This window comes from Ascidiella aspersa, chromosome 3, assembly GCF_963924565.1.
Source record: "Ascidiella aspersa chromosome 3, kaAscAspe10.2, whole genome shotgun sequence".
Classification (NCBI taxonomy): domain Eukaryota; kingdom Metazoa; phylum Chordata; class Ascidiacea; order Phlebobranchia; family Ascidiidae; genus Ascidiella; species Ascidiella aspersa.
Genome location: NC_139449.1, coordinates 6,681,084 through 6,753,172, shown reverse-complemented (window position 1 = coordinate 6,753,172; position 72,089 = coordinate 6,681,084). Strand labels below are relative to the sequence as shown.

Sequence of the window (72,089 nt, the reverse complement as noted above, 5' to 3'; positions counted from 1 at the left end):
GGGGACTTGGGCAAGACAAAAAACATGTAGAGAATAACGGGGATTGTAAACAGCGAAAAAGAAATTTCCATTTTTTTCCAGTGAGGCCACATATAGGCCAATCCGGCCATAATGATGCAGCCGAATCCAAATGCAGAACCATAAAGAGGCGCCAAGTAGCGACGTAATGACGCTTTGCTGATCTCCGTAACTGTGACAATAGGCAAAACATATGTTGATATTTCACAAATGGATAAATTATGTACAAATTCCTAAAACACATATTGTGAACATGACACTTCTAGATGTGAACTTTACACAGAATACATTTTCTTTGAATGTTCAACTAATTTTTTTAACAATATACGTGAAACTTTTTTACTGTTTTTTCGTTACTAATCTTTCCGCTGCTTAAAGAATAAAATCTCCATATTTGCCTCATGTGGTGTAGAATTACCGTAGGCCTATATGCGAACATATTTAAATCTATAGATAACGTTAAACTTTGCTGTTTTTTTTTTGTTCCTTTTCGCGGCATAAATAAATAATATCGCTATATTCGACTCGTATGATTTAGAATTACCGTACGCTTAAGCAAACATATTTTTGTTTACATTACGTTAAACTTTGCAGGTTTTTCATGAGTCAGTAGAGGTATTACTGTTTATTCAGCGAAAACAGTATATCGACATCACTTCTTATGCAATAATATAATAGACGTCTGCATGGCCAAAATATGCTTTAGCGATTTACCATATACGAACGTTGACACCTGCACTGGTATTACGGTGAGTGCCACCATAAAACGGAGAAAGATTGCCCAGTAAAAGTTGGGTGAAAATGCCAGGGACAGAGCGAAGGTGAACCACAACACGGATGAAACCTTGCACACCAAAATACGACCGAACCTGCAATTGTAAAAACGTATTTAAGACAATTGGATACATATTACATGGTTTTAGGCAGTGTTCTGAACAGGTCGTTTTGAAATGACACAAGTCTAATCATTTGTAAAATATCTTATGTTTAGTTGATTCTTTTCAAAAATAAAGTCAAGTCCGGGTACAAGTCATTAGTTACCCAAGCCAAGTAATTGATATAAAACTACTACATAAAACTCTTTAAATCGGTAAACTCCGATTATCAATAATATCTCATCTAAAAATAACAAAAACATACATAATTTCGCAAGCCAACTGCAGTTCACCCATGTCAACTCTTTTGAGTTGTACTTAAAATTATGTATATGACACCAGATGACTATGGTTTAACTATGCTGTTTGCGGCTTCACATATAAAACATGCGGTGAAATTATCGCAAAATAATCTTTGCTTTAACACACGTAAAGGCATAGTTTCCAACTGAACAATTAGAGAAAACTTTTATTATACCAGCTCGCCAATGGTTCACGGACCGGCGGTTAAGAACCACCAAGCTGTACAGTTTGTGTGAATTAAAAACTTTTGCCTATCACTTAGCGTTCCTCCTAACGCCGCTCCTATCACAACTAAATCAAACGTAAAAAATATGCAATTCAGCTGCTGTTGACCCATAAATGCTCTTTTGGGTTGCACTTAATGTTATGAATATGACACAGATGACTGACGGTAATGCTTAGTAAATGTTACAAAAGTGTTACAAGTTTAGTTTGTGATTATACAACAGAATCTTGCCCTCCAAAAGAACACATAATGCCGACGATAAAAGTTCTAATTTGTTTTTTCAAAGGGGAAACGCAATACTCCCTCGGAAGTCCAGTTAAACAGGCTATATATAATTTGTGTGTATCAACAACTCTTACCTGTCACTTAGCGTTCCTCCCAAAGCCGCTCCGATTGCAACTCCCAAGTAGTAAGCTGTGGAAGTCAAGGTCATCTTGTAGAGGTCATCGCAAACCAAATTCCACTAAAAACAAAATTTGAAGCTGGCTTTGCTAAACGGAAATGAGCTGCTGATGTTAGCTGTAGGAATTAACATGTGTTTTTTTCAACCTACACCAAATATATTTTTCGTGCTGATCTGCAAAATAACTTTCCTTTGCATTATAGTTTACTCGACGCTATACCCAGGCCCAGGTATGGAATTGGAGTGGGCGTTCCGTGATAAACTTATCAATAACGCCATAGTCCGTACAGAAACGATAAACTAAATTTGTGGCGTATGGTTGTTTCTCGACTCGCTCCTTTTCGAGTCTGTGTTGCTCAGTTGGTAGAGCGACGGTTCAGATATGACCGAAGGCCATTAGTTTAACCTCACAGCAAGCTATTTTTTTCTCGCCCAGGCTTCTTGCAACATTGATCGACAGAATCAGGTATAGTCTGCTATGTATTGCTGTGTTACTTATGATACATGAGACGTAATCCTTGGCCAAAAATAAGCTTCAGAAAGGCTAGATAAAAGTTGTTATCTTTCATTAAATTTGTGACTTTATGCATTTCTGCCTATCAAGTCTCAAAGCTATTTTTATCTCCGAGAGCTGAACCTGGGCTTACTACACTCTTTGCCCATGTAATTTATGAGGAAACGCTTATATATTCAAAAGCGAAAAATTAAATTCGAACTAAAAAAATCTAACAAACTAAGGGCATCTTTCGGAAACGGTCCTAGCAATATACCAATACGACTCTCATTTCCCGCCCAGTGAAAAACAAAACTTGTTGACCAGTGTAAAAAGAACGACCGAAGCATTGAGATAAATTTGTTTGTAATCAATATCCCTTTACCTCTGTGGTCATAGTTTCTTCGAGTTCCGACCGGTCGTAGTGGAATCCATTCTCACACGGGATCGTCTCGCGTTTGTCTGTCGCTTGTGTCACTCCAACGACGCAATCCAAAGACATGTTCAGCTGACACGGACTAAAGTCGAACTTGTACTGTCGACAACGATCAAGGCCCTGGATAAATATTCAAATGAAGATAAAGTTAGATGCTACGTAAAAAAGATATACAACTTAAGCCCAAGTCAAGTCTTGTGCAGAAAAAAACAAGTCAAGCCCCAATCCAAGTCATCAATTGCCCAAATCAAGCCCCAGTCAAGTTATTTTTTTTAAGAACAAGCTAACTTGAATTTAAATCTTTGACATATCAAATCTAACTTTAAGCTATTAACATCGGTAAACTTGTCCGATTATGAGCAATCATTCAACTAAAAATACTAAAAAACGTAATAAAGTAGTTTTCAAATATTATCGTGGAATTTAAAATCTTACCCCAGTTGCGTTGCTTATTGGAATAAAGCTGTTGGTTACGAGTTGATCGCTGAGTGTAAGGTTTCTCTCCATGCCAAGTTTACATCGAGATGACGGAAGTTCGACTGAAGATACAAAAATACAAGTTAAGGAACAGGAATGTACTTGACATTGTGTTCCCATATTATGTACAAACAGTTTTGCAATGCGATCAAAATTTGATTTAACGTGAAGAAGTTTAATCACTACCTGCTGTTAACTTACTAAGTTTTAATAAATTTACCCATCGAGGTAAAAATCGCGGCTTTGGGTCCTTAAACATAGTTTAAACTCCTATTTTAATTAACGATTTGGAACCGATGTCAACCCACTGTTGCACGACACCGATACTACTACTTGGCATCTGGTATCGTCTCCGATCCGTTATTATCGGACACCCCTAGTGTTTGGCAAACCTATACTGGTGCGCATCCATGTGCATCGAGGCGTGCAGATTGCCTTTTTCATATTGCGCATTAATATTCTCGTGTGCAACTGTGCGTGTTGCGCTCACGCTATATTTGACTTAAACATGTCGCAGCTAGAGTATATCTCATATTTTTTGTAAGTTACGTTACAAAATAACCTTAAGAACACCACGCTGTTTGTTTATTATTTTTTGATATTATAAAAACAAAAAAAGAAACGTAAACTTTGATGAAAAATCAAAGTTTATTTATTAAAATAATAAACGAAACTAGCGGTAACCAGAAGATTATTGTAAGCTTACGCCTACCACAGGCCGCAACAATATTTTTTACTCTTTACCATCGCGTGTGAAGTCACCGCGAAAAACTTGCATAGAAACTGATCAAGCTGCTACTGAAACCTAATTAGTTATTATAGTATTGCTAGAAATGCAGTTGTGGTGCGAATGGCATATAACCAAAGTTATACTTCCTTCGTTTTGGCCTATTGTAATATCCAGTTTCCCAATTAAAGTGGTTTCAGATAACATCCCTTTACTGTCGTTAGTAAAAAAAGGAAGACCCTAACGGCAGAAGGGGGTGTTGCAAAGAAAATACCACGACGCAAAGAATCATAAGTGGTCAAATTCAGAATTAAAGCAAACTGTAATATCGAGCTATTCGTGTTTCCAATATAAACGACATTCGGGTTTATGTTCGAAACCCTTACGGCGCCTCACCGTTTTTCTGATATAAGAGCAAGCACTTTAGGATCACATTACATACCATCACTACCCACCTCGTATTTCAAACGAATTGAACACGTTATGTATACAAGCATTTTTGCTAACAAATATAGAATGTGTCATCTTTAGGAGGAATTGAATGATAAAACGAGTGCTTTTACAACTATTTTAAAACGGGCATTATTGTGTGTTGGAAACCAGTGCCACATTCTATATTTGTTAGCAAAAATGCTTTCATGCATAACGTGTTCTAGTCGTTTAACATACGAGGTGAGCAGTGATGGTATGTACCAATACGTAATGTTTATGCATAAAGTTAAAAAAACAACTCCATTAAAATACACTTGAATCAATAAAACAAGCCAAAAAAGATCTCCACTGAGATTTGATAAAGCCACAATCAGGCATCCTGTGTTCTACGCATTTCAATGTTTGGCAACCGCGCTTAAAATGTTTTAAAACAACCGAACTGCGAAAACAAAAAATAAAATTTAACTTACGGAGAAACACGGCTCCAAGGTGATAAAATGGAATGACACAGTTCGTTAAAATGGAAAGAGAAATCAAAAGATTCTGGTACCGTCCAGATCCGGAAATTTTCTCCACCAATATTTCGTACAAAGAAGTTTCTTTCTCGTCGTTAGACATTTTGAAAGTCTCGTCGTCAGACATATTTGAAGCCCTAAAAGCGGACGCTTTGAATTCTAAAGACATACAACCAGTGTTGTAAACAAGTCGTATCAAAATGACATAAGTCCAAGTCAAGTCAATTAAAAAATAACTTTTCAAGTCAAGTCTTTGGAGACTTAAGTCAAGTTAAGTCATTTGAAAATAGTGATTTAAGCGCAAATAAGTCAAGTCATTACAACACTACATAAAACTGTCAAACAATTAACAACATATGAACATAATTGTAATATTGAATAAATCACCTGTGATATGAAGATTCGCAAACCATTTGATAAGTCGCTATATAAGGCTGTACATAGATTTCACACAAAGTTTTAAATACCGTTTTTTGACTTTCAAAGTTTTGTCGTAGTCATATGTCTAAAAAAGTTTAGTTTGCAAGTGGCTGTTTAACTCTATTTTTTTAATTAAAATTGAAAAAATTCGAAAAAGGGCTACGATCGTTACTTTTTCCTAAATCGTTGCAGTTGAGAAGCAGGAAAACATTAAAATTTAGAGGTGCGTTAACGGCTATTACTTTACTTTTATGAATGCTGCTAAAACGGCGGTATGCATATTATACATTTTAATTTAAATACATAGTACTGTTTTTGTTTCTTACTCGTGTTGGTGCTGCTCGATTACTTAATCAAGTTACTTCGTGCGGTTCTCAGTAAGATGTAAATTCGCCACTCCTGGTGTAACTGTTTTCATAAATCATTTTAAATAGCACAGTTTGTTAAAACGCCATTTGACCGAATCATTTGTGCATTTACGTCGGCAAGACTAAATATGCGACTTTTTGTTCTACTGCAACTTTATTCGATCACAAACTAACAGGTTGCTCAACGGGGCTGCGGAGTAGGTAAAAAACAACCCGAGTCCGACCCCGGCAAAATGTGCGATTTTGTCGAGTTCGCCTCTACATCCTGTATTTTACCCATTTACGTAACTCAGTTAAGGCGGATATTCAACAATCCACTCATAGGATTGTCGTATAATTCATTCACCCACAATACAAGCTTCAAAAAAAATTAACCATATATTTAATTCAAATTTAGATTATTTACAGATTGCGGCACTAACAATTTCAAAATTTCTCGTTTTTCGGTTAGGGACCTTTATACCTGTAGTCTGAAAAGATTGTCACCGGAGAAAAGAAACAACAATTCAACGTGGTTTGCGGTTTTCACCACTCTTTAGGGATAGCGAAACTAAATCACAAAACACTGTTAGCACCTTATATTCTGACCTAGAAAACTAGATTTATTTCAGCTTTTTAAAATAAGGTTAGATTGGAATTCGATTATTTTGGTTTTCCTAAATCAGATTAGAGTTAGAATTACCGAATTCTTAAAAAACAAAATTTAAACTAGAATTACATTTAATTGTATTAACCAAAAATCCAATTTAAATCGCAATTTATTCTTATATTGTGCTAATTTTTTTTATGTTTTAGCGTAGCCTTTGATTTTCAGGCCTTAAAATTGACCTGATCCCCAACAGTGCCCACGAATGGTGTATAGCATAGCTGTGTATTGAAATCAAAAGTTTCTCCACAATGAGCACGAATGGCAGCATAGCATCACTTGCACTTTTCAACTACGGTTTCAACTATGTTAAATACAATAAAAATATATATGTATATTTATATTTATATAAGATATTGCAATCGGTGCCAATATGATCGTCGTCAAACATTTTTCTAACTTTTTAGTAAAGGGCGGAAGATTTCACTTAACTAAACATTCTATCAAGCATTTTATTTCTACACTAGTACGTTTTACCGTTCTGGGTTTGTTCTGCAGTTACTTTGTATAACTTCAACAAGGCTTGCTTGCTCAATGTTGTTTGAGCTATATATAAACAGCCTATATAATCTATAGAGTCAATTAAAAACACGATTCCTGTGCTATACACAGCCTCTGCCTTATTCATCATTTTTTAAAGTGGATTTCTTTAAGTGGAAAACATGGTATAAACGGATTTAGGTCATTGAACCTACTGAATTTAATGTTCGACACGCGAGCTGAAACGTTTGCTCACCTCTGAATTGTACATCTTTTAATTAATATTCGTCCACACCAGTCACCTCAACTATTATACTCATGATTAATCCATTGCAGCTAAATAGATAAATGTTACATACAATTTCAGTCGGGGACAAACATACATCCGATCGACGATCACGGAATATCGCTGTCATCGGTAAAGTTAAATATATTTAAAAAGAGCGAGTCTAAAAAAATCTTACAGCTTAAAGAGTTCGTTGTCTTCCAATAAATGGGCGCTAAAACCTTACTTTTGTGGCGTTGTTCATTGAAAGCTTGTTGCATACTGCCTGCAGCAAGCCTTAATAAGACTCCAATGTGCACCACGGTTTCGTATGCCTTGAAGCATACCAAAGCATATTCGCCTATAACGATTGACATGTGTGAGAGCGTAACAGCTGCAATACTAACTGTGCAAGGCAGTTTTATAACTGATTCCAAGAAACACAACCACCTTTTCGCCTATATTTATCACACTGTAGTTCAAGCGAAAGTACAGATTTTACTGTGCTCTCACACGTTTTTATCGATTAGACCAGTGGTTCTTAACCTTTTTTTCTTTCCTGGCCCATTTACGTTGCAAAAAATTCCGTGGCACAATATAATTTTTATGAAAGAAAAAAACTTTAAAATAGGTTTAGAACAAAACACAGCAGAACATATTTCAAAACAGATTATTTATTCAACCGCGCATTGGTGAGATACTTGCGGCTGAACAATAAATTTACATTCCTTTTTGAATCCCCCAAGCCATTATTCTTGTAAAATCTAAAATAATGACACAAATGAAACTAAATCTAGCTTTTTAAATTGGTCTGTGGCCCACCTCAAATGTTCTTATGGCCCACTAGTTGAGAACAGCTGGATTAAACATACTCTGGGTTGGCAAAAGTAACATGTGCCATTTTCATATAAATTTTAATTGGTCTGGTGCAGTGTTTTCAAAACCTAATTTAAGATTACCTAAAATGTTTGGAAAAGTGCAATTGGGTACCTACCGTTACCAGATGCACTCACCAGTTTCTCAAAGAGTGGTCAACTGATTTGGGTAAGCCTTGCTGAAAAAAACGATGTTGTATTAATAAGTGCTGTGCAATTATTGTTGGCCGTTTGCTCTTCCCATGGGCCAATATAGATAGATCATTTGCATGCCATATAAGGTTGTTGCTTTTGGATAGATACAAATATAATTAATTTTCTCAATAAACTAGACTTTTAAGTTAATTTAAAGGGAACGCGGTCTAGAGAGCAATATTTTACAAATCAAAATTGTACCTTTTTTGATTATTTTAAATATTGCATAAATTTATTTACTGTTACTTAGAGGTGAGAAATAATATTTGAAGGTACAGTCAGGTGTATTTTTTTTTTGAAAAGCCCTTGAGTAACCCTTTTATGACAAGTAAATGATTAATTACAAGCGTTTACAAAGACACCAAGTTCTAAATAAAAAAAAAAATGAAAATTTTTAATAGTAAATAGCCAAAATTTGCAATGAGGAACAACCGTTTCTACTTGCCCAATATTATTTCCGCTATTACCAATAACCGTCCTGTATCAAGCCTATTTCATATTATATTAGCCTAATAGCGCAATATAGTTCTCCTTTTTTAGGTTAAAGCGCCGAATCAAAGGCATTTGCCCAAACACCATACACAACCTACACTCTTAAATCACATCTGAACCGTCCCCGACAAAAAACACATAAAGTACACTTAAGTTAAGTCATTCAAGTCATTACAACATGCTGCAACGCCAGTTAACTAACAAGGTGTAATTCTTTAGGTTGCATCGTTTAATTTGTGCAATTTTCTGTCAACGCGGGCAACGTTTGTTTCTGTGCAGTATTGAACGACAGAATATATACTGATATTCACTATTATATTTTTACCCTCTTGCTAAACTGGTTTTGTTACACGTGTCTCAAAACTGTTTAACTTTCCAAAACAAGTATTTCGAAAATCGCCAACGCAGCATAAAGTAACATTATGCTCTTAAAGCAGAAGAGTTGGTCTGTATAATGTTCTGGAGTAAACTGGCCTAAGGCCATTCAACGCTCTTCCCTCAATAATAGGTTAATTGTTTGACGCTTGCCCTCGCTAGAAATTCCTGTTAAAAATAAATTGCTAACGACTGTTATTTTCATAAGCGCCTGGCACCACCGAAACCACTCTTTGGTTAATTTCCCAACATCGAGATATTTAAGACGAGACCTTGATACCTGGAAATCTACGTGTAATGATTTATGTTTCTATCCTAATTGTGATTTCTATGGTATTAAATGCCATACGCATTTCGTGCGTTTTTCCATTCATTATTGCCTCTCTCCGTATTTCGCATTATGCTTCCTGCGTCTTGTTTGCATTCTGTCCCTCTCTTTATAACTTGTGTCATTCTACTATATTTTGTCACTAGTTGCTGAGTTCTCTATTTGGCTATACCAACCTTCTATTCGTCATCTTTATTTAACGCCCTTTTTTGTTACAGTCACTATGTTGTAATTTGTTGATTAAATCTAAGTAAACGTACTTGCGTAGCAGTTAGCCTACTTTTACGTCACTAAACACGTGACCGTTGTCCACTGACGTGTGACCGCAGCGCCTAGCGAATTGCTTGTCTTTGCCTAGAGAGTACAAGAAGTTAAGGACAGGTATTCTAGCGGCCTGCTCCTTTGGAGTCGGATTAAGAACTTGTAAGAGACTAGACTCTCGTCTTCAGAGCCAGCAGCCTTCTTACCCCTAACTACACACCTCCGATTCGCTACACTTGACATCGTTTATTGTTGGTCGCTTGTAGATTTGTTGCAAATTTTAAACAGCCTTAATGTGCACCTATGAAATACTTGCTTAATGACGGCCATAAAATCTAGTCTATATTTATGAAACACGTATCATTCTCTGTTTTTCAGTTGTGCTTTTTTCAGCCGTTGTGGATGCGACCGTCCTATAGCTATGGAAGTTGCTTGTCGGTTTGTTTTATTATAATTTATTGCAGCGATCCCAACGTAGGGGTGGCAAGCCGTATTTTGGTCACACAAACGTTGAAAATAAACTATAAAAGAAGCGTTTAAAATTGTTAAAACCAACTTGAAAAACAAACTACATATGAATTGTTATATTGAAATAGTGAGCGTCGCGCTCAACATATACCATTACAACTTCATAGTTGAAAGTTAAACGGCAAAAAATTATATGGCTAAATATATTGCAGAATTATCAAGTCATACATCGAGACAGATTATTTATTATAGTTCGAGCCATAAAAAAAAAGTTGTTCTTGGTTATTCTCCTTGTTAATTTAAGTACAGTTATCTCCCGGTTAAGTCCGCAAATTGAATCTTATAGGCGTGTGTGGACTTGGGTTGGCGGGTCAAAGAGGCAAATAGCTGCTGTAAGATTTCAAATTAACCAGGCACGCTATAATGTACGTTAAATCAGGGGTCGGCAACCTGCGGCCCGCCGCCTCTTTGATAAATTAGACAGAATAAATTCTATTTCACATACTTTTTGACAATTTTAACTACGTAACTGAAAAAAATGTTCCCGCTTCGCGCGAATGTTTATTCTACTTCCGGTTTGTTTACGTTCTGATGCTGCCTTTTCGACTATAGATCAGCCATTCGTTACTGTTGCGCCGCGGAAGGCTGCCAAGTACGTAGCGCAAAAACGGAAAACGTATTAAAAACACATTGGGCATATTGTATTCAACTTTTATTTTTATTTTGGGCAATGTAATATGAACTTACAAGAAATTTCAAAGAAATACCGGAATACCAAAAAAATCGCGCTCGCTTCGCTCATCAGATGCGCCATGACTTAAAATGGTTAACAAACACTGAGCTAGATTAACTTTGAATGTTATCGCGTTCCCTCAAAGTAGTTTTATTACACTTTTCATTAGCACTATGGAAGACGACGCGTGAACTCGATTTCATTAAGTTGTTGAATAAGCATAACGTTATTTGGCACATGCAAATGGTACGAATTTGCCCCGAGCATGTTTTATTTCGGACATTTAATTGCCTTTCAGCTAGGTCGTTTTACATGTATATCAAATTTATAAAGGTATCATAATCTCACTATTTTTCGACACAGTTTTAGCCTTTTTAGTGATGTAAAATGTATATACCTATGCTTTTAACCGAAAAGTCGTAGAAAATTTCATAAAAAATGTCCGATCCATTCCTTATCTCCCCAACCTTCAATGTTTCCCGTAAGAAATTTATTTGACTGAGCAATTTAATTGCTTATTTCAGTGGGTATATGATTTTAACGACGTAAGGAGAGCCTAAATAACTTTTTCCTTTTTTCATAGCCTTGTATTTTCGTACACGTAGGAAATTTCGGCAATATTTATGGTAATTCTAAGTATTTATCAGGACATTAACACACTAAATCGCAGATACTAGAATGTTATCTTAGTTATATACAATTAACTTTGGGACGTAGCAAGGCGTTGGTGGAAGTTTGTGTAAGAATGTGGAAGCGCTTTTATGCAGAACTCACAAAGCACGTCGGGTACCAAGTAATGTAACACAGACTGAAATACGCTGACATGATGGCTTTTCCGGTACGTCAGAGAGGTGTATATTAATTACAGAGAACAACATGTTGGCGGAGCGATTTTTAATTGTCAATAACACCTTGATAATTTTGTTGCACTGCGTTTGTGTGCACAGTGCAGGTTAACTCTTTATTGCATTTTCAATACAGTATGTGCGTGAATCACTAGAATTTTTAGAAATAAAGTTGTAGTTACTTATATTTATCAATCATAGTGTTAGTTTCGTTCTTATTAAACCGTTAACGCTTCAAAAACCGAAAAGCATATATTTATGAACATTTTTGGAATAGTTTAACTGAAATTTGGTGTAAGCGAAAGGGTCTTCCAAAATGATGTAGTGTTCTTTTTTCATAATAATATAACAAATTTTTATTTCCAAATTTTATCATTGCATGTTTTACGTCAAATCTAACATATAATTCAGGTACAACCATTAGGTATGCCTGCACAACGTACAGAAATCTTTTAAAGAAGTGCAAGACAGTATAGATCAGTGCTTTTCAACTTTTACAATTTTCATCCGCACGAAACAAGCTCAGTAAGTTTGCAACCTTCAGTTTTATTTGTGAAATAACAATGAAAGGGTTTGTGTAATAAAACCTAAACCAATATAAAATAGATGGCTTAAGCTGCAATGAACCACTGAGAGACAATATTACTGTACCTGTAACACATAAGTGGGCGCACCAGCCTAATTAATTACTGTATTACTCATAATAAAAAAGTAATAACATGCACCACTTTCATCCGCACATTCATCCGCACGACGTTAGTCATCCGCATTACAATTTTTTTCATCCGCACAAGTGCGTATACCATCCCACGGGTTGAAATGCACTGGTATAGATATTTCGGTTTATTACTTATTTACTGTCGATTTTTATAAGTGCGATGTTCGAAGAAAGTGTGTATTAGAAATATTTTGCAATACGTTTCTGGCAGTAAGCTCTCTCGAAGGCGGCCTTTTAGATTTTATTGTTTTCTAACTCGGCGATATCAGTAATTCAACTATATTATCGTATTTAAAAAAGGGTGACAACGGTTTGCTTTAAGTTAGGCAGGTCACAGCATAAAGAAGTTCGATTTACAACTTACCCGAACAATTCACAAGTTTAGAATGACTGGGCGTTTATCGAAAAAAGGAACTATACTGCTTTGTTTGGTGTCGTCAGCTGTGAAGGGCGAGCTACTTCTACGCCATGACGATTCCAGATGTTAAAAGAGGCATGGCTTTGTTCGACAGCATAAGCGACAAAACAGTTCCTCTTTTTTAAATGATTTCCTTAGTGTCTCTTTCTACGTTGAAGCAGTTGCTGTGCAATAACAGATTGCCGCTTGTCAGGCTTCGTGCTTTTGTTAATATTAATTATATGGGCCGAAAATTTATTTTCGGGACATATCTTGTTTTTGCCGCTATTCTTTTTTGGTTTTTATGTTTTTTATGGTTTGCTTGGTATGTTTCAGACCGATTTTTATCCAGAGCTTTATAGAAAAAGTTAACATCGTAGAACTTTCAAATTTTCAGACATGGCGTAGTGGTATGAAGGTGCTATGTAGAGGTTTATGAGGCTGCACCCCCAGGCACCTCCAATTGGGCGACAAAAAACAAAAGTGTTACGTCATCGTTTTAGTTCATAACAGCTATCTACTCCTATCTAGCGGCTGAAAAACTTCAATACAGAATGCTTTCATATCACTTGCTTTATTCAGCTCGGGTCGCGACGAGGCGGCTGCTGGCATCCCTGCTGAGCCTTATTGTCCCGCGCGTGCAACGCTTTTGTTCGAAGTGGCTTCCTAGTAAAACTAGGCGCATGCGACTTGCCTTTTATAAAGAGGCCTCTATAAGTAAAAAACCTATTGCTCTTACAACACAAAATATTTTACCACCGCAAATTTAAATGTGAATCCTGGAGGCAGTGTACACATCTATGTTAGCACCTGTTGTAATTGTTGAACCATTCAAACATATCAACACCAGGCCTAAACAAATATAATTATACAAGAGCCGCAACAACAAAAACCTTAAGTTTAACGCCTTCTTAGCGACAACGTTACAAAGCTACGTCACAACATGGCATCAAAAATAAATAAATATCCGTTTATTGGATTTAAATTGGCAAAACTTTCAATATAAAAGGTGGCTTATTAGGCACATAAACGTGTTTGCATATTTCTCAAAACTACAGATTTAAACTCTGTTTCAACAGTAATTGCTCAGACCAAGGCATGGTAAAAATTTACACAGTAAAAGTTGGAAAAAATATAGCAAACCATAGACGTAAAATGATTTAGAGAGAATGAAAATATTTGCTTTTTAAACATGTTAGCTGGCCAAAGTGTAATAACATGCTTGTACGCATTATCTACGCAAATTCTATTTATCTAATATATGTTTCGATTATTTCCCAAATAATACGACGCCATATTTGAACCCCTTTCGCATCAAAGCCAGAAGTTAAGTGGGGAAGTTTTCGGCCCATATCTGTTTTTGCTTGCAGAAACAAGTTAAGGAAAAAAATAAAAAATATGTAATATAAAATATACAATACAAAATATCAAAAAAAAAATAAAAAAAAAAAATAAAACTTTAAATTAAAAAAAAAAAACACCAAGCCCTGAAAATATACCCCCTGACAAAATATACAACAACCGCACCCCCGTGTAGTTTTATAAAGTTTTTTTGGAGGGTTCACGAAAACACCTGTATCTAACTAAGACAGTGTTTCTTGTTTGGAACATATAGTCGTAATAATGGAAAATACTTTTTGAGGGCAGTCAATTATTTTGTTAAATGTAAAAACAGTGGTGTGTCAGGTATAGCCTTAGATACCAGCTATATAGAGAGAATAATGAACAACATGATAGTCTTTTTTAATTTTGTAATTTTTTTACCCTTGTATTTTGTATTTTTAAAGCTAAAATATCAACTAAGCTTTTTAAATAACATAAACACGAAAAAATTGCGCATTTTTGTTTCATCGGTCGTCAGTAATACATAAAAAACAAATGACCAACGACACCAAAACAGTAATGCAGTAATTACGACGAAAGTGTGTAAATTTTGATATGTATTTCTAACAGACCAGGGAAATTTCCCCGGGGGGCGGGGTAATCACGGGCCGTAACCATAAAATCAAAAAGGGTTCCTGAATTTTTAATTTAGGGAATTCCCCATTCCCCTATTTTTCGACTGACGTAATGAATAATGACGCCATAAAACAGTGCTGCAATGAACCACTGAGAGACAATATTACTGTAGTTATATAGGCGTGTGTGGACTTGTGTTGGCGGGTCAAAGAGACAAATAGCTGCTGTAAGATTTCAAATTAACCTGGCATGCTATAATGTACGTTAAATCAGGGGTCGGCAACCTGCGGCCCGCCGCCTCTTTGATCAATTAGACAGAATAAATTCTATTTCACATACTTTTTGACAATTTTAACTACGTAACTGAGAAAAATGTTCCCGCTTCGCGCGAATGTTTATTCTACTTCCGGTTTGTTTACGTTCTGATGCTGCCTTTTCGACTGTAGATCAGCCATTCGTTACTGTTGCGCCGCGGAAGGCTGCCAAGTACGTAGCGCAAAAACGGAAAACGTATTAAAAACACATTATACATATAGTATTCAACATTTTTTTTATTTTGGGCAATGTAATATGAACTTACAAAAAATTTAAAAAAAATCCCGAATACCAAAAAAATCGCGCTCGCTTCGCTCACCAGATGCGCCATGACTTAAAACGGTTAACAAACACTGAGCTAGATTAACTTTGAATGTTATCGCGTTCCCTCAAAGTAGTTTTATTACACTTTTCATTAGTGCTATGGAAGACGACGCGTGGACTCGAATTTCAAACCAAAAAAAAAACACAAACGATATTTTTTGCGCTTTGCGTCAACACTCTCCTGCCTCTGTAAATATTGTTTAACATGTTTTTAAGTGCAAAAAAAATATGAGGCCCGCCTTATTTACAGTTGTTCCAACATTTTAATAACACAATTCTTAGTTATCACCGATTTCATTAAGTTGTTGAATGAGCATAACGTTATTTGGCACATGCAAATGGTACGAATTTACCCCGAGCATGTTCGAATATACCTTGAGCAATTTCGGACATTTAAGTCCCTTCAGCTAGGTCGTTTTACATGTATATCGAATTTATTGAGGTATCATAATCTCACTATTTTTCGACAAAGTATTAGCCTTTTTAGTGACGTAAAATGTATATACCTATGCTTTTAACCGAAAAGTCGTAGAAAATTTCATAAAAAATGTCCGATCCGCTCCTTATCTCCCCAACCTTCAATGTTTCCCGTAAGAAATTTATTTGACTGAGCAATTCAATTGCTTATTTAAGTGGGTATATGATTTTAACGATGTAAGGAGAGCCAAAATAACTTTTTCCTTTTTTCATAGCCTTGTATTTTCGTACACGTAGGAAATTTCGTCAATATTCATGGTAATTCTAAGTATTTATCAGGACACCAACAGACTAAATGGCAGATATTAGAATGTTATCTTAGTTATATACATTTAACTTTGGGACGTAGCAAGGCGTTGGTAGAAGTTGCCTTTGTGTAAGAATGTAGACGCGCTTTTATACACAACTCACAAAGCACGTCGGGTTCCAAGTAATGTGACACCAACTGAAATGCGCTGCCATGATAGCTTTTCTGGCACGTCAAAGAGGTTTAGGTAAACTGTAAACTACAGAAAACAACCTGTTGGCGGAGCGAGTTGTCGATGACCACTTGATAATTGTATTATTCTGCATTTGTGTGCACGGTACAGGTTAAACGTTAAATGTATTTTGAATACAATATTTGTGTGAATGACGTATAGCTGATTATATACATCATGGTGTTAATTTTGTTCTAATTGAACCGTTAACGTTTCACAAACTATATCAAAAGTTTTGCATTTATAAAACTAAAAAAAGCATGTTTTGTAAATAATTTTTAAATATTTTAACTGAAATTTGGCGGAAGCCATAGCAGCTTTCAAATTGATGTAGTGTTTCTTTTTTCAGATTAATATATTGCAAAAACGTCAATAACATTGAACAAATTTTAACTTGCAAGCTTCATTATTGCATATTTTTTGTTGAATCTAAGACATAATTTAGGTATAATCATTAGGTAGGCCTGCACAACGTAAAGAAACCTTTTAGGTACGTCCACGATATAACAAATATTTCGGTCTATTAGTTATTAACTTTCGATTTAAATAAGTGCGATTTTCGAAGAAATTGTGTGTTATAGTTTTTTTACAAAATGTTAGTGGCAGTACGCTCTCTCGAAGGCGGCCTTTTGGATTTTATTTTTTTCTAACTCGGCGATATCAGTAATTCAACTATATCATATTTAAAAAAAGGGTGACAGCGGTCTGCCTTAAGTTAGACAGGTCACAGCATAAAGAAGTTCGATTTACAACTTACCCGAACAATTTACAAATTCAGAATGACTTGGGGTTTATCGAAAAAAGGAACTGTACTGCTTTGTTTGGTGTCGTCAGCTGTAAAGGGCGAGCTACTTCGACACCACGACGGTTTCAGGTGTTCCACAGTCAAACGTAGAAAAGAGACATGGCTTTGTTCGAAAGCGTAAGCGACAAAACAGTTCCTCTTTTTTAAATGATTCCGTCAGTGTCTCTTTCTAACTCAAACAAGTTGCTGTGGAAAACCATATTGCCGCTTGATAGGCTTCGTTCTTATGTTATTACTAATTTCATGAAGTTTATAAGAGGGTTTACGAAACCACCTTTTTCTAGCTAATATCTAAGTCAGTGTTTCTTTATTTAGTACATAGGCGTTATAACTGAAAATACTGTACTTTTCACGAGATAGGCTGAAGAAGGAAGAAAAAATATAAAATTAAGTCATGATCATTGTAACCACTGCACAATATTTGTTTGCCAAATTTTGGATTTTAATTCATCAAATTATCATACAAAATAATAAACAGAGCTGCCCAGTCATCAGAAACTGACAGAATACTAATATCTAGGAAAATGTGAAAGATCTGAAACTAGGAGAATGGGAAGGAAATGTCTGAATAAAAAATAGGTTATAAGTCTATACACACAGTACTCCAATTTTGAATCATCTCCATATGAACAAGCCTTGTTTTTACTCAAGGTGTTTAAGTTAAGAAGTATAGGCACTTTAAAAGTACATAAAATTTCTGCTATGGATTGTGTGGCACCAGTGGCAGATGTTGTTGAAATTGTAAACGGCGAGTACAGGATCAACATTGAACTTTTAACGACGATTTTCAGCCAACCAGGCGTTAAAGAAAACCCAATTGCAATTTACTCTTTGACAGGCCTCTCTCGGAGTGGAAAATCTTATTTGCTTAATGTCTTTATGCACCTGTTCAATACGAATGGAAATTCTACAGACTTGGTAAGTTAGTTGAATAAGAGATGTATTCTAAATATTTTACACCATCAAAAACAACCTGTGATTAAAGGCGGACCAGTTTAATATTTGTCATGTTTTCAAGAGTTAAAATTGCAAACTGTTCTTTAGATACATTTCTATGGAAGTATACCTGGATTTCTTGCAAAAACGTAGAATGGGGGCGTGAACACTAGATTGAAAATTGGCTGGCTTTAAAGAAATATAGCTGATAAACATTTAAAAAACAACACAATAACGTTCGTTGGGACAATTCTTTAAAAATACAACAATCAGGCAATGTTTTGTTTTATATTCGTTTACACTTTTTGTCTTCCAAACGATCAAAAACTCTTCAAAGGTAATGCCCCCCTCACCTTTTGTGCATGATGACCCTATGTTAAGCAAAAAACACATTTGTAACGAAACCAAGTTGTTTAATTTTAAGCAAGTTGCAGAAAATCAAAAAAAGATTCCAAAACTGTTCGAAACAAGCTGTAGTTGGAACGGAACGACAATTGGAATAAAGATTAATACCCGTCCAAAGTTTGTTTCCCGCGTCGATAAAGTAAGGAATAAACGGGTTTCTAAGTGTTTCAAAGTACAGTTATATCGTCGTTTTCTTTTTGTTTTCATGTCGCTTGGACCAAGTTGGCCTCAAGTGTTTTGTAAGATAAAGCATTGATGTAAGTGATGTTAAGTTCTTACAACGCGTAAAAACCGAAGATCACTACTAGTAAATGATTAAATTAAGATTAGTTAAAATTACCAAAATGTGGCTTGGAAGTTATTACCAAAATGTAATTTTGTTTTACGTAGCTAGATGTCTAATTTCTACAATCTGTTTTCTTTTAGTTACCACTTTCTACCCAATTTATTTCCAATGTTGCCTCAGGAACGATGGGCATCATTCGAAACCACACTTTGTTTTTTTTGTTTTTTGAAACCTAATTTGTGATTGTATTAGCAGGTAGTCGCCGTCTTTCTTTTGGACACCCAAGGTTCAAGCTCGTTCGAGCATTCGATTGATGAAGATTCTGTTATTCACGCAATCAGCAGCATACTGTCATCAGTTCAAATCGTCAACTGTAAGAACAGAATTGATTCAAGTGTCGTCAATGAACTTGGGGTAGGCGAATAAACAATTTCAACTGGTAATGTGTGATTTTTTGATATGTTAGTCATAAAAGTCAATTTGTATTCATATGCCATAACCATCATAACAAAGTCGTGTTTGCTTTTTAAGTCTCTTCCTTGGTAAATCCACAAATCAATTGCAACCAAATATTTTTTAGGCATTTTCTTTGAAAAGCAAGACATACGAGGCTTCGGGGGCTCAGGTAAACATCAACTATTTGTTATACCATAGTTTAAGAAAGAACTGAGGCCGTAAAGAAAAATTTATGCGTCAAAACAAATGTTTTGTTTTCGTATAATAAAATTAGCATTAAAACATGTTATTCGATATTTGGCTCAAGTGTTTCAACTTTATGTGTTTGCAGGCTAATTGCCTGGTCATACAACTTTACAAACAACTGTCTGCAATTTTTTTAACACTTGTAACAAAATAAAATTAATGTGTTTCCTAATTGCCCAAAAAATCAATTATCTTTACTAGGATCTGCTACTTCTGGTACGAGATTGGGAAAGACCAGGTCTACATCCCTTTGGAATCAATGGTGGCCGGCAATACATCGACAAGGTATGAGTTAACCGTTTAAGTGATTAGTTAGAAAAGTACACATTCTTGGTATGTCCTATTACCCAGTTTAATGTGGCAAATAATAGCTTTCCGGTGTTTTGAAATCCAATATGAAAGTAAAGGATTATAGAATGTATTAGGTGAATATCGACGTTATGTGATTTAATGGAAGAAAATAGAGTTCGAAGTAATTCTGCCTTGTGAGTATATTTTATACTTTGTCGTTTAATAGGTAAAGTGACACTGGCTCTACAGAAATTGGGACAAGGTATTGAGCTCGAATTTCACCACAGGCTTGTCTTTTCTATAGCGAACAATGTCTTTATTTATGGGCCAAAAAATTTATTTTTAGGACGTATTTTGTTTTTGCCCAAATATATGTGCCGAGAATTATTTTGTCCAGGGTGTTACAGAGACTTCAAATTTTGAGACATGATAGAGGCTGGTGTGTAGATGCTCTTTTAAGGCCTTTAGCTAGGAGTAGAAATTGTAAACTAAATGTGACGTCATCATATAATAAATTTAGCTCTACACTCCTATCTAGCGGCAGCAATATCTCTTAAATAGGTCTTTTTTAGGTAATAGAAAAAAACGAGTCCATTCTGCTTGTAAACGTCAGCCAGTATGCTGACACATACAGCCGAAACTTAAACGTCTCTACGGCTATCGACTTTTATTACCCTATTATAAAAACTATCCAATATCTTTCCATGTGCCTTAACATTTCTGCTTCCGCTAAAAAAATCTACTTTTATGATCAATGTATTAGGCAAACCACAGTATAACTATAATGTATGACGTCACTTAGAATTGTGTGCGCGACTTAATTTTATGTTTTAATAGACAAACACGTACTGAACTACAAAATATTTTGAATAAAATTGTAAAAATCGGACAAATTACCAATTACAACAGGCGGTTTTTCGGGTGATTCACCACACTAAAGGTTCCAGGTATTCTTGAAAAAGTCCCCGGAAAAATATCCTCTTTTACATGCCATAATGACGTAATCTATATTCTTTACGGGCTACAAAATTACAAATGTTCACATGATATTGGCTTAATACAAAGGATATAATAAGGGTCAAAAACAAGTCAATTGGACTAAATCATGGGTTGTTAAACTGGGGTCCATGGACACCTTGGGGATCCATGAAGGTCTAATTGAAATATTAGTGTGTGTTTAAGAAGTTATCAATTAAATAAAAAAAAAATTAATTAAAAATAGAATGTATTTAGACTCCATTTCACCTTCACATTTTTGGACCAAAATCAGCAAATTTATGAAGTCTATTTGTACTGTGACGTCATTTTTTAATTTTTTTGCCTACAGTGGTCCACGCGAGATGAAAGAAAATTTTAGGGGTCCGCGGTAAAAAAATGTTTAAGAACCCCTGGTCTAAATCGATGAATTCAAGTTATGAAGCTATGGTGTCACGCCATGAGCGCCTTTATGGCGCGTTAAAAAATAAAAAATAATGTTTTCGTAGAAAATTTCGACAACTATAGGTTAGGCTTATTTTTTGTAATGGGGATAAAATTAGAAATTTAAATAACCATTGTTTTTAAAATTTAACAATATAAATTGCACTAAAAATATATCTCTTGTCAAACTAGCTCCTTCGCAAAGTAAGTGATATGTATGGGCGGGCAAATTTTGGTCCATATCTGTGTTTGCTTGCAAAACACATTTAGGGAAAAGAGAAAAACAAACAAACCAAATAAGCCATGTGTTTACAGAATTAATTTCGCCCTGTCAATGAACGTTTTCTGCCTTATCTGTGTAATTACAATGTCGTGCCAACATAGTTTTCAGTCAAGCGAAAATTAATTTTGTAAGCTCTCCGGCAGTAGTTCATATTTTTGCAGTGCTAGTTTAAAATAGCCTTTCATCTTTGTTGAAACATTTATAAGAATAAGCAAGAAAATAATGCTATTGTTTAACAATTCATATAAAAAAACAGAAAAGACTGCGTTAGTTCAACAAGTTTTTTGCAGCCTGGCATTTTACAAAAACACATTTTTGCAGCTTTACACCGAGCCCAATTATACACCTATGGAAATTTTGTGTTATCTATTGGTTGCACCTTGGTAACACATTTGGTACTGTGGATTTGGTGTACCCTTGGCACTGCGTCGTGTTAGTACAAAGGCATTTGGTTGTTCAGGAAAATCTCAGGACATTAATGAGAGATAAGATTACCCTCTCCATCGACGCATACAGAGCTACAATTAAGGAGGTAAGGCAATGTGAATATGATATGTGGTAACCATGGTGCTCCTTTGTTTCCATTATCTTGAATATGCGTTTGTCTTGTATATCAAACAAAGTTGTCAGAAGCTTTTCTGTACTGACAAACAAAACAAGTGTCTGAAAAGCACAGCACTCTGTTCGCCAGTGAACTTTACTCTTCCTTACTTTGTGGCCGGTTGTAAACGCTGTTATAGGCTTTATTTTTGGCTCTGGTCAGGTGTTAAACCAGTATTATGGCTTCCTTGTGAGGTTAGCCACTATGTTCCCCAACTTTCTATTTAATATGAAATGACATTCGCAAATGAGTGTCCATTGAAAAAAGAACCGTTTTAAAACGAATTGTTTGTCACATAAAAATGGCCCAGACAAGTTTAAATAAATATTTGACAACTTTAATTATGATCCAACTATGATGCAATGTCACACAAGTAAATCTTGGATGTTAAAATATACTCTTTATGCTAATGTTTAAATTAACCAAGTTTGGCAAACTGGCACGATTTTGAGGTCCATGCCAAGTTTTAAATTGATTAAAATAAGTAAAACATTTTCCAACTTTATGACATTTTTCGTTTTAAAACAATGGCTACTGGTGAATGGTTGGGTATTTTGGAAACTTATATTTCAACTTCAACCTACGCACAATATTAATCTCGCAAAGGTGACATGTTTTTTATATGGGGTTTGTGTCTCTTGAATGCATACATTAATAGCTCAATGTTTAAAACGGTGGTGTTAAGTTGGGTGTATGAAAATCCCCATTTTAAAAATTTTAAATCGTACGTTTAAGTATCAGTATTACAAAAGAATAAACAGGATTTTTTGCGACCCATGCTGTTACATGTATGCAGACAGCCGAACAACTTAAGTCTGAGGATGCCTTCAACCGCCGTCATAACATCGCCTGCCAAATGGCCTTAAAAGAGTTCACCAGTGGGACGTCCAATCGCACACAAGAGAAGTTTCAAGATGAACTTAACGATAAGATTGACACGGAATACAAGGTGGGGCATTATTTTTAGCCAAAAATTCAACGCCATTAAGTGGTGCGAAAATACTAAACGTGGGTCAACCAAAATACTAAGGGTGGATTCTTGTGATGGCTCACAACCAAATCTTGTATAGTTTGCTAGATTTTGTAGCCTATTCCTTTGAGTATTTACCTTTAATGGTTTTAATTTCAGAATTTTTTGGTAACTGAACTGAAGTAAGATTGCATGTTATAGCCTGTATCTAGTATTTTATTTAAAATATATAAGACCCTTCTGTTTATAAGTTGTGAGGCTTGTAACTTCGCTGTCAAAATAAAAAACTTTACAATGAATTTTTAAAGGGTGAATCTATGTTTTAATTCCTTACCTTGTAGGTGTATATTATGAATATAAATTATTTTGCAATAGGTGTAATATATACATCAAAACTGTAGCGACTAAATCCCTTTAGATGAATCTAAACATTTTTCACGGCGTTTAAGCAGAGTTTTCTAATATTTTTCAGAGTTATCTTGTGAAACCGCTTACCACACAATATAAGGAAGAATGGAAGAAAAACATAAAACAGGTTTGTGTGAATTATAAAAGGTTCGTGTTTTTTAAGGTAAAATGATTATCTAGCAAAGATAAAATATGTATAACAAATTTTTAAGTTGAGACAAGTTCCGTATACTTTCTCTGTAGAGATTAAGAAATGCTACACCTATCCTAAAACATTTGTTACGCCCGCCGCGACTTGTTTACTGGGGCCTGGTCCCTGAACCCATACCCTTGCCCGGCAGGACGCAACCGAGTAAGTTCTATTTGGTTGACGACGGTTTTTGGCTAGATATGCTACCTGTCACAACTACAACTAAAATACCAATCAAAGTATATTGTTACAATGTGAATTAAAACGTTATTAAAAATCATTAATAAACGTATATTTGTTTTAATGTTACTGTGACAGCCATGGCCTATTGCCACCACTGTCGGCTCAAGTCTGCGATAAAGACTGCGCCAAAGACTGCGCGAAAAACCGCAAAGACACGGCATTTATACAGCCATTACATTGAAAAATGAGAAAACGAAAGTTACGTCATATTAGGCCATGAAAGACTGGCCGGCACTTTGCAAACATAGCTAGGCACTCTTTTAAGATTACCGCTGGGTAAGGCCAAGTTGCGGCGACCGTAAGGCGGGTGGAGGCTTGGTTTGCAAACCGTGATTATCAACGCCCGCAAGACTGACATGTTTATAAATTAAGAGATTAAACGTTAAAAGTCAAATTTGAAACGAGGCGAGCGGACACACGAAAACTCAATCGACGGATTGCTTTGGAAATATTTTATTATGCAACCAATCATACATTTGATTATGCGAAAGCTAGAACGCGCTAATCTAAAACCCTATTTATCAAAATCACTTAATGGACTCTAAGATTTGACTTTTGGCAATTCATTAATTTAGGTGTTTAATGTGTTAGTGTTAGTGAACGCGTAACAACATTGAACTGCTTTTCGAAATAAATTCCAAAATATGTTGCTTGATTTTGGCCGCTAATCATCTTTCTTTTAGGAAAACAATTATATAATTTGATGTCTATAAGTCTAAAAACGTCTTCACTATCTGTATTTACTAGCTGAAAAATTCCTTCGTTGATCTGAAAAAGAAATTTGTCGAAGATGGCGCCTGCTACCTTCGCAAAACTAAAGAAAAGGTCGGCCCGAACGAGTTCATACACGCCAAATACGAACTAGCACAAATGCTGGGAGAAGCTTACAAAGAGGAAGTACAGCGACGAACATTTTACAAGACGATGGCGTTTGCTATCAGTGGTGTCATGTTGCTGCCGAAGCTTCATTCCGCCTAACATCACAGGTTTGGTAATGGATCCTTGGGTGATCACCATTGGCCCTGTTAAAGTCAGCATTGTGTTCGCGATTGGCACTGCTTTAGCAATCGCAGGGGCTACTGTTTTTAAAAGGCCAGCACCAGAAGAACCGCCACCCGACATTATCGCATATTACGAAGAAAATCAGGATCATTTTATTGCTGTCGATTAAAAAACGGTCGAAAACCAAAACACTAAAATAACTTCGATATCTCGATAAAAACAATTCCAAATTTCTTATAACTTTTTCTGTATATCGTGATAGTTCGAATTTGTGATATACCATATTATATTTAGTGATATACAACATTGTGTTTTGTGACATATCATATTATGTTTAGTGATATACCATATTCTGTTTTTTATGCCTAAGTCTGCTTTAAACTAGTTTGACACCCGGCGCGGATCCAGACTTCTTAATTGGGGTGGACCATTAAAATCAATGCACGCCATAACGTTACGTTACAAAGTCACGTCAAAATGGACTTCAAAACGTTAGATCTAAACGTGATGTCATAATGAAGTGACCTAAACAACACAACACAGTCGGTTTATTTTGGTCTAGATTTGGTTCAGGTGCTACTTTCAATACAAAAGCATTTCGAAAATGTACTCGATTAGCCATTTAATCAACGAAAACATACATTTTCGGGTGTGTGATTACACACTCGAAAATAAGGCAGTTCAAAACCACGATGTAATATTATCAACTATATTTTAATGTTACTTTTTTTAGGTCAGCATAAGTGCACATTTTATTCTGACTGTTGCGTAACATGATTTTCTAAGAACGGTTTACGACGACTAGAAATGTTTATAAGAGAAAATGTTTTGCATAAACGTAGCTTATAGATAAACTCAATTTTTTGTTGGGACTGCCCCCTGGATCCGCCCTGTATGTGCCAGGTCATTATTATTCAGTGTTGTTTGTGCCGGCTTCTAAGCACAATATGTAATATGTTTGTAATCCACATTTAGCCTACTTTTTTTGTTTTAGGACAACCCAATAAAAATGTAATTCATATACACTTTGTTTTACTCAAATATTATAGGACACAATTAGCATTACGTTTTTATGTAAGAAATATTTTAATGATGTCTGACCTTGCAAATGTCGTCAACATTGTGGAGGAACGAGAGAACGGAGATTACAGAATAAAACTCGAACTTCTGCAGAGCATTTTGACGCAACCTGGAGTTGGAGAAAATCCAGTTGCAATTTATTCCATCACTGGCCGCTCGGGGAGCGGAAAATCCTACTTGCTTAATTTCTTCTGGCACAAGTTGAAAGCTACTGGAATTCAAGCTGATGGAGTAAGCATAAATTCTTTCTGTTGAAAAAAACAATACGCATTTTTTTAAAAACAATACGCATTTTTTCAAGACCTTAGCGTTTAAAAAATGATTTCTAATTTTCGAAAATCACTTAAAAATTGATTGAAAGATTGTTGCTAATAAATAACTAATAAAGTGCGAGAACCTAATTGATATCCTATGAGCCTCGTATTTAAATAATTTAAAAAGCAATTCAAATATATATCTCGCTTTTGATAACCTATTCTCCAGAAATTAATTTACATTATTTTAATAAATTAGGAAGAAATGACAGATGTTGAACAGATTTTTAAGACGCGTTGCCAAATGCAATCTACAACAAAAGGGATCAAAATGACCACCAGGCCTCAGTTCGTCTTTCGCCAAAACAAGGTGTGGCGACAATTAATGAAAAAAAATTAAAGGCTGTCAAAATTTAGATCGTGATTATATAAAGACATTTTGTAAGGCAAAAAGGCAGTCAACATATTAAAAAAATGTATTTTTTATTTGCTTTTACCTTGACGGTTTAGTTTAAAACCTTTAATATACGCTGTACATTATACAAAGATTTCCATCTGGCATAAGGACAATGCAACAAATTAGAAGCTGACGTTAGCTGAAACTCTCGCAGTTTCATTGACACAAAGCAAAGTGCATTCACTGTTAATTTTGCAGCTTGTGTACAGTTTTATTGGCAAATTTCGTTTATGAGCTACTTTACCTTTCTTATGCTATAGTTATAGGCTTCACTTAGGCCTAACTTAACAAACAGAACAGCAATGGGTGACTGGTAACTATATTGGTGAACTGGCACGATATAGCTGGTAGGTCTGATTAAAAAAGAATTTTCCGGAAATAAAATCGCATACTAATTTTAACAGAAAATTGCAGTTTTTCTGTTGGACACGCAAGGATCTCATTCTTTTCAGTACAAACTTTCCGAAGATTCAGACATTTACGCTTTGAGCAACATTCTGTCGTCAGCTCAAATATTAAACTTTAAAAATCAAATCGATTCCGGTGAAGTTAGTCAACTCGCGGTAAGATTTGTGACATGTATATTCCTACAAACAATAACAACTTTGCTCTAAACTATTCGTAATGGCACGCTAGTGTATTTGTTGACAGCAAAACAAAGGATTTTTTTTCCTAAAATGGGTCGTTTTAATTCAGTGGTTCTTAAACTTGTTTTAAAAAAATAAGCAACGGTCCCCTAGCAATTTTTTAAATTGCTCACGGTCCCCTTAAAAATAAACACAAATAAACATAAAAAAATAATTACTTTATTTAAGTGAAACAATCACGAACAGTTTTAAAGTCGTGACTGTACAGCCCACAGTGGCAGCACAGAAAGCTGTAAAAACGTAATTCGCATTATCACACAACGAAGCACTATGACGTCACAATGCACAATTCAACTCAGACTTTCGAGCGCAAACATGTTGTGGAGTTACTTAGCGTAATGTCACGTTGCGCGTATAGGTCGAGCCTGAGTTTGGCTTTATTTATTTTGTCCCACAATTAGACCTATGTACGGCATAGCTATTATTATTATCTTGGGGGGCAAAAACCTGAAATATTGCGTTTTAGCTCTTTGTAGCTAACGACTGCCATCTAGCAGCAGAAAAACTTTCATACAGAATTCGTTCATATTCGCTTGCTTTGTCCAGTGACGAAGTGACTCACCCCCTGCTGCGCTTTATTGTCCCGCGCGTGAGACTTTCATTTTGCGAAGTGGCACGTCCAAAACTGGGTTCGTACGACTTGCATTTTAAAAAGAGGCTTCTCTTTAGTAAAATTACTTAATGGTCTTAAGAAACAACTTATTTTACCGCCGCAAATTTAAATGCGAAATCTGGTGGCAACTCCAATCCAACATATCGACACCAGGCTACACAACTTAAAATTGTGTGTTGATATGTTGGATTGGAGTAACATACTATACATGTGCAAATAGCAAATATTCTCCAAATACGATTTTTTCAAATATTCTTCAAATCGTATTTCATCGTATTGTTGCGGTAATACACAAAGAGGTAAGGCCGTGAATAAAGTTTCACCCACCGTACAATTAACGCAGGGAAGCATTTCGAGTAGGGATGTTCAAGGCGGAATATCGGCGACACATTTATAATGCTTGCTTTAAATGCGGCGTCAGCGTTTTTTGGGGCGACCAATTACTTTGCGATAAGCTTCGCCTAATAATGAAGTGTCAATAGGGTGTATTTACCGCCGCAAATTTAAATGTGAAATCTTAAGGCAGTGTACGCCTCTCTGTTAGCACCTGTTGTGCATGTTGCTCCAACCAACATACCAATATCAGGCCTAAACAACTAGCAAAACTTTCGATTTAATAGTTTGCGTATTAGGCACATAATAGTGTGTTTCATATTGTTTAAAACCACAGATTTTAAAGTCTGTTTTAACAGTGATTGCTCGGACCAAGCCATGGTAAAAATTTACCGAGTAAAAGTTTGCAAAAGTATTGCAAACCATAGGCGTTAAACCATTTTAAGTCTTTAGGAGAATGATAAATATTTTGCTTTTCAAGTTAGCTGGCCAAAATGTAACAAAATGGCCATACACCTTATCTACGTAAATTCTATTTATCAAATGTATGTTTCGATCATTCCCTTTTCGGCCCATATCTGTTTTTGCTTGCAGAAACAAGTTAAGGAAAATAAAAAACAAAATATGAAATATATAATATAAAATACACAATACAAAATACAAAATATTAAAAAATAAAAAGTATAAAATAAATAATAAAAAAATTTAAATTCCCAGTTTGAGAACCACTGTTTTAATAGCAGCTTTGGCAGCTACCTCTTTAATAAAGCAGACCAGTAATTACAACACAAAGGAGTCGTCTATCGATTTTATGTATTATAACAAATAAGATAAATATATTTTGTTTATTGTTAAGTTCGTATCCGTCGCTGTTGTATTTTGACTGTAAATAGAACATGTTTCGTCAGTTACCAGCATCTCTTCATACCTATAAATCAATACAAAACTAATAGATTGCAGCAGTATATGTAAGATTTTCAGACCGTATTTCCACATGTCAGATGTGTTTTTTTTTTTATACACTTTGAATTATTAAACAATCAAATAACTTTACAACCAATTCAAATGCACATTGCCCTATCAACTTGCAATGAGTTTGTTTTTCAGACCTTTACCGCCAGAAGAAAACAGTATGGCGTTCCAGGTGCACAGGTATTAAGAGACTAAACTGCTTTTTTGATAAATAGAAAGCTGTGAACTTTTAACCAATTTTGTACAACTTTTTCGGGATTTCAGCTTGTGGTATTCTGGCTAAATCATAAAAAATATTTTCATTGTGTTTTTAGTATGTTTTGATGTTGGTTCGTGATTGGGAGAAACCAAGTTCAGTGGGATACGGCCTTGATGAGCAGCGAAAGTATTTCAAGGTAAAATATTCTTACCAGATAAAGCCACTAACCTGTGTAACAAATTTTGCATTACTTGTATTTCCCCCAAATCATTATAATTAAGTGTTGTTCTTTCCTAAGTGAAATTCCGCAGTGGTGGTCCAATTTGTAATATTGTGTAGGAAAATTGTTTTACTTTTATTGTCCTTCCAATACATTTCGTAAAATTTGTCAAAAATTTCTGAAGTTAACTTGTTATACAATCCCAGTATATTGACGACAATCAAAACGAGGCGATGCATGAAATAACTGATGGCTTAGAGAGTTACGATTGTTTTCTGATGGCGCATCCGGGACGAAAAGTTGCAACATCAGAAACAAAAAAAATTATAGGTTTGAGCTAAATTTGAAAAAAGAGATTTTTTGAAGGTTGTATGCGATTGGTAAAAAAGATCTTTCCAAACTCACTTTTGTGTGTTATTATTTTTTATCTTGTTCGAAAGATGTATTTCTTGTCCAAACCTTGCGTCAAGATGCACTTATGTTTTAGCTCCAATTTTCTTAATCTAGTTTATGCAAAACCTATTTTATAGATATCTATTACTTTAGAAAATCATTTCTATGTACGTTCAGGTGTAGCTTTATTAAAAAAACAGGTAACCAAGATTTTATCATTGAGGTTATAATAGGATAAGTTAGGCGTTAGAAAACTTTGTTTCACTAAGGAACTCACATAACTTAAGCTCGCGGCCTGGGTTTAAATGACAGTATGGAAAATTGTATTAACTTTGCTATAAATTTTATTGAACGTAAGAAATACAAATATGCTTAATACTTTTTTAGATATCGAATCACCAGCAAAGGAAAACATTGAGGAACTTTATTGGCACTTGCTGTCGCCCGACACGGTGAAAGTTAAAATGATTCATAACAATGAAGTCAACGGCACATCTTTACTTGCGGTTATTACCGATTTAGCAGGAAAGAGCAACAACCTGAAGGTGGAAGATATATTTGAGGTAAATCGGTCTAATTTTAACACAATGAAGTAAAGTGCCGCAAACCACACTCTGGTCCAATATATTTTACCCTCTTCTTTAAAAATATTTAAAAACTATGTTGACGTTTTTATAACAGGGAGAATTGATAAATGATAAAACCATTTAGAAAAGTCACTCTGGACAAAATGGATATCTGTAGAGACAAATATGTAAACTAATACAAACTAGACGGGGGTGCGGTTGTTGTATATTTTGTCAGGGGGTATATTTTCAGGGCTTAGTGTTTATTTTCAATTTTTAATTTATTTTATTTTTTTTATTTTATTTTATTTTTTTATTTTTTTTTAATATTTTGTATTGTGTACTTTATATTATATATTTTGTTTTTTATTTTCCTCAACTTGTTTCTGCAAGCAAAAACAGATATGGGCCGAAAACTTCCCCACTTTGATGCGAAAGGGGTTCAAATATGGCGTAGAATTTGGGGAATGATCGAAACATATATTTGATAAATAGAATTTACGTAGATTATGCGTATGGTCATTTTATTAAATTTTGATCAGCTTACGTGTTTGAAAAGCAAATATTATTATTCTCTTAAAGACTAAAAATGGTTTAACGCCTATGGTTTGCTATACTTTTGCAAACTTTTACTCGGTAATTTTTTACCATGGCTTGGGCCGAGCAATCACTGTTAAAACAGGCTTTAAATCTGTAGTTTAAAACAATATGAAAAACACTATTATGTTCTCAATACGCAAACTATTAAATCGAAAGTTTTGCTAGATGTTTAGGCCTGATGTTGATAGTATGCTGTTTGGAGCAAGATGCACGACATGTGCTAACAGAGAGTCGTAGACTGCCTTAAGATTTCGCATGTAAACTTGCGGCGGTAAATACACCCTATTGACACTTAATTATTAGGCGAAGATTATCGCGAAGTAATTGGTCGCCCGAAAAAAAAACTAACGCCGCATTGAAAGCAAGCATTATAAATGAGTCTCCGATATTCTTCTTTGAACATCTCTACTCGCAATGCTTCCCTCCGTTAATTGTACGGTGGGTGAAACTTTATTCACGGCCTTACCTCTTTGTGTATTACCGCGACAATACGATGAAATACGATTTGAAGAATATTGGAAAAATCGTATTTGGAGAATATTTGCTATTTGCACCTGTATAGTATGTTACTCCAATCCAACATATCAACACACAATTTTAAGTTGTGTAGGCCTGGTGTTGATATGTTGGATTAGAGTTGCCACCAGATTTCGCATTTAAATTTGCGGCGGTAAAATAAGTTGTTTCTTAACAGCATTAAGTAATTTTACTAAAGAGAAGCCTCGTTTTAAAATGCAAGTCGCACGAGCCCAGATTAGGACGTGCCACTTCGCACAATGAAAGTCTCACGCGCGGAACAATAAAGCGCAGCAGGCGGTGAGTCGCTTCGTCACTTTGCAAGCTGGACAAAGCAAGCGAATATGAACGAATTCTGTATGAAAGTTTTTCTGCTGCTAGATGGCAGTCGTTAGCTACAAAGTGCTAAAACGCAATATTTCAGGTTTTTACCCCCCAAGCAAAGGCCCCTGGAGGTGCAGCCTCATAAACTTTTGCAAAACACCTACATACCACTCTACGCCATGTCTGAAAATTTGAAGGTTCTACGATGTCTACTTGTTCTATAAAGCTTCGGACAAAAATCGGTCTGAAACATACCATAGGAAACCATAGGAAACCATAGGAAACCATAGGAAACCAAAGGAAACCATAGGAAACCATAGGAAACCATAGGAAACCATAGGAAACCATAGGAAACCAAAAAAGAACTAGACGGGGGTGCGGTTGTTGTATATTTTGTCAGGGGGTATATTTTCAGGGCGTAGTGTTTATTTTCAATTTTTACTTTATTTTATTTTTTTTATTTCATTTTATTTATTTATGTTTTTTTAATATTTTGTTTTGTGCACTTGATATTATATATTTTGTTTTTTATTTTCCTTAACTTGTTTCTGCAAGCAAAAACAGATATGGGCCGAAAACTTCCCCACTTAACTTATGCCTTTGATGCGAAAGGGGTTCAAATATGCCGTAGAATTTAGGGAATGATCGAAACATATATTTGATAAATAGAATTCACGTAGATAATGCGTATGGTCATTTTATTAAATTTTGACCAGCTTACGTGTTTGAAAAGCAAATATTATTATTCTCTTAAAGACTAAAAATGGTTTAACGCCTATGGTTTGCTATACTTTTGCAAACTTTTACTCGGTAATTTTTTACCATGGCTTGGGCCGAGCAATCACTGTGAAAACAGGCTTTAAATCTGTAGTTTTAAACAATATGAAAAACACTATTATGTTTTCAATACGCAAACTATTAAATCGAAAGTTTTGCTAGATGTTTATGCCTGATGTTGGTAGTATGCTGGTTGGAGCAAGATGCACGACAGGTGCTAACAGAGAGGCTTATAGACTGCCTTAAGATTTCGCATTTAAACTTGCGGCGGTAAATACACCCTATTGACACTTAATTATTAGGCGAAGATTATCGCGAAGTAATTGGTCGCCCGAAAAAAACTAACGCCGCATTGAAAGCAAGCATTATAAATGAGTCGCCGATATTCTGCTTTGAACATCTCTACTCGCAATGCTTCCCTCCGTTGATTGTACGGTGGGTGAAACATTATTCACGGCCTTACCTCTTTGTGTATTACCGCGACAATACGATGAAATCCGATTTGGAGAATATTGGAAAAATCGTATTTGGAGAATATTTGCTATTTGCACCTGTATAGTATGTTACTCCAATCCAACATATCAACACATAATTTTAAGTTGTGTAGGCCTGGTGTTGATATGTTGGATTAGAGTTGCCACCAGATTTGGCATTTAAATTTGCGGCGGTAAAATAAGTTGTTTCTTAACAGCATTAAGTAATTTTACTAAAGAGAAGCCTCTTTTTAAAATGCAAGTCGCACGAGCCCAGTTTAGGATGTGCCACTTCGCACAATGAAAGTCTCACGCGCGGGACAATAAAGCGCAGCAGGCGGTGAGTCGCTTCGTCACTTCACAAGCTGGACAAAGCAAGCGAATATGAACGAATTCTGTATGAAAATTTTTCTGCTGCTAGATGGCAGTCGTTAGCTACAAAGAGTTAAAACGCAATATTTCAGGTTTTTACCCCCCAAGCAAAGCCCCCTGGGGGTGCAGCCTCATAAACTTCTACAAAGCACCTACATGCCGCTCTTCGCCATGTCTGAAAATTTGAAGGATCTACGATGTCTACTTTTTCTATAAAGCTTCGGACAAAAATCGGTCTGAAACATACCATAGGAAACCAAAAAAGAATAGCGGCAAAAACAAGATATGTCCCGAAAATAAATTTTCGGCCCCTATAATTAGGGTAAGCTGATGTGACGAAGTATTATTGGAAGTCAATGAAATTCACAATTCACGCAAATAACATCCTTGTCAAGTCTCCGCGCTCGAATCATGTTTAATCACACTCGACCTCTGGCCATAACGGGACCGTCGCTGAACTAACTGCGCTACACAGGCTCAGAGGGGGGCAGGTCGAGAAACAACCACGAGGTCTTGAGTTCGAACCTCACTGCAGGCTAGTTGTCTTCTAGCCTGACTTTGCTTGCATTACATCGACAGATTAAGTTAGTCTGTGATTGCCTTCGGTGTAGTGATTAAAGATCGGGAGTATTTGCAAATAAAACATTTAAAGTCATATGTACCAGGAACTGCATAATTATGGTTAAACGGATTATGCTCATAACAAGCAGAATTTTAAAAGGTCACTCTGACTAGGATCGGATTGAGGATTTTTGTTTCGGGGTTTTTTTTTTTGTTCGGGGTTTTTTCAGAGATGACGTCACCAATTTACGTCAAAACGTGACGTACCGTAATATGTTACGTCAAAACGTGGAGCATTTTTGTAATACAAAACAAATTAAACTCGCAAACAGCGTGTAATTTTAGAGGCTGCGTTGAAACGCACGCGGCGCATTTGTTGTAAATCGATTTCAACCAAATAAGGTAGAAACAAAACTTAAATTCTGACGATTTTTTAAATGGACAAAAATACAGAATTTTGGAGAGACATGGCCAACTGCCCCCTGGATCCGTCCGTAAATGTGTGACAATTTCACTCAATTTCTACTTAACCAGAAAACATTAGGATTGAAGTAAACTGTAAAAAATGTGAATTTATCCAATAAAAATAAACTATTATAAGTGTTTGTTTTAAGAGAATGTTGGACTATTTCAAATCAGTCCCACAAATTTAACTGTTTTTTGTGTAAAATGTACGATTTGGTCAAAAAATTCTTGAACTTGAATTCTCCGTTTTTCTTTTACAATGTCTTTTTAAGTAATTTTTACTATTTTTCTCGTCATTGTTATTTGAAAAAACAAATAAACTTAACATATCCTTAAAATTTACGTAAAAACTGTAATGACACCAAACAGTTGGCCTGTCATTATATTAACTGTTCTTTTACATGTATAATTTACGATTTTTCCTGTAAACCACAATAACTGTTTGTCTTGCAATTTTTTTACAGCGTTTTTTCAAGTAAATTTAACATTTTTTTTAACAGTGTGATAATAACTGCCATGGAAACTATTTGGCTAACTAGTTTAATTATAAACCGTAAATTGATAAAATACCTCAGGATAATTATGACTGCTGTGACAGATCTTTAAATTAGCTTTTGTGAATTATGATTAAGTGATCCTTGTCAACTAAAATAAATAGTAGGGGAAGGTTTCCCGCGATGGGATTCTTTTTTTTTAAATGATTATTTCGATTATAGTTCTCAGTTATAACAATGATTTAAAAAATATCAAGTTCTACCTAATACCTCTGCCATAAACGCCTAATATACAAAAATTTTGCCGCTAGCTTTCACCTTTTTTATTAAATCATCGTAGAAAAAACTTTGTTGCGTCCCGTCTTTAGAAACCACAGTTTTAAATGATGGGTCAGTATATCATATGAAAGATGGGACAAGCAGAGTCTGCTATTTTAAATTGATCATTGTATACCACAAAGTTAAAAAAATCGTTTACTTTGCCAACAACAAATAACTTTAAAACTAGCTAGTATAAAACAGTTTGATTGATCTTACAGCGAATTGGCTGTGGTAAGCAAAAATAAATATTTTTAAATTTAGGACAAGTGCGTGATAAATAGTGGCTGTCTCGGCACATTAGTTGTGTTGTGTTTATTTTTACACTAAATACATTATATACGATATTCTGCCTGTGTTGATAGCTCTCCACACCAGTGCTTCGCAACCTTTTTTCACTTGCGACACACCACTGTATTGACATTCTCGGGTCACACCTACAAATCAAAAGGGGCGATTAACACGTGTCATTGACTAATGTCATAAGTAGCCGATGGACGATAGCTTGTTTGTGGTTATGCGGCGAAGCAAAATTTTAAGTATTTAATTCCCTTATCATTAGGGCGATTATTTTTTGACCTAAAAATGAGAAATACACACGTTTTTGATGTTGTCCTGACTACCGGTCAACACAAATCAGTTATTTTTCGAGTTTATGCAAAACTCATGCAAATGGTTAAGATGTTTTTGTTATTTTAAAAATGCATTGCAAAATTAATAATGAACTAAGTATAAAATAGGAAATCGGATAATTGCAAGTCATAGGCAAAACAAGACAGCAAATGCTGTTCAACAAATTTGTTCAAATCAGAGATAAAAACTATAAAGACTAAGTCTGCCAGTTCGCGTAGGGCAGGTCGGCAACATCTGACACGCGTGCCACTTGTTGTTCGTGTCACCAATAAGTGTCTTAACTGTTGTATTTAATATTAGTTTTTTGTTGCGTTAATCTTGTTGTTTACGACTAACCGTTTGTATTACGTCACAATGCCCACCATTTGGCGTAACGTTTACTGCAAGGATTCTTAAATTTTTTTCACCGCGTAGCCCTAAATTTTTTTTTGCTTCGCGTGGACCACGGTAGGCAAGGAAATGTCAAAAAGGAAGACATAAATTGACGTCACAATACAAATAGACTTCAGAAATTTGCTGATTTCGATCCAAAAAAGGGGAAGGGGACATGGAAATACACTCAGTGCAAAACCGTTTTATTTTTAATTAAACTGTTTTCTTTAAAGAGTTGATTACTTCCTAAATATACACTAATTATTTAATAAGCCCTTCATGGACCCCCTAAAACTAATTCGCCATTTTAGGAACTCTTTTACTGCATTAAATCAGGGCATTATACATCAGTGGTTCGCAATCGCTGGTCCGCGTCAACTTTCCTGCCGGTCCGCTAAATATATTACGATTTTATATCTCAAATCCAAAAGGCTTGATGTTGAAGGCTTGTCCATCAAATTTAGAACTTCGCCAGTTGCGTAATTCGTAGCATTGTGACGTAACATAGAGCTATTGTTCTAATTTGGACTTTATCGTACTTCACAATGCTTCAAGTGTTCAACATTTAAAAAGTAGACTACGACTCGTTTAAGTCTTAAACTTTAAGACCAGTTGAATATGAAAAACTTCAATCGAACAGCGTATAACTAGTATGATATCAAAAAGACAGCAGAAAATTTCTAATTACATTGAAGTTTCCGTTATTTGCTTTTAAGTTGCATATTTTTGTCATAATTTCATCTTGGGTTAATTATACGTGTTGAGAGTCCAACGTTTCGCAAAATTTGTTTTACAATTTTACCGGTCCGTAAGCTAAAAAGGTTAAGAAACCACTATATTAAAAGTAAGCACGTGTGTTTCTGTGCGCATGAGAAACCAACTAAAAGCGAAACTGATAGTTAACACTTGCAGGTATCGGCTTAAAAGCATCGAAGTATATTTAAAAGAAGATACGTAAATTAGGATTTAGATCACAGCAGGGCTGCTGAGTCGGACTCGGGACTCGAGTTAGACTAGATAAAAACTACCAATCCGTTTTGCGCATGCGCAGCACCTGATTTCAAAACTGAAAGGCAGCAAACTGTAAATTATTAATGTGGGATAAGCATGCTCGTGGCATATTTTCCCTATGAGTGGATTGCAGAATATCTATCTCATTTTAGTTACGTAAATTGGTGAAGTACAGGCTGTAGGGTCTGAGTCGGACTCGGGACATATTTGGCCTGAGTCGGACTCTGGTTGTTTTAACCAACTCCGCAGCCCTGATTGGCAGTGTAAAACCAAACAAAGAAATATGTTTGGCACGCGAGTTGTTGATATTTTGACATTATTCATAAACTGGCGCACTATGTACGAAAGGTTGCCGACTCCTGGCGTAGGGCTTAGGCTACACCGCATATTGCTCTACTGAAAACATAATACATATATTCAACATGTCGTTGAATATAACTTAAAACTAACTTTTTTAATAACATTTGAAAAGACAATTTCTAACTGAAAGACAATTTCTTAGTTTTGTAAACGATTTATATAATTTGTAATCGATTTTGACTTGAACTAATTTTGACAAATTCGACCTGACGAGTAAATTAAAAAAAAATTGTCTTTTTTTGATAAGTCAAAAAATATTTTCCCTACTTATCATCTGATTTAAGACTTTTAAAGTCCTAAAACAATCCGCCTAAAGTCTTGGGACTTGCTTCGGTTACCCCTTCAGGGGCTAATCAAATAATTTTAAGGACTTCTGGCATTAAGACAAAAATCGGCATTAGGAAAGTAAAACTCACGAGAATTGCATTTCGTCGTATTTTAATGTTAGAATAGGCTTCTGGAACACCAACTAAAATAAAATTGTGCCACAACAACCAAGATAAAAACTTACAATGCGAACCGAGGTGGAAATAAAAGCAAAAACCCCTAATATTTTACATGAAAGTTGCATAGATTTCAAAGATATGTATAAAATATCTGGGGTTTCGCGTCTTTACAAAAGTAAAACCATTGTTGAATTGTTAAGACGCACTAGTGGCCTGGTCGTTGAGTTTGTTTCAAAATTATTTTAGAATTACGACTTTTTTGCGATTGAATGTCACATAGTTCAAAAAATGTTTAAATATAAGGAAAGTAAGTTTACCAGAACGATTACATACACTAAAAATGCCACCCTAAACTATATGTTTTGGGTATCATAGTTAATAAATGTTATACAGTGTCTTGGGGAAAAAGCGCAACTAAAAATATTTTACTAATATGTCTTTTTGGGGGTTGCGAACTAAGATATTTTAACTTTAAATGTAAAAACATTACTTTTCTCTGGAAGGTAGAAAACTCTTTGCTGTAAATTAACATAGGTGCGAAAGTGATTAATTTTAGTTGCGCATTTTTTTTTTGACTGTTACAATAGGAATTATTACTATAATAAATAAGCATACCAATAAAAACAACGATAATTTTCCGATAAAAGTTTTTCCCTAAATATATTTATAGCCTATAAACAAAGTATGATTCTGTTTATATATAAGAAGATACGCAATTTAAACATTATATTATACTTGAAACATAAACCAGTGATTTTGTTTTCATGCAGTTATTCCAAGGTAGAGTCATGAGAGAAAAGATCGAGAGAAGCATACAGGAGTACAAACAATCAATGGAAGCACAGGTAACATAGGGCTACTATTTTTTATATTAAAGTTTATTGTGTATTTAAAGTGTTCGTTTTCTTGGTATGTATTTCAAATATTTCGAAAATGAAATTATTGAATTTTAAACCTTTTTTGCAACCAAAATTCTTATTTGTGATAATTGTTGCTTTAAAAGATGCAACAATGTTATTTTGTCTCACAACAAAACCCGGAACAAATATCTCGAGCGTTAAACAAGACACACAGAAAAAATAAATACATTACATCATCTAATATTTCTAATTTACATTGCGAGGGTTTTGTATGAAGTGCGGCATAAAATATCTGCGAGATGACGTCACAAAGTTACATCATGACGTATCGTTATGAGAAAGGCAACCTTCAAATATGATCGTCGAACTCGTGCGTGAATGAGCAATTAAAATCTAGTCTAAATACACTTGAGCAGTGCCAAAACAAATTGTGTTTATTTAAATTAAAAACCTGTGGTGTAGAAGGGGCCGCGTTAACAATAAAGTTTCACACATAAAAAAGTGCAACAAAAATACTTTTGGAAGTAGGATAAGTTTAATCGTTTAAATTTTGTTCGAAACATTGTAACGTGAATAGGTATTTTAGAATTTGTAAGTTGCGTTGCTATTCGAAAAACACAAGCATTCATGTCTAATTGAGTTGATTTAAAAAGATTATTTTAAAGTGTATTAAAGAAGATTATAGAAATTCAATTAGGTTTTGCGCAGCCAACTTGTATTTACGTTAATCAAATAGCCACAACATATAACTTTGATAAGCCAAAACTCATGACTTTAAATATTTCCACATTGCACGTTGGGCGCTTGTCCAGTATTGACGCTTTTTGTTTATAAACAAATGGTATGTAATCGAAGTAATGTATCGCCCCAAAAAACGTTGACATCTAACTGAATGACACGACATTTAAAGTAAGCACTATAAATGTTTTAAAAAATTTTCGGTGCCGTTTCCCGATATAAACAGCAGATTTGGATTCGATTACTTCGTGTCTACTTTAAATCAATGCTGCTGAGTCGAAGGGGAACTTGGAATTGAGTTGCTGTGGTTATGACTTGGACTAGGATTTGACTTTTTATTTATGGAAATTGACTTGACATAGACTGGTTTACAACACATGGGACTTACTTACCCTGGGGTTAAGAGTTGCTATTTTATAAATTGCTATGTGACAGAAAAACAAAAAGTTTGAAGATGCTGACAAAATTGCGAAGAACACGGCTGTTAAGTATTTTGAAAGAGAAACATCGAGACAAGAAAGAGAAAAGTTTCAGACGGAGTTTGATCGCAGCTTGAACAAGGAACGCACAGTAAGAAAGCGTTGCAAATAAATCCTCGAGTTATGTTACAATATGTTAGGATAAATGTCAACTATATAAATGTCGACTAACAAATAATCATTGTGCAATAATTTAAACTGTGTTTTTGCAAAAACAATTGGCTGATTAAATGTCTTAACGGTGTCATCATCCGGCCCACCGCCTCTTTGACAAATTAGACACGAGTCTATTTCACATACTTTTTGACTATTTTAAATACGTGATTGAGAAAAATTTTCGCGCTCCGCATGACTGTTTATTACACGTCCACTTTGTTTACGTTTTGATGCTGGCCTTTCAACTAGATCAGCAATTCTTTGCCGTTGCGCAGTGGAAGGCTGCCAAAGGCGTAGCGCAAAATGGAAAAAGTATTACAAATATGGTTGCATATATTTTATAACATTTTTAATTTCTATTTTCGGCAATGTAGTACAAACTTGCAAAAATTTAAAATAAATACCGGCATACCAAAGAAATCGCGGTTGCGACTTGAAACAGTTAACAAACACTGAGCTAGATTTACTTTAAATGTTATCGCGTTCCCTTAAAGTAATTTTATAACACTGTTCTTCCGCGCTTTGTGTCAACATTTTACTGCCTCTGTAAATGTAATTAAACACGTTTTTAAGTGCAAAAAATATCTGAGGCTTGTCTGATTCACAGTTGTTCCAACATTTTAATAACACAATTCTTAGTTATCATTTTGTGGGCCCGCAGAGACCTTTTTAGGTTTGGTTTTTGCCCGCGACTAACCAGGCTCACGTCATCTTTATACATTCCTAACAGTAACTGAATTGTTTTCGCACAAATCAAATTATTTTCGACCGATTTCTTGGGAAATGCTCCAATTTCAGAGAAAAGAATCTACTATTGTCATTTTCAAAACTGATTGTTTTACTATTTTTTTTTACGTTTTAGTCCCTGAACACAATATAACAAATGGGTTTAAAATAAACATTTTATCTTTTCAAAATTTAAAACTCCCTTTAATGTTGAGAAAATCTTACAAATTATATAGACAGGGTTTATTTGTTATTTGCCAGAGGGGTGTTGTTCGTTTAGACAACTTCAAAGACTCCTTAATTTTGGGTTAATGTATTACAAAAATTAGTTTCCATTTTGATGCTCAAACATTTACATTATTCTTCAACGTGGTCTTTGTCAGAAACCTGTAAGTTCCTGAAATAATTCCGTTTCTTTTTTATTTCATAAATTTTCAATCTTGCACACAGTTACTTATGTTTGTGTATATTCACTTGGCAGGAATATCAAATTTGAGACGAATAAACTTAATTTTGATCGATTAAAAAAAAATACCTTTATATCTTATTGAAATGTTCTCAACACTCAAAATATAGCTGGTTAAACAAATTTGGCTACAATCATAAAGTATTAGACTATGTATCATGTTTAAGTTGTTATCTGGCATAACAATGTCAAGCTGACACTCATATACATTTTACGTTTAGATGTGTACTATGCTTTTTGAAAAAAAATAACTTGAACACCAATCGCCAAAGATAGATATCAGAACCCCCAAAAGAACCCTTGCTGGGAGCATTACAGATATTTAAAATTTAATCGCTAACATATGTGAAAATATTATATTTCAACTCCGTTGTTTTTCGTTGTCAAACGTAATGTACAAAACTTTACATAGAAAAATAAAAACATATTTAGGAACAAATCAATCTTGTTGCAATTTTTGTTTGAGTTTTAAAATGAATGTTTTAACAATAATAATAATTGCCAAACAAATTGAAGTGTTTTTAAAGCTAGCTAATGTACCTTTAGACACATTTAAAATAGTTTATTTTTGGCAATTATTCTTATGTTAAGCACGACTATTAGTGGTACTTTCTAGAATAAGCTTGTTTTTCTTATGTTTTTCGCAGAGATTAAAGTTTCACCGATATACCGAGGATCGCGCTATCGAGTGGGCAGAGAAGATAAACAAGGTATGTAGTCTATACCAGGACTATGGCGATAGAGGGTGCCTTGTTATTTATGTCGTGAAAAAATCGACGAGCAAAATCGGCAATTAGATGGTGATATGGCTAAATATTAATATTCATAAACATGAACATTATTATTTCATCAATATTTTTTGGGAGAATTGTGATTGATTAATTGGTAAAGCTACTTGCATGTTCGTATCGAAAAGTCTTAATCATGATAATGTTCATCTACTTGACCTTTTTGTCTTTGCAATTCAATTAAGAATATGTAAAATAAATTACCTTTTGTATCTGGACTTTGCTAAATCCAGTTGAGTATGCCTGGTCTTTACATTTAAAATTACTATGATCAATTTGGTTACCGAAATATATTATATTGTAAATTTGACGTATTGCGCGCAGTTTGCAAAAAGGTCATATGATGAGGTGGTTAAAAGTTTTACGGATTTTGGCAACGAAACCGCAAACGAACTCCGCACACTACTTTCTGAAGTAAGTACAACCCGTTTATGTTCATAGAAATTTTATAGGTGATTTACTGGCTTGCTGCATCACATTAAACGTAAACATTAAAAAGGTAAACCTACATGGAAATATTAATGGGTTGTCCGGTCTATTTAACATTTTCTTTCTATTTATTTCTGTTAAATGGTCAGGGTAACTCGACATCTAAATTAGTAGTTAGCTATAGCCCATTAGCTTTGGTGTGAACTAATAGGCCACTTACGACGTATTCCTCTACTCGCTTTTCCAAATCGTGTAGTGGTTTTAAAGAGGTAACATGCAGCTAAACTTTACTACGCCAGTCGATTAGATACCGCTTCTACACAGTTCGTATCCTTATAAGGTGATGAGTCTTATTGTGGGAAAGCATTTAGTTAATCCCTTTCAGGCACGATCAGCGTTTAACAGTAAAGGGAAATCATCACCTTTTCTGTTTTACAATGTACGCTAAATGTTTTACGGTCACAGCGAATCAAAAAAAAAACAAACACATCACATGTTGTAAAATTATCATTTACCGAACGTGTAGCGCCACGTAGTGCAAAATTTTATGATTTTTGAAAATATTATTTCACTTTATTTAGCCCTCTGACGAATTCGTAACATCACGTTTTGGTTACATGTTAATTGCCACATTCATAGTCATGGCCTATCCACGAGGCAAACTGTTTTATGAGGCTTGAGACTAGCAGATTTAAACGGACATGTCACAAAGTAATAATATGCAATTAGCAATTTTCTTTTTTAACGGGATTATTCTACCTTGGATGCAGTGAAAGATTGTTCACACAAGATTGTTTTTCAAAATCGATTCATGATTGGGGGTAGCAAACCCATATGACCTTTATAAAACCCAGCTTTTTTTGTGATGCCAGCATGGCGATAAATACATGTTCAGAGAAGCAAGAAACCGTTTCATCGAATTGTTGGAGATCGAGCGTATAGAAGAACTCAAAAGGAGGAGTTTTAACAGTAAAGTTTAAAATGGTTTTATTGGAGTAGGCGCACTTGCTGTAGTGGGAGCGTTATTCGCGGCTAAAGCAACTGCGGCAACGGCTGGTGGCAGTAGAGTAGTGGGTGCAGCTCAGTAGGGTAGTGGGTGCAGTTTAGCTGTCGGAGTTGCCTTCATAACTGACGGTCATATAGCTAAACTTCCGGCACTCGACAACTCTAAATAAGGTCTTGCATATTGGTCTTCCACGATTAATTGTAATTCATTTTTAACAAGAGCAAAGCTCTTAGAAACACTAATCGTCACTTTTATAAAACGTTGTGTTTTTCGATTGACAATCAGAAAACTTTAGTGTATTGAATGTTGCCACCTGGCATAAATCAAAATAAATGTGATAACTATTTTGTTCTTCAAAGTTTAAACGTGCTGCACTGCTTTTAAAGCTTACAATGGCAAAAGTGTTTATGTATACACTTTTAGTTACCTTTTAGTTTCTCAATTAACCAGAATGGATATTTTGATTTCCAATAATTTTCATGAAAGCAACTGCTTTATGCACTGCGCTTAATTGATGTACTTTTGAGTTTTTGATATTATATAAGATTTGGCTTGCATGATTTGTTGTGTTGTATATAAGATGTTCGTTTTGATGTTATACTTTTTGCTTTTGTTTGCCAAGCTTAAGATACGAAACAAAGATTTAGTCAGTTCCTGAAATATAACGATGGACTTTTTCGAATTCATACCCATGGAACATTGCTGACCCGAAATAATGTATGATACTAGTGTTTAAAAGCAAACGCGTTATCCTTTATAAAATTATAGCAGATATATATCAGAAAGAATATAATTGGTTACGTCATTTAACGTCCTTTGCTCGTCAAAAAATACGAATGTTACAAAGGTCTTCAAGTGATATTGAATGTTTGTTTTTCGCTGTAACTATATTTTGTAGCGGTTTTGCTTTTGAGTCAAATAAACATGTATATCTTAATCGACATGGCAAGCTCACTTTATGTAGGTGAGGTGTTGTACCGACAGTGGCATATTAAGCCTGGATAAATGATACCTGCAGTCCCGGATGTATTGACATACATACAAACAGACAGAGTCAGGGTGGCGTAGCTATAGTTTTGGGTGCGGAAAATATTTTGAGTTTTTTTTAAACGGACGAGACAGCTAATAGACGTGAAGTCTTTTTTCAATTTTGCCAGCAAATATATATTTATCACGCAGTGTTTAAGATACGTTCGCCTACTATAGTCTATTAACTAAAATCCCGCTTAGCAACCTTGGCCATCTAGGACGCCTCTGGAATTCGCTTTATTCAAAATTTTAAATCGTTTAAAAACCTTTATGACATATTTCTTTCGCAAACAAACAACGCAAAATGCAGAAAAGTATGTTTGGGGTGGAGAGATATACATAGAAAACAGGTAGTTTTATGAGTAGAACAAATAACTTATATAAACTGGCGGAGCGAAAAGAACTATATAGGAAAACGCGAAATAAATAGTATACTAATACGTCGAAATGTTAAGTGAGATTTTTTTAAGATTTAATATGCCTTACACTTTTGTTCCTTAGAATAGTTCACCAAGCATAATTTAGTCCTATAAACTGGGAGAGCTAAATTACCTAGCAGGCGAACGCGATATCGCACTGTTTTTTACATTTTGATGTTGTTATTAACTGTTGCAAATAAATCAAATATTGCTATGTACAAAGCATAAAGATATTATCTAGATTTTTGTAAATATTGTAAAAATAATCTCTGTAAACTTTATTGAAACGTCTGATATTTACAATGGTCTCATACCGTTTCTGCAAACCAATTGTGGACCTAATAAGTGTAAAAAAAAGAACCACTTGCTAGCCTACCACACTGAATGATAGATAAGCATCCAATCTAATTAATTTCTCAAAACACGAAACAAAGTATTTTGCAAAATGTCTGTGCAGAATATTTCATGTATCACCGCAGTTCGACGCCAGAAAGAGAACGTGTTGGTATTGGTATTACGTCCGAGTCCGACTCTGCAGCCCTGTGATCTGACATCTAATTTACGTATCTTTTTTGGGAATATACTTCAATGTTTTTTAGCCGATACCTAGAAATGTTAGCTATAAGTTTCGCTTTCAGTTGTTTCTCAGTCGCACAAAAACACACCTGCTTACTCTTAATGTAGAACAGTGGTTCTCAACGTTTTTAGCATACGGACCGGTAGAATTTCAAACAAATTTTGCGGACCGGTGGACCTTCAAAATTTAATTGAACCCAAAATGTAATAAAGACAAAAGTATGCAACTTCAAAGCAAATAACGAAAACTTTAATGTAATGAGCAATTAGCTGCTGTATTTTTCGTTCAGTTTATAATTTTATTAAATTTAGCTTTGAATTAAATCCAACAACATATTAACAGCAATATATTATATTATCTTACACAAAAAATAAATAGAATTAATCGCGCAGGTCTGGTGGTAAATTGCAAATCGTTTCTATTTCGATAACTATACTAGGTGTTTAATTTTTTGAATTTGTTTACAATGTATTTCAACCAAAGCTGTTTGCTTAAAAAAGTTCTAACATTCCTTATGTCTGCTTCTCTTTGGAACTTTTATAGTTGTTTATCTATTTGACATTCCCAAAATATCAACTAATCATTTTTAAAAGTTATTTTATTATCCTGAAAAAAAAACTAAATTGTAAACCGCCGGTCGCCAGTAAAACATCAATAAGAAATGACGAATGACGCCGAAACACGAATGCAGTACAATAAAATAAAGCACTGTTTAAATCAATCGATTCCCATTAGGTTAAAATTTTATCAAAATAAGTTACTTTCAGGTCAAAATTTGTCAAAATTTTGAGATTTTAGGTAAAAAATAATGTCTAAATTATAATGTATTCCAGCGTTTCCCAACGTATGGGTGACAAGCCGAAGTTTTGTCGTTCAAACGATGAAGATAAATATCAATACAGCATTTATTTAAAAATTACGTTTAAAAAAAATAAATTGTTGATTGCCGTGATGTTATAACCGCCGTCTGTTTCTTTTACCGCCGTTTTTTGTGATAAAAACAGAAGCTACTGGCGCGTACCATCTGAACAAACTTCCACAGGTCGGGAACCCCTGTACTAAGGGAATAGGATCTAAGCAGTTTTGATTCCATAGTTCTGTTTGAGGGCATGGTGAAAATACACTTTGGGACGATGAAACCTTCGATGTTAGTAAAAAAACGGATGAAACGACTCGCTAGCCGTGATTTGGCCTTTCTTTACTATTTTGTGTTTTAAAATTGGAAACGAAGAAAAAATAAACCAAAATAGGTTGAATTATTTTAGGCTGTTTTAGGCCCTGGTAAGAAGTTAACACAGTCCGTCACATTAAAATACACTACCTTACAAGGCCAGAAAACGATCTAACAAATCGATGACAGTTAGGTAAATGTGTACAATGTATTTGTGTTAATATTAGGGTTTTTCAAATTTCCATGATTTTCCGTCCTATATATATTTAAATATGTGTATATATTGTTGACCTTATAATTGACGCTAAAAGATAAGACGGTCGACAAATTAATTTTTTATAAACTTAACAAACGTTTTTTAACAAATCTTTGCATTTGTAGGAGCAACGACACATTACCAAAAATGCTACTTTTGGCAACCCTGGTTACAATATATTGTCAAAGAAACTAACTATAAATGATTTAACAGCATTACTTCACAGATGACCCGTATGAAACAACAAACCTCGCTACAAGTCAACCTGAAAAACTGGAGTCGATGATAGAAGCGTTCAACGAAGAAAAGGCTAAGGTGGTGGCAGGAAGACCCCACATCAATACTCAAACCTATGATCCCTCACAATCTGATCCACCCGCCTGGACCCCAGGATTTTGTTAATGAACTTATGTCTTATTAGGCGACATGTGGCGTATTGCTCTTGTGTTTTTTGTTGTTTTGTTGTTGCTTATAATCGGACGAGATTGCCAGTTTTAATAGTTTAACAGTTTAATTTTATGTCAATGACATGGCTTAAAATTGACCTTCTCTTATAACGACTTTGCTGGAACTTGACATGGGAAACCGTTGACTTGGACTGGAACCTGTTATTTTTGTAAATAACTTGACTTGGATTTAAGGCATTTCAATATGACTTGTTTACAATACTGGAAACCGTTAGCGTGTACTTCGCTCTAAATTATATTTATATTGGTCCGCCTATGTTTTTATCGTTGTAAGTATTTATACAGCATTCTACTTAGAATACAACTTGTTATACAGAACTGGTTTATCTTTACACAAGTTTGTTGTTTGAGCACTAAACTTTAAAAACAGTCTATTACCGAATATTACTCGCTTAAAACATCTTAGCGATTTTGTCAGTCTGATAGCTTTGGTCGCTTTTAAAAGCGATTATTTGAAAAAAACAAATCGGGCAAAGTATTTTGTGAAGCTAGAACGTGGAATTCACATAAATTTATGTGTCCTGAGCTGCAGTAGTGAGTCCAAATTGAAACAGGATATCATTGGAATTTGTAGCCTAACAAATGCACAGTAGAAACAAATCAATTAGTTCCACGGAATAATCGTTGTTAACAATGTAAGGTTTTAGTTAAAAATCTAAGTTCAAAAACTATATGTGAGTCATTTTGCTTCGAGACAAAATTCTGAACTGTTATTTAGAACCTCTTTTTCAGTGACTGTAGATTCGCATTAAGGTCAAATAACCACATTGCCAAATCTGGTTTGCTCGAAAAGGGAATTGAAATTGTTAGCTTCTAAATATAAGACTGTGATCATAGCCGAATAATTTTCAGCCTTTGCCTTACGTTTTAAAAAAGGAAATCCACTGTAAATGACCTGGTAATTTGCACGTCCCACATAGATAATAGCTCCATCTGATGTTTCGGCTAAAATGGTACTTAAAATTAGTTTCAGAAACTTGAAAGTTGGCATTACAGCTTCAATGCTCTTGGGTGTATAACTTTAACTGGATCGTGGCATCTATAGTTCTACTGCAGCATCAGAGAACACACAAATAGCTTGATACCGATATGCACTATATTCGTTGTCTGTCTCTTAATCAAAGCTCAAGGCTTTTGATGAAAGGATCTTCTTTAATGATAAATAAACCCAAACTCTTAAACTCGAGCACAATGCCTTGCATACGTTATAAATACGTTATATATTTTTTTAACTTAGCGCCGTACTAAAGTAGCTTGTGTGTTTTCGGTTCAATGTTGGCATTCAAACTATTATGCTGATAATATATTTGTTGTCAAACAAGTACACTTTACACGTTTGAATTTTTTTACCTTATTACCTTATTATACGTGTCGTAGATGCAGGAGTTGTGACAGTAACTTATTATAATCCTGCAACCATGACACTGCTCGCTGCAGATAAACCTTACTATAGGTCGGCTTTCTGTTGGTTCTTACTTGTCTGTGATTGAAAATCATAAAATAATCGAAATATGGTATTGAACAAAAAATAAAGTAAATTATGAATTTTTAAAATTTTGTATTTGTATGTAAAATGGCGTGGACTGGCGAATACCGTGCATTTATTGTGGAAGATTGTGTTAGAAATGGTAAATCTGAGACTCGAGGGCGCCATCTACAGGATTTTATCTTTAAAACATAAATAAATCAAATGGCAACCTTTTGACTTTGAGATGAGACAATAAATGGTTTTATTAATTACAAATTTTGTCTCTTTTTCCTAGTTTGAAATGTGTTAGGTTTTTCTACCGCGCCCTTGACCAGTCCATGCCTTTTTTCATACAGATAATACTGTATTTACCTGAAACACAAAAAGTAGGTTCTTTGCTGCAAAGTTTCAATTAAACCTCCTGTCAGACTGATACAGCTTTGGTACAAGAACAATTTGAAATGTGGTAGGTTTTTCGGTCGCACCCTGTATAACACAGCGAGTTGTGTCATTGTTGGCATGAATTTGAATATAACGATGGTATTTTGTGCTCAACACAAAAGACTCTCCTAAAAGTTTCCCAACATACTCTGAAACAGGTCAACCGATCCGTTAGAAATTCGTGCAGTTTTAAGCAAAGAGGTCTGCGACAACTAGGACATCAAAGGATGTGTTATGTCACCGACGTGGCGTACCAGGGCGAATCAACCTCGCTGCAGGCCAGAAATAAAGTCCTCGGCCAAAGCCTTTAACGCAAACACCCCTTTCAACGAACACCGTTTGAATACGGCGCGCCAGTATTCTACATCTGACAAATCCGTCGCAACATTACGCTTTGAAAAATGCCCGCAAACTTTTCTGACGCGCATCAATATCGACGTACGGCGACATACGTCGGTCGTTTGATTTCCGAAAAAAAGTCCGATGACGTCATCCTGATTGTCGCGCTACGCCACAAAAGAAAAAGGCCTTCTTGCGTGACTGACATTGGCGGCAAGCAAGCAATTGGGCTGAAATAGTACACGCTGAGAAGGAGAACAGCAGGTAACACGCTGGACACGTTTGCGGCGGGTTACTGAAGTGCGTTACTGAAGTGCTAGCAATTTGATGTGGTCTTAATTTGAGGCTAACGGTTTTAAAAATATTAAACGGGTGTAACAGCTGTTTCGAAGATATTAAAAGCAATTCAGAAAAGGTTTAAAGAAATTGACAGCAATTTGAAGTACCTGAAGTTCCATGTGTTCATTAAAAAAGAACAATTTAGTGCGAAAATCTGCGAGACAAAAACAAAATAGTCTCGTTAAGTGGCTCTAGGTTTGGTAACAAGTTAAGTGGCTTTATGTATGGTGTTAGTAGTGCAAGGCACAAAGACTATGACTTTGGTAAACATATAGGCAATTGTGACAACATATACACTTTAGCGTGATAATAAATTTCAAAGCCAAAAAGGTCGAGTAAATCAACAGCATCTTGATTAAGACGTTTTCGTCGAATTACTGGACCTTTTTGGCTTTGCAATTTATTATCAAGCTACATTACAGATCCGTGCATAGTGTACCCACATACAATTTAATAATGTTAGATGGGGATTTCGAACCCCGTTTAGGCCAGCCTATACGCTAAATGTAATCACGTTTTAATAAGTAAAACTAAAATTTAGGACGTTTATTTAAGGAATAAACGTTTTCGCCTACGGTGGCTAATTATGTCGTTCTGCGCAAGACTGTATTACCAAACAAGTCTTATTAACCTAGATCCTACCAATATAACAGGATAAATACGAGCGCGATTAGAAGTTATATTTATCGTTATGCGAACAGCTTATGTATTTGTTAAACGACGGAAGAGTGGGTATTAAACTATTTAGAACAGGGGTTCTTTTAGAACAGGGGTACGTGGACCCCTGTGTCTAACATTCAGTGGTAAAACGTTATATTTTTAAAACGTTTAACTCTTTTTTTATAATTTGATTACTTTTTAAACGTACACTAATATTTCAATTTGGTCTTCATGGACCCCCTGAAATTAGTTTCACGGACCCCCAAGGGGTCCATGGACCCCAGTTTAAGAACCCCTGATTTAGAATATTAACAATTGAATTGTGTCTAACTTTGGCTTTAAAACGGGTACTAGAGATTCCACTCTAGTTACCATAGACGCCATCGTAAGCAAAGTTGATAAATTTATAGATATGAAAACACGACTGTCGACTATTGTTGTTAGAATGGAGGTGCCTGTCTGGCGGTCCATGGGCTACTCAGGTTTACTGTGATTTGTCAGACTATAGGAGCTTTTATATATTTTGTTGCCGAGCAGTAATACATGATACTAAATTAAGAACAATAAGATCAGTAATTTTCCGTTTTTTTTTCTATGCTGTTCAATGAATCACCTAACAGTAAGACGCAGTTATACGCTTCTCATTTTATATGTGCTCTGCGAATGCTAATTTTGGTCTCTGTTAATAGTCAATACAATTTCTTCAATATCTCTTTTAGAGCTTAATTGAGGGCGTGCTTCATTTAAACAAGTGTTAAAGCATTGTTATTCGATTTGAAAAGTGACTGTCGCGTGGCCAATTTAAACCAGCTGTTGCGCCCAGTTCAGAAACAGGCCCTAAGGCACATATTCGACCGACTTGCGCTGCTAAATTAATGGGTGTCGATTTTCAAACCAGGCCGCAACCTACCCAAACATTGGCGTCACGTTTTCGACCAATGTGAACCTAGACGCCTTTTCGGATACTATATTATATTAAATTGGAAAAAAATAATATAGAGATATAGATTGGTGCAATCTCCTTCACAACACTGTTGAGTGTGTATAGTAAGTATGCTGCTATATCCAGGTCACTCGAACTGAAAACAAGAAATAAAAAGTGTAATGTATTATTCATCGACGGGTACAGATTGAGTGATTGAAAAAAAAACAATGTGTATTAGTCACAACTAAAAAGTATAGTTAAAAATAGATAATCGCCTTAGAAAACTATACATTAAAAAATCAAAGTATTTTTTCCGTCCATTTGCGCTCCCCTTGCAAACTCTCCTTAGGGAGGCGCGCCACGAGTTTAGGAATCCCTGCGTTAGAGAGTTTCAAAAAGCGATGCATATTTTCCGGCGCCGTGTAGCAATATGGAAGTGTGTCAGCGGTTCTAGAAACCGGAATTGCCTTTGGCGGCGTGAAATTACGTGTACATGGGTGAGCTAGCGACTTACTTACTGGTGTGCTGTTACAGCAGTTTATAACATAGGATTTTGCACTGCGGAATTTGATTTTATCGTTGTCATTGTATGCAGAACGAAAAGCCGCCTGTTATTTTCCTTTAAAGATAAAATTTGATGCGTTAACGTTTTTGCAATACGCGAATGCTGCTTGCTTGTATAGCTGTCCTAAAATCATAATTTTAAGAGTTTAGCGCCAAAGTTTAAGAACCTAAAGTTATATAGCGTTAATCATACATAATAGCTGTGATATTCAAAAAAAGGTTATCTTGATTTACTTTCATTAGCTTTGATTTTAAGATAATAGTCTTCCGTAAAATATAACAAAATTGCGTCGATTTCATTTGACGCTGAGTATTCCAAAAATTGCAACAGTTTTAAAATATTGAAACAAATTGTGGCCCTCATTGAGAAGGTGATTTTTTTGTTGTATAGTATTTGGAGACCAACTAAAATAAGTTGTCTGTCAACTGATCGATGCTATAATGAACTACAGCAACGCTTCGTCCGGAAATTTAAGTTTTTGCGGATTTCCACCATTTTGCTCACTAAACGCCATCAAATATTGCGACCAAACTTCACTCAGAGAATGTCCGCATTGCAAGTAAGTGAATACTCTTAGGCTGAAAAACGGTTCAACAAGAATAGTTTGGTTGAATTTGTTATACAGCATGATCAATGAAATTCAATATTATCAAATACTGTATTTCAATATGTAAGATAGTTAGAGGTGTTGAAACCTTTCCTAGTAGAAAAATATATTTTTCCCAAACAGTTTGCCAAAGTTTAATCTCGTCTAATACCTGACCTTTTTGCGCCAGTTAGGCCTAAATGTCATAGGAGGTAATTTCAGTTTAAAGAATCCTCGCAGGAAACACGTGGCACTGCGAGGAAAATGCTACAGTTAAATTGTATTTGATTCTCGGCAAGCTTTCGCACAACCGTGTTTCATCAGGTCAAAGTAATAAAAAAATGAAAGAAATGAAAATGCCAAGGTATAGAATCTGACAAATACGGCCGTTCACAAATATTGAATACAACACTGTTTTTCTGTTTTAAAATATGGACACTCTGTTACATTTCATTGCGTGATTAATTGTTAAAGTATACATTTAATTTTTTGTCGCCAAAAGCACCCTGACTTCCTTTTAAAAATCATTGTCGGTGTGGAAATCTAAATAGGAATTATTCTTTCAAGGACATTGCCCTGGTATTACACAACAAATGTCAGCTTTAGGCGATATATCTCAAATAAGTGTAAATATATGTATATATCATGAGCATCAATATTTGGAGAAACAAAAATGAACGCCTTTACGTCATTGTTTTTGCTCGTTAGTCTAAAAAACGTACCACGCCGAAAATTAGTTAAGCGACGATCCGACGACATAAAAACTAGTTTTGAAGCTTCGGAAAATATGTTAAGTTGCTTCGGAAAATAAAAGCAAAATTAAATATTGTTTACTCACAGCGTGCATCTTGCATCCGCCATTCTTGCATTTATCATCGTCTTCGGCACACTGACAGTGATAGGAAACATCCTGGTCATGACCGTCATTTTAGCACAGCAGAGAAAAGACCAGACGAAAAACGACCTCGCCAAATTTTCCCTGGCTGTGGCGGACACAGTGAAGGGTAAGCAGCATTATTGGGAAAAAGTTATTTTTAATAAATAACAAGGATAATCCGCGTCAAGCGTTAAATGATTTAAGTCCCACTTAACTCATTTGCAAATTAACTTCAGTCGAAGCCAAGTCAGTTTTAACAAACAGCAAACCATGTCGGAGTCAAGACATTTGTTAAAGTCCTAGTTGACTCATTTGCAAGTTAACTTAAGTCCATGTCAAGTCATTTTTAACAAATACAAAGTCATGTCCGAGTCAAGTCATTTGCTAAATCAGGGTGGTCCAAGGTTGACAGCATCGCGGGCCACAATATTTCTTGCATATTTTTGCGGGCCACATAAAGTATAGGCTACATGCGCGGATCAACGATTTTCGTTTGGTCGGTGCATGAAATGTTTTAAAAAACGACACAAGGCATCGTCAAAGACATATATAAGCTTCAGAAACTTGCCGCTATCGTCCAACCTGTGCGCATAACTTAGTGCGCGCGAAGCGCGAAAAATTTGCGTGTTGGACAAAACCAATTTGGAAAACCCGCATTTTATAAGCGTAGAATGTTCGCGGAAACCGTGCGCGTATCTTACTTAAATTTTAAGAGAGAAGTTGTTACATAGGCCTACTATACACAATCGCTAAATTGCAAAGACGTTATAGTTTCCCGCAAAAATGTTTTATTAACCAGATCAATTTGGCAGAAATTGCATCTTGAAAAGGGCCAGGGCGTTTAGGCTAAAGTCACAGTGAAAACCTGTAAAACAATCCTTTCAAGAATCGCGATATATTTTATCGTACATTTACTGCAAAACGCAAATATAACTTATAAGTTCGCAAACCAGCATTTTAGAAAGTTCCTAGGACGCACTGCGGCTTCTCTCAAACCGGTCTAACACATTTTGCTACCTCCTGGATCCGAATTCGGTGAGCGATTCATGGTATAACCGGAAAAATGTAATCTTAACCAAGCAATTGCAGTGCGCTTACTGCTCGTGTCAATAAAATTTATTTGATTAAACGCTCAACTTAACGACTTGAAATAATTCAACAGTGCATCGTGGGCCACGAACAATGATGTGGCGGGCCACATGTTGTCCGCGGGCCTGGGTTTGGACCACCCTGTGCTAAATGATGCAAGTCCCAGTTAACACATTTGCAAATTAACTCAATTCCATGTAAAGTCATTTTTAACAAATAACAAGTCAAGCTATTTGTTAAATGATTTTAAGTCCATAATAACTTATTTGCAAACTATAGCCAAGTCCAAATCATGTAATTATTAAAAATAACAAGCCAATTACCCTTCCAAGTCGGTACCAAAGCAATAAAATGCAAATTAAAGCATTGGCATCAACATTATACGTTAAAGTTACAAATTATTGAGCCCATTATATTCAAAGCGATGCTATACACCAAACACGTAACAAATAGCTGTTAATTTTTATTACATTTTATATAATATCTGGCATAACTATTTTTTTGGTAAGTGTGTTAAATAACAATATAGCCTTGTGATCGATGAACGCTGAATGTTAGTGGATTTTAAATTATGTTTAACTTTTTAACAGGGAAATTAAATCTGTGATGGATTCTTTTAAAAACAATTATCTAATCGACGTAGGTCGTTGTAGCCTACACTGGTGACTATATACGTGACTTTACATGGCTTAGAAATCAAATAATTTTTTAGCAAACCTAAATTAAAAAAAAACAACTAGAGTTTCGTCAAGCGGTTAAGTACTCCAAAGTTTCGCACACCAATACTCTTATACAACCTTATAACCACAACTGCATAAAGGTCTCGGAATGTTCACTGTGAGCGTACCACATCTCATCAGAACTTTAGACCTTACTTCTACGGAACTGTACATCTGGGTGGTCACCTCTCGTGGTAGCGTCCTTGCCTCTGTCGGAGGATCCTTCTTCTTCTTCATTTTCGTCTCTTCAGTCTTCCACCTACTCTACATGAGCACACAGAGGTTTCTGGCAATCCGCTACCCATTCAAGTACAGGGGAATGTCGAAGAGACATACGGCCGTTCACCTGGCCGCCATTTGGCTGCTAATTCTCGTCACTTCGTCCATTGCCAGTAGGTTATTGGGCTTGTGTTTTGTGCCAAATTATAAGCTATACCGGCTAACAGGGATGTCCAAAACCAATCTTCGGTATATAAAGCTACATCCTTTAGTTAAGTCCGATAACTAATGACGTTTTCACCAGGTTGTAAATAAGCCCAATTAACAGTATTGTAATAACTTAAGTCAATGACCTAATGTCTTAACTTAAGTGCACATAAGTCACTGTTATCAACAAACTTGATTTGACTTAAGTCTTATAAAATTTATTTGTCTTGGGTGGAAATGCTGTGTTTTTGTTTAACTTTTTTTTAAATTGAGGTATTTATATTAATTTTAGCGCATAAAACAATTTGCTTGCTATATGTTGCCTTTTTCTTATGTTTTAGTTCAGTTTTTGATCCTAATCGTACGAGGCAACCGATTTTAATAGTATAACGTTTTTTATGACAAGGACTTGGTTTGCATTAATTATGGCTTGACTGAAACGTGACTTGGACTGGCTCTTTGTTTTTTATTTAAAACTACTTTACTTGGCGTACACTCAAGTCATTTCAAATTGAGTTGTTTACAATAGTACTAAATAATGAAGTTATAGATAAAAATGCTTTTTTTTAGATAACTGAGAAAAAAATAGTTTAGCTTCAGGAAATTCGTTAATTTTCTTTTAATCGTTAATACTTTTTGCGAGACCTTTATTTCAAGCTGAAAAACATTTCGTTGGCTTACAAAACAATGTTTTCGTTATCCGATAGGCACCGATACCACGGGTATCGGACAAAGACCGATACAACTACTTTGTATCAGGTATTAGTTCCGAACCAATAATATTGGAAATCTTTTTTGAAATGCCGTGCTCTTAATCTGTCGCGCCTTACTCGGTGATAGGATGCCTAGTTATCAGACAAACACTTTTTTCCTTGGAAAAGCTTTACCGGGATTAATCGTGTTTAGGACATTTGGGTTCCAGCTTGCTTTAAATGCCACCAGGGGACATTTTGGCAACAATTTCGTTTCACTAACCTTTAAATAAGCTTCACGCGCACTACCGTAACCCTGCAAGATTCGATGTTGTTAACAAGTCTTTTAAAAATGACTTAACTCCCAGTCAAGTTATTTGTATATTAATTGAAGTCTTTCAAAAAAATAACAAGCCAAGTTCCATTCCAAGTCATTATTAAAGCAAGTCATCTCTAAGTCAAATCACTGATATCAAAATAAAACGACAAACCTTTAGAAAACTAAAAAAAAATGAATAACTCTATTTTATGACAATATGTTAAATAAAACACTTCATTTTAATCCAAGTCATTTGACTAAATGACTTAAGTCCCAGTCAAGTCCTTTGTCCGAAAGACTAAGTCAAGTCAAGGTATTTTACCAAAACGTCAAGTTATTTCAAAATAGTGATTTAAGTGCCCTTAAGTAAATCCATTGACTTAAGCCATTACAACACTGCTTTTCGAAATCTCTGCCAATATACATCAGGCTTACTTTACTGAGGACGTTACATTTTCCTACAACCCAGAAATATTCCAGTTTCTTATGGTGTTTGCTCCTGGCTCCATCACAACGCACAACCTCATCGGCGTTGTGGTCTTCAACGTGGTGCCCTACATTATAATCGTGAGTGATAAGTTGTGTTTCTGTTTTACCATGTGTGCAGTTTATATAATTTTTTACGTTACCCAAGGCGAAAAATCGGACACGGCCGGCTAATCTTTCAAATAATACAACTTAATAACCTCTTTGTATTCCTAGATTAAATGTCCACTTAATATCTATTCAAAACCTATAGTATACTATAAAAATCCTGACCTGTTTTAGTTTTAAAATCCTACAGCAAAGGTGCCCTAAACCTTTTAGAAAGGCATTTGTTTATCTATGAACTATTTGCTTTCTATAACGTCGAAATGCTTGTTTTATAGCGAAACATAGATTGCTGAAAAATGTAGTTTAGTTATAATATCGCAATTATTACAGCATCAAGGTTGCAGAAAACACATTTCGGAATACGACTAATACCTAACTAAGACTTACATCCGTTAAGACTACCACGGCGCCCAAAAGTCAAATACCAAAAATGGCTGATACCATGTCTGTTAGAATGGAAGTAAAATATCAAAATAAATAAATAATTTTGGCCGGGGTAAGAACTCCCCTGTATTTGACCTCATGTTTGTCCACAACATTTGTTTTGTTTAGCTTCTTCGCCATAGCTACATAACGCCGTGATGTTGTTTTTAGGCAACCCTCAACACGCTGACGTCAATCAAGGCACGCAAGGCGCGCCATAAGTCACGTAAGCTGCGAGGAAGCAACCAGAGCCAATCGGAATTAATTGCGGCGGATTTAGTGGCTTGCCGCCTGAGTTTTATGATGTTTCTCAACTTCACAGCCACTATTGGTAATTTGACGCTGGTTGACTATGCGTCCTGGATCTTTAATAATATAACTCGGTTTTGTAAATAGATGCAATAGTGTATTTGAAAACAAAAAAATTACAGTTGGTATGTTTTTAATATCCTATACTTGATAAGTTTAATTCATCCAAAAAAAAATGGTCCAAAGTTATTTAGTTCTGGTGTATGGGCGCGGGTAAACTATTCGTTCGTATTCCAGCGATATATCTAAAGGCTTTTAATATGCTCCAGCGTGGTTGCATAATTAAGATAAAGTATATTTAAGTCATTAAAACACAAATTAAGTTAAAAACAAACAAGCAGAATGCAAAATTGGGGGAGGATTTGAAAAGATTTAATATTATATCTTTGCTGTTATGTATTGTAATACAAATATCCGCACATATGGCATAATATTGCAATTCTCTGTAAAGATTAGGCCTACATCTTAAACTTCCACAACTCGCCCTTAACATGTTGCAAGATTTTTTTCGGAAATGTATAAATACTATCAAGTCATATAAAATAAAGAATAAGTTCCTCCAAGTGACCCTGGAAATGGCGTGTGTTGATATTAGCCTTGCTGTTTATTTTTTGCCTTAAAAATATAACTAACGAATATTTGACAATGAGGATAACCATAGGCCACGTGATTTTAAACAGTTAAGGACAACTCTGTACTTGTACCAGTTTACCACCATTTACATCATTAATTGCGAAAAAGCCAATAAATTTATGTTATTTATTAGTTATAGGTGTTTTAATTTTTCAGCCCCCGAAGTTATATTTCTTTTCTTGTTCGCCACCGGTTATTTGACGTGTGCAACAATGTCGGTGCCAGCTTTCTTGTGCTTCTACCTGGCCCTTTCAGGCGGGTAAGTACAGACGTTTCACAATCTTGCGCGTCAGATACACCTGACTGCTTTTAAATGGCCATAAGACCTACGTATCAACACCGTGTTTTTAGCCACACTGCTCTTTAAGCTTTAAATATACGTGCGACCAAAGAAAGCCTATTGATTCCAAAGCTTGTTTTTCTAATCAGAATAGCATTGCCTTTACATTTCGAAACGCTATGTCAACGCTATTTCAATACGTGCTGCTTGGTACTATCAACAAATGGCATTTTATTTATTGCTTTAACAAAATAAGTTGTTTGGTTTGATGTGTTCAAATAATAGATATAGCTTCTGTATCATCTACATTGTTGGAAAAAGTCAAATCATTTCTATTCGATTCCCTCGTCGGACTTTTAAATTATTCATGACCATGTGGAAATTTTCGGTGTAATTTACCAATAACTTGCTTCGTCAGTATGACTAGTGCTGACAGAATAACGCGTTGCCGATGACGAATCGATGACGTCACAACCTGGTCAGGTTGCAGTGCTATTCAGTTACGCAATGGCCATTCTCATTTGACTGAAATTATAGTTTTGGTTTCCTTTCGCTTAAGTCACTTGAATGAGAAATGACTTTCTCTTCAATAACTTGTTTACTTCAATGCTCCAGATGCGCAATGATCAAAGGCAAAACCGCTAAGCACCATTAGGCTACTGTTACACGTTTTTTGGCTCGAACTTCTGGATTTCTTTACTTCCAGGGGCTAGTTTTGGTTTACAACGAAACGGGAATAACAAAACAAAAATTGATGACGCGCCTAATTATAGAGTAATAGATCTTCTATAAATCACTGTGATCACCTGCTAAGCAAATGTATTCCGTAAAACTTTAGCTATTCAAATATAAAATATGCACAACTCAACGAAAAATTGGATTAAGGACCGCGGTGACTTTATAGGCCATTTTATCATAAATAATGGAAAGGTGGTCGGTCAGGTTAAACTAAAACAATTTGGTAGTCTGCTGAATCAATTTCCATTATAATATACTGCTTTAAACTGGTGAAATTTGAGACCGGTTTGCAGCTTAAAGGTTTCTCAGCATAAGACATTTCGTCAAACACTGTATTTTTTTTTTAGATTCGGTAACGTGATGGTGTACAGCATTTACGATCGTACCTTTCGACAATCGTTGCGCAATTATGTTCTGAAGATCTTCAAAAGAAGCGAAATTCGTGGTACGCCGTCGAATCACGGTTCGAGTAAGTTGCTTTAAAAAAATAAGTCTTCCATTTTTGGTTAGGTGCTATTAAAATAGGACAGAGCGACTTTGTTCTCAACATATATGTCTTTATGGCATTTTTACTGACAATATACGGGACTTGATTTTGTAGGTTTACTAAATACAAAGAGCTGATCAGATAATTTGAAACTTTGGCTAAAACTTACAATAGAATGTTGTAACTCATTTTGCGCACCAAAATAAAGAATGTTTAAGTTCGTTTTCTATGTTTATGTATAATGTAGCCTGTTTACGCAATACATTTGTCCGTTAGGTTCCTTTAGCATTATGAGTTCAGATGTTAACCTCGGCAAAAAAGGGTTATTGTCATTTTTTCAAGAATTAAGTTCGTATATAGAGATTTACAGAAAAAATCGCTTTACCCAGATAAATGGAATTTGGTTTGATAAAAATACCTGTCTAATTGAATTACACGGGACCAACACTATTTGAAACCATCAACTTTTGGTATATCAAACTATAAGTGCAGAATTTTTTTTACCAACGATTAGCAACCTTTTTTGTTGCGTGTTTTTTGGCTTTACTATTTGGGGGTAGAAATAAATTTCTTAGTTAGGTTTCAAATTGTCTGGACTTTGCACAATTAGATTACGTAATTAACGATTATTTTATTAATCCTATTTCCTCTTATGCTTATTCCTAGATGTTCACGGAAGTTCAAATGGAAGCAATATTCGCCCTGTCTCTACACAACTCAGTTAACCATGTTTTGTTGATGTGCCCAAATGTATTGCCAACTTTATTTCGATCGCTTTTTATCTTGCCTCAAACAAACATCTTCAAATAAAGCAGTCACCAAACTTCACAATTATTTGTTGATCATGACATCAAACCAAAAATTAAAGACAGCTAGCGTGTTGTTAGACAATTAAACAGATGCGGTTAAACGAACAGTTTTGTATCACCAGACTTAAAAAATGTGCTTTTAAAAAATGATTACCATTATGAAAAAAATACATTGGTATTGCACTTTCAATTAGAAAACTGTAGCCGTTGTTGCTTGGTTTAAGGTAACTCAACACAAATCGCTGTATTTAAGCAAGTCCAAAACCCACAATTCTAAAAAAGTTTCCTTCAGGTTATAAAAAAGAAAACAAAAAAACAAATCAAGAATGTAATTTGTTTACTTGACTCATCATACACTGTTCGTTACAGGTGCGAATCATATGGAGTAGCCGTGTTTTTTTAATATAAAGCTTAAAACCAAACCACAAGGCAGGTAACAGCATTCATAAGTATAGAATGGATGCGTTAACTGGAATACCTATTTAAACTGTAGCTTCACAATGAATCGCAAAGCCAAGAAAATCGAGTAGTTAGTGTTAACTTATGATGATACAAGCTCGTATCGAAATACCTTAATCAAGATGATGTCGATTTACTCGAACTTTTTGGCTTTGCAATTCACTATTAGGCAACATTACAGGTCCGTGCATAGCGTACCTCAGTTTATTTAAACTGTATAAGGGAATACTCATTTATCAAAACTAAAAGCAATAATAGTTTTTGCGGATATCACAACAGGCTAGAAAACATTCAACTTACGGTCGGTTGCTGGCACCGTTCAAAATTGTCCTACTTTAATAACCGCTAAAATTCAACATACAAAAATGTTTAAATAATACCATTATTATTGGTACAAACAATAGAAAAACGCTTTTTATAAACCCGAGATAACAGTCAAGCAAACAAAAAGCTCTGGTTTCGAACTGCACCCTATTTAAAACCTAGATTGACACAGTAGTCCAAAAAAAAGTTGGAAATACCCTCTTTATCGACTTGTATTTTGATTGACGCATGTAAATTCCAATTGTGGTGTCTCATAGGAGACAGGCCGTAAGGCACGTAAGCGACACTGAGGGCGCTGCTAAATTAAAAGCTGTCGATTGGACTGCATCCCACAAAGCATACCGATTCCCCTAAGAGTCCAATGTGGCCGTGATCCAACACAGCTGAACGTTAGGGAGGGCCAGAGCGACGTAAACATGTTTTTACAAGGGTGCAGCAATGGGTGTGCGTCAGTGGGTAATGAAATCGAAATTTATTTTGGCTGCGTGAAGTTACGGCTGCAGTAGAGATTTCCGCACCGAAATACATGTTGTTATAACAGTCGCCAAGCTATAGGTGTTTTCAGTACAGAAGCTTGACACCAAAATGTAACGAATATTGTTGCGCCTCAAAGACAGTTTTCGTCTGTGTGATCCAAAATTTCAACGTTGCAATGACTTAAAACCTTAAGTCAATGGCTTGACCTAAGTCACTGTTTTCAAATAACTAGACTTGACCTCATCATTTGGAAAAAAGGACTTACCTTGACTTAAGTCTTTTGGGCAAATAACGTGCCTTGACTGAAGTCTTTCGGAAAAACGACCTGGGTTATAAGGTGTTTTCAACCAATTTTTTTATAAAATTCGGTTATATATCATAATTTTTCTACATATACCAATTTGCTTGTATATGTTGCGTCTTTTGTTAAATTTTAGTTGTTTTATTACTCGTAATTGAGTTAGTTTACAAATTTTAGTAGTTTAACGTTCCCTTTTTATCACAAGGACTTGACCTGAGAATGACTTGCTATAATTATGACTTAACTTGATTGGGACTTAAGTTGATTTACAAAAGAATTGTTTACAACCATACAAAATTCAAAAGCCTTTGTACAGTTGAAATCAGGTTATTAACTAGCAGCCAAGGTATGATACTAACTCAACAGGCATTGATTTGAAAGATATACTGTTTGAAAAGACTACAAAAATTTAAAATTACACTGTAATACGTAAAGGCCGCAACATATAAAAGGGTGAACAAGGGTTTTAAACATTAAGTTTCAATAAGAGACATGTGGAAGTAATAATGAATATTACGGCGCTGCAAAGCAAGTTATCGTTGTTATATAGGTGTAAAAATATTCATTTTTCAATTTTTTTTACATATTCGAAAGCAGTGGTCGTTAATTTTATAACCTGGCGGATCATTTTTGTCTTCTCAATATCCACAAACATCGTAAAACAATTTATAACAATTAAAAGTTGAAAACCTTACTGTACAATTACTAATCGAAAGTTCAAATCCACAATGTGGACGTTCATTAGTTGATAAACATTATTAGCCAATGCAGTGATTTTAATTGGTGTTCCGATGAACACTATAGTATTCCATGAATCGTCAGGTGTCATCACATGAAATTAAAAATGTAAAGACCACTGATTAACACAAATGGAAGCAGTTTTCGGTAAAATAAATTTACTTGTCTACTACAGGGGCGCATTCAGAAGGCATGTAACCATGAAACCAATTTTTTTAAGTTGTTTTGCTTTCTATGTTGTGCAAAATTTGTTACGCAATTATCCTTATTGTTTTAGAATTCTCAGCTACAATTTTTACCTAAAAAAATCTATTTTGACACATTTTATCTTCATTCGAAGTCGATACAGCTCCAATACGTCATTAAAGAATAACAGCCTCCTAAAAATTGCCTTAGTCCTGCCTAATATCTGATTGGATGTTAAAGTATCACTTTGGTTTCAATTTCTATAAAAGGAATCTTAAATTGGCTATGTCTTTAATTGCTTTTGTTAATTGCAAAATTTTTAGGGGTGCGGGTTCAAAATATTGAAATACAATTAAACTGTGCTTTTAAAGTTTGCATTTATGCTACAACTTTATTGTTTTACTGAAATCAACAAAATGTAGTAAACGAAACGAAAAACTAGTGTAATGAATTCTAGAGAAACCAACCTTGTTGACTTACATAATCCCTCTTATTTTACATCTTAGGACATAAAAAAAAAATTTTTTTTTCATCAAGTCTTTATTCCATAATGTTTTCTCATAAAGGTACAGTAGGATTTTCTCATATCTAGGTGATGTGATGTCTGTAGATATAATGTGCTGAATAACGTCGTCCAAAATTGAGCTTTCACTCTAAGTAAGGATACATGAAGCTGTGTGCTGATTAAACAATAAAACTTTGGACGACCCAAATCGATTATTACTTTCACGACTTCCAGGAACCGGGAGCTTTTTAAGGCTTCATGGTTTCTAACCAAAAAGGTTATTTAAACATTTTAAAAATCTTTTAAGATTAACCGATGTTTTAAAACCTTACCAACTGAATTGTCATCCCCGTCTCCTCATTTTATTTGTTGGATATCGATACGGCTTAAGTTTTAACGACAAGTAGGCTAACATTTTTGAGTTGTCAGTTGCCAAGGCAATTTAGAACAAACAAAACCTCTTGCATTGGGGCTTATTTTTTAAGCTGTTTTATCCGCGTCGTGAAAATTTCCGGTTACGCTACACTTTAATTTAATATGAGTTTAGGTACAGTACAGGCCTAACAAAAATTAAAACTAAAACAACGATTTGGGGAGTTGCCAAAACTGCCCCATTATACTTGTTGGTACATATTATAGGCTGCCTTTATTGATATTTAAGAAGGTGCAACAATAAATCCTACTTATAGCATACGGCTACTGTTCTAGCTAAACAATTATCAGACAAATTGTACGCCAAATTAACGTTACATTTGCAGTTATATTTAAGAAATAGAACGCACATCAGGAAAATCTCTTCACCAAGTTTGACTTAAGGCCGTTCGCAACAAGCTATGACCGCGTCATGGCGTGTCATGTATAAGAGGAATGTTAGCTGACGAAAAAACAGGGGATTTTGCTTGACTTATTGGGACGCTGGAAGAAAGACCTCAAAATTAGGACTGACTAAGCTAAATAGTGGCGCTTAGCAAGTCCATATTGTAACCACTCAAGCAATCTCAGTTATTGGCTTTAGCTCACGGTTCGTGTTTAGCAGGCGTGGATCTCGGATTTTAGTTTAGGGGGAGGCATGAATTTTTGTTTGAGATGACGTCATCAACTTACGTCAAAACGTGACGTCATAAAGTTACATTTAACATGGCGTCTTAAAACGTTAATGTTAATAACACATAGAAAGTTCGTATTTTTAAGTCTTAGGTTGGAGAGGTGTTACTTTCAATGCTAAAGCTACATATTACAGATTATCACAGATATTATCAAAAAAAGAATAAAGTGCTTTTATTTCGTTTAAGTTGCCAGCAGTATTGTTTTAATGATGCGATGAGACGCTAGACGCCTTTGGGTTAAAACGTTTTTTTTAAGTGGGGTTAGTCATACTGCAACGCTAATCCTTAAAAATGATTTTGCTTTAACGCCGTTAAAATAGGTAAAAATTACAGTTTGGTGGGAAGGTGCATGGCGAGTGTCCTAATAAGGTCCTCGTAATTTGTACCTATAACTTTTTATTGCGAGTTTTTATTCTAAAGATACATAAAGCTGTTTGCTGATTAAACAATAAAACTCTAAAAAAGCCAAATCGACTATTATTTTCACCACTTAATAACCGGGGGCTTTTTAAATTGCTCGAACTGTTTCCAAACACAAAGGTTATTTAAACATTTCTAAAACCTTTTAACCTTACCAGCCGATTTGTGTTACAGGGATTGTGGTTCACCTCTTGTCATTTTATTTGTTTGATTTCGATAAATCATCAGTTTTAATGACATGTAACCTTGATTTGTCAGTTGCCAGGGCAAATTGGAACAAACAATACCTAGTTGTTGGATTGGTAAAAATGGGCGCTTATTTATTTTAAAATAATTAAATTTAAATTTTCAAATTATGCCACGGTTTATTATTAGTCGACCGTTTTAAAATGTCGAAAGTAAAGTTTGACTAAAAACTTTTGCCAGCTTCTAGACTACAAAATATTTCGCCAAAGAAACAAATCTAACAAACACAAACCCCAAAACGGCACCGAATCACATAATGTGTACTCCACTATTGTAATAAAAAATTGAGATACATCATAATTAGTATAGTAATTGGTAATTATACGTTTAAAATGCAGCGGTTAATATGAAAACGCAAAAGCAAAGTGGTACGATAATATCGATGCCTTCTTTCTTTTTCCCCTCACTCGTAGTTTCTGTAAAAATATACAAAATGATAAAGTTAGCGAGATGCGAACACGAAAGAAACACATTTTGCCTATTTTCAAAATAGATGTGTTTTCTTACTTTTATTTACCAATCATACAACTGCTCGAAATGTTTTTAGTTTTTGATTTAACCCATTTCTAAAAAATCTTACTGATTTTTGGATCCAAGTGTGCTTAAAGTATGACCGAAAAACCAGTCGGATTAATTCAAGCAAACAATTTTACTTCAATGGTAAATGTTGTTCTGGGCCAACAGCGATTTTTTTTAATAATGAAAGTGTATTGGTTACGTCTTTTACAAAATTTAGGGCAAACTATGAATGGAAAATGTAATTTTAATAATACATACGCCAAAAAAATGTGAATATGATAAATTCTCGACCCTAATTTGTGCAGTTTACATTATATCACTTGTTTAGTGCGGCAAAATTAATTCTGCACTTAAATTCAGGGCGTCGAACCGAACCGAACCCTAACCGAACCGGTTTTGGGACATTTTTTTCCAAAACGTTACCGAACGAACTATTTTGAAAAAACTGATGTCTGTTTAAAAGTTTTTCAGTTAACAACGTAACGCTGGGTTGTTAAATTTTTCTAGCGCGGACTTAACCGAACACAAACCTGCCAAAAAATATTCACTCCAGCTGACGTCACAAATTGTTTATTGCAATTCAAGTTATTCCATGTTAAAAATTTACTAAAACGAATATTTATCGAATAAAATGTTGCTTTTTAATTTTAATGATAAGCTGTTCGCTTTTTATTTGGGTACGCCACGAAACTTGGGTTCCATGCGAGATACATTTTAATAATAATTCTCTACATTTATTGACCCACATTTTTTAGATTTAACGCAACTTATAGTGTATCTCAACCGGAACTTTATGAACCGGTTTCGAAATAACAATGGTCTAACCGGAGCTAAACCGGAAAATTTGAATTGCCTCTATCGGAAACCGGAATTTAACTGTACTTAGAAAAACTATACTTGAACTAGAACCCAACCTGCCGGGAAAAGTCAAACGACTCGACTCCCTGCTTTAAATTCAATATACCCTCTCAACCTACTTGATCCACTCGTAATCGAGCTGGTAGACTTCATTAGCCCATGGGCCACCTTCTCCGTCAGAACGGCAAGACCTGGACGATCCGTATCTCTTGTAGGTCAGCTCAGCGTTTCTAGCCCCGCCGCACCATCCACCGTTCTGCACAGCGATCATGGTATAGCCTCGGTCGAAGGCTGCGGCCACGCACTTACTAATGGCGTCCTTTCTCTTGCTGTACTCCCCGTCCAAGTTGACGTCCAATTTCTCAAGGGCTGGAATCGCCCTTCTCGAAGTATCCTTCCAGCAGCCCATCTTTCTAGTGTGAACTGGAACGAATTTGCCAAATTTTGAAGTGATGGAAACCACCATAAAGAAAGGCTTTGTTTTTTTATTGTTGGAATTGGATAATTCCTTCAGCCAAAAATATAAAAAATATATTTTTCCAAATTCTATTAATTTTTGTCCTCAATCATTATAATGACGGGTGCGTTCTTCAGATGGACACCGAACTGATATAGGACGCCTTTCAGCAAAACTTATGTACAATCTAATGGTTGGTGACAAGGTGTAGAGGCAATGCGTGCACTTGGTGTGCATACATGATTGCTGTACAATGAATGCTGTTCTACTGTTAAAAAAACGTGCTTTTCAAAAAAGGAAGGCGATAATCCTTAGTAGAACTGTTCAGTTGTTTTCCGAATCAGTCTGCAATACTAAGAAACTGCTGTTTACCTTTTCCAATCGACTTAAGTTCGTAGACTTCGTTTGCCCAGTAAGCTCCTTCTCCATCAGGCTTACAAGCATTGGAGGGTCCGTATCTTGCGTAGGTGGAACGGCTACCAGAAGAACCGAAGCATTGGCCGCCATTCTAAAAAAATAGTCAAACGCATTGAACTGAGGTTGACCAAAAATCCAAGTTTACCCAGCGTGGAGTAGTGCACAACAGTGCTGAAAGCAAAAGGATCTTAAACTAAACAATTTGAGCACACTTATAGCAAAATGTTAAACACAAGCCAAAAATATTATGATTAAATTATAACTGTTTTATGAAATTTAAATTAACAAAAACCTTGATTAGTGACTTCTGATGTTCTAAAATTTCTTAAATAGACACCCCGACATAGTAATAATTCTGATCGTAAACATATTGCACGCAATCCTGTTGGATTGCATCATATTTCACCTGAACACTGAAAATATCGCTGTGGTGCTTAAAGGCAGCTACAGCACATTTTTGAATGGCCGACGTCCTTGTATGGTAGTTTCCTACGATACCGTGCTTTCCCTCCAAGGGGTAAATCGCCCTTGCACTTTTGTCTTTCCAACAGCCCAGTTTGCGATAAGTTGCTGTAGAAAAAGTTTGTTTAGGGTGGCGAAAGATATGTTCGTCATTAATTCTACTACATGATTTATTAAAGTGCGTTGAGATTAAACGATTTTTAATCTAACAATTATTACCTGGATAAAAGGTTGCCGCCAGTGCAACTTCCAGTAATGCCAAGGAAATCAAAACAGAAACAATCGCCTTCATTTTGATTCTTGAAGTTCTCTTCGAGCCGTAAGACAAAAAACACGGATTTCAAAGTAGTGAGCATTCGGTTGGAGAGTCTCCCTGATATAAAGGCTAGAGTTTTTATTGTATTTGACTATGCTTGATTTTATGGTCGTTTCACTATTTCCCCAGACCCGCAGTAAAACATCCAAGCGTTAAGTATTTTTGTTAAAATCGGAACAAAAACGCGGTGACTGTTTGGAAAGGGCGCAACCCATATTTTTACAGGAAAGCAGGTTTGGGCTAGAAAAGTAACTGTCCTACTTGTAAGTGTTTGCTTCAATTTTAGCAACGACCAACGCATTTTTTTTACTGTTGCTATAAACTGTGAGTTTCTCGTTTTATGCGTCTCGCAGCAATACTTTTATTTGGGTACGCTATGCGCGGATCTGCAACGTAGCTTTACCACGGCGACACTAGGTAAATCCTAACCTTCCACGGCGACCTAATAGCTTCCGCATTGGATTCGGCTTTTTCGGAGCTTTGATGCTAAATAGAATGTTGCTGATTAGACAAAAAACCTCCAGTTTCATCGAGTTTAATATTGAGGTAATTCACGAGTTCCAGTAAGCGTTTTTTTTTATTGCCCACACGGTTTCTACGCACAAAAGTTATTCAAACATCTATAAAACCTTTTAACCTTACCAGCCGAAGTGTGTTACAGGAATTGTAAATCTCATTTTATTTGTTTGATTTCGATACGGCAAGTTTTAACGACATGTACGTTAACATTTTTGATTTGTAAGTTGCCAAAGCAATCTAGAACAAACAAAACGTTTTCGCGATGGAAAGCCCTTGGCGCTTATTTTTGTACTAGCTTTATCCGCGTCGTGGATGATAAGTTTTTGGTTGCGCTATACATTGAAATTTAAATCAAGGAATCATTAGAAAAAAATGTTTATCAAGCTTGACAAAAGGCCTTTTACAACAAGCTAATGACCGTGTCATGTATAAGTTTTTTCTGTTGTATTCACAAACGTACGACACAAACTCTAAAAGACACTTTTAAAAAGGTTTTAGAAGATAATATTTACAGACGTGGGATGTACAGGTATAGTATTATGTTCCTGTGTTACATGCAAAGATCTTTGAGTATTTTAATTTGTTTTCCACATTTTTCTAGCAATGTGGAATATAGAAGTGGATTTAAAGCTTTGTTAATGGGAAGCAAAATACCGCTACTCACAAGGTAAACGTCTTTGGATAGTTCAATACCCGCCAGCGATAAATAGCTTAGTATGCAAATCGGAACCCAGCAGAAAAAGTCAGTTAAAAGCAATCGATAAATAAGTTTTTGCAACTTCGTCCCACTTTGCTTATTTTTTGCTTTCGACATTTTGCTACTTTTCTTGTATATAACAATGTATACATAAACCATGAACACAAATAGCAAGCAATTCAAACTAATCAGAAATACCGAATATTGCCAGGAAGAGTCCTTTGACTGGCCGGCCAGGACAGAAGCGAGCTGAAAATGGAAAAAGTGGTCAGTTGTGTTACCTCATATAGTATTTTAATAAAGTAAAAAAAGCGTAGTTAGTAGTTTTCGGCGTAGTTTGCAAACCAAAAATCCCAAGTTAAGTGCTCTTTCATAAATTTCAGCCCGGATTACATCGTTTAAAATTATTAACGCCTACTTTTTTTTTGAGCACCTGCTTTCTGCATTTGCGTCGAATCGTATAACTTCAGGATTTTCTTCATTAATAATGTGTGCCGAAGATCAATAAAACGCTGTAATACCATATCTTGATGCGTAGATTTTCTATTTGTTTTTTTTCAACGTATTTAAAAAAAGATTAATAATGATGCAAGTGCATGTCGAAACGTATTTTTGAAGTTGATGTTGATTTACGCAATCAATTTAGCTTTGACATTCATTTTTAAGCTAATTTTTTTTAATTCTATGCTTAAGTAGAAAAAGTATTGAAAAAAAAAGATTTGAATTTTTTGGTAGGGAGAAGACTACGATATGCTTACGCCTGAAATAGGCGGACCTTGGATGAAACGGTGGCAGATTGTTCACCACAACCGACACACCGAGTCGTTTTTCCGAAACACTGACAAACTTGCCTGGCATAAATCATGGAGATGGTACAACATGAAACATTCATATTCGACGACCGCTTTAAACGAATGGTCGCCCTTTAGTAATCAAATATTTATAGGCAAGCTTCACTTCTGCAGCAATTATCCGTTGATAAAAAATCGACTCGATTCCAAAATATATGGGTATAGTAAGATCACAAACCATTAATATCTATGGTCCGTTTGGAAAAAGGTTGGGATAGAGATATGCTAAACAGCATACAATGTCAAATTTCCATCGAAATGCGGCAAATTTACTGAAAAATCTGTTTTGTATGTTTTAAAAGTAATTAAAAGAAAATATGTTTTCTATTTATAAAAGGACTATTATTTGAAGCGACTCTTTTGTAGACTACCATGGCGGGTAAAGGTATATAAAGCGATGCTAACTTTTTAAGTGAAAAATTAAAAAAGTCGGCTATGTTTTAAAAGTGAATGCGCTACTAACGTTTTAACGGGTATTTTGTAACTGACTAACCCAGGGATGTGAAGCCTGCGAGCTGCAGAAATAAAACAAACATGTCGACCGCGTAGTCAACTCACATCAAATACTTAATGAGACAACGTAAAACTAACCGAGTCGCGAGTCCGACCTGCGCTTTAACAAAT

The 72,089-nt window shown here is 35.2% G+C and overlaps 4 protein-coding genes and 1 long non-coding RNA gene across 5 annotated transcripts in view; 3 read left to right on the top strand and 2 right to left on the bottom strand.

Annotated features, from left to right (window-relative positions):
* Positions 1–5,032, bottom strand: part of LOC146158962 (solute carrier family 22 member 21-like) — an 11,446-nt gene extending 6,414 nt beyond the window's left edge. Inside the window, exons 1-6 of the mRNA XM_083384808.1 lie at positions 4,861–5,032; positions 3,190–3,293; positions 2,704–2,874; positions 1,782–1,885; positions 733–887; positions 1–190 (exon numbers count right to left, since the gene is read on the bottom strand). The exon at positions 1–190 is cut by the window's left edge and continues 3 nt beyond it. Coding sequence (XP_083240934.1) covers positions 1–190; positions 733–887; positions 1,782–1,885; positions 2,704–2,874; positions 3,190–3,293; positions 4,861–5,032 — 896 coding nt within the window. The remainder of the gene's footprint in view (positions 191–732; positions 888–1,781; positions 1,886–2,703; positions 2,875–3,189; positions 3,294–4,860) is intronic.
* Positions 5,033–18,500: 13,468 nt separating this feature from the next.
* LOC146158961 (uncharacterized) lies at positions 18,501–19,749 on the top strand. Its single transcript, XR_014494634.1, has 4 exons — positions 18,501–18,610; positions 19,010–19,171; positions 19,338–19,382; positions 19,661–19,749. It is a non-coding gene; the product is annotated as an uncharacterized LOC146158961 (long non-coding RNA).
* A 2,181-nt stretch (positions 19,750–21,930) lies between these two features.
* LOC146158960 (uncharacterized) lies at positions 21,931–24,842 on the top strand. The gene is made up of 4 exons (XM_083384807.1): positions 21,931–21,984; positions 22,850–23,002; positions 23,496–23,558; positions 24,612–24,842. Exons 1-4 carry the CDS (start codon positions 21,931–21,933, stop codon positions 24,840–24,842), a joined length of 501 nt encoding a protein of 166 aa, XP_083240933.1.
* Positions 24,843–53,026: 28,184 nt separating this feature from the next.
* LOC146158959 (uncharacterized) lies at positions 53,027–61,612 on the top strand. Its single transcript, XM_083384806.1, has 8 exons — positions 53,027–53,185; positions 54,053–54,216; positions 55,999–56,289; positions 57,720–57,901; positions 58,523–58,682; positions 59,450–59,552; positions 60,659–60,780; positions 61,465–61,612. Exons 1-8 carry the CDS (start codon positions 53,067–53,069, stop codon positions 61,521–61,523), a joined length of 1,200 nt encoding a protein of 399 aa, XP_083240932.1. The 5' UTR covers positions 53,027–53,066; the 3' UTR covers positions 61,524–61,612.
* Positions 61,613–67,861: 6,249 nt separating this feature from the next.
* LOC146158958 (uncharacterized) lies at positions 67,862–69,374 on the bottom strand. The gene is made up of 4 exons (XM_083384805.1): positions 69,302–69,374; positions 69,027–69,190; positions 68,576–68,711; positions 67,862–68,169 (listed from the first exon to the last, which is right to left on the bottom strand). Exons 1-4 carry the CDS (start codon positions 69,372–69,374, stop codon positions 67,862–67,864), a joined length of 681 nt encoding a protein of 226 aa, XP_083240931.1.
* Positions 69,375–72,089: the final 2,715 nt, after the last annotated feature.

Bases quoted from the DNA above. Each gene is read 5' to 3' on its own strand.
- LOC146158960 (XM_083384807.1), top strand. From the start codon at position 21,931: ATGAGAGATAAGATTACCCTCTCCATCGACGCATACAGAGCTACAATT. The intron at 21,985-22,849 runs GTAAGGCAATGT...ACATGTATGCAG, and splicing joins ACAGAGCTACAATTAAGGAG to ACAGCCGAACAACTTAAGTC. The intron at 23,559-24,611 runs GTTTGTGTGAAT...TGTATTTACTAG, and splicing joins GGAAGAAAAACATAAAACAG to CTGAAAAATTCCTTCGTTGA.
- LOC146158959 (XM_083384806.1), top strand. From the start codon at position 53,067: ATGAACTACAGCAACGCTTCGTCCGGAAATTTAAGTTTTTGCGGATTT. The intron at 56,290-57,719 runs GTAGGTTATTGG...CATTGACTTAAG, and splicing joins CGTCACTTCGTCCATTGCCA to CCATTACAACACTGCTTTTC. The intron at 60,781-61,464 runs GTAAGTTGCTTT...GCTTATTCCTAG, and splicing joins GCCGTCGAATCACGGTTCGA to ATGTTCACGGAAGTTCAAAT.
- LOC146158958 (XM_083384805.1), bottom strand. From the start codon at position 69,374: ATGAAGGCGATTGTTTCTGTTTTGATTTCCTTGGCATTACTGGAAGTT. The intron at 69,191-69,301 runs GTAATAATTGTT...CTTTTTCTACAG, and splicing joins GGCGGCAACCTTTTATCCAG to CAACTTATCGCAAACTGGGC. The intron at 68,712-69,026 runs GTGAAATATGAT...CTATTTTTTTAG, and splicing joins GCGATATTTTCAGTGTTCAG to AATGGCGGCCAATGCTTCGG.